At 51.5% G+C, this 72089-nt stretch overlaps 1 protein-coding gene across 1 annotated transcript; it reads left to right on the top strand.

The window, feature by feature from the left end:
• Nucleotides 1-32850: 32850 nt before the first annotated feature.
• LOC135048422 (zinc finger protein OZF-like) lies at nucleotides 32851-59414 on the top strand. Its single transcript, XM_063955544.1, has 2 exons — nucleotides 32851-33205; nucleotides 57201-59414. The coding sequence occupies exons 1-2, from the start codon at nucleotides 33064-33066 to the stop codon at nucleotides 58517-58519; spliced, it is 1461 nt and encodes a 486-aa protein (XP_063811614.1). The 5' UTR covers nucleotides 32851-33063; the 3' UTR covers nucleotides 58520-59414.
• Nucleotides 59415-72089: the final 12675 nt, after the last annotated feature.

Below are 72089 nucleotides of genomic sequence, written 5' to 3'. Positions count from 1 at the left end.
TCAGATCTCTGGGCTGGTAACACATAGAGACATGATGTGAGGAGGAGAGCAGGAGTATAATAGGGGCTGATGACTCCTGATGTATGAGATAAACCAGAGAGTGTGGGGAGGAGACTGGTCAGATCTCTGGGCTGGTAACACACAGTGACATGATGTGAGGGGGAGAGCAGGAGTATAATAGGGGCTGATGTCTCCTGATGTATGAGATACACCAGAGAGTGTGAGGAGACTGGTCAGATCTCTGGGCTGGTAACACACAGTGACATGATGTGAGAGGAGAGCAGGAATATAATAGGGGCTGATGGCTCCTGATGTATGAGATACACCAGAGAGTGTGGGGAGGAGACTGGTCAGATCTCTGGGCTGGTAACACACAGTGACATGATGTGAGGGGAGAGCAGGAGTATAATAGGGGCTGATGGCTCCTGATGTATGAGATACACCAGAGAGTGTGGGGAGGAGACTGGTCAGATCTCTGGGCTGGTAACACATAGAGACATGATGTGAGGAGGAGAGCAGGAGTATAATAGGGGCTGATGACTCCTGATGTATGAGATAAACCAGAGAGTGTGGGGAGGAGACTGGTCAGATCTCTGGGCTGGTAACACACAGTGACATGATGTGAGGGGGAGAGCAGGAGTATAATAGGGGCTGATGGCTCCTGATGTATGAGATACACCAGAGAGTGTGGGGAGGAGACTGGTCAGATATCTGGGCTGGTAACACACAGTGGCATGATGTGAGGGGAGAGCAGGAGTATAATAGGGGCTGATGGCTCCTCATGTATGAGATACACCAGAGAGTGTGGGGAGGAGACTGGTCAGATATCAGGGCTGGTAACACACAGTGACATGATGTGAGGGGGAGAACAGGAGTATAATAGGGGCTGATGGCTCCGGCTGTATGAGATACACCAGAGAGTGTGGGGAGGAGACTGGTCAGATCTCTGGGCTGGTAACACACAGTGACATGATGTGAGGGGGAGAGCAGGAGTATAATAGGGGCTGATGGCTCCTGATGTATGAGATACACCAGAGAGTGTGGGGAGGAGACTGGTCAGATCTCTGGGCTGGTAACACACAGTGGCATGATGTGAGGGGGGAGCAGGAGTATAATAGGGGCTGATGGCTCCTGATGTATGAGATACACCAGAGAGTGTGGGGAGGAGACTGGTCAGATATCAGGGCTGGTAACACCCAGTGACATGATGTGAGGGGGAGAACAGGAGTATAATAGGGGCTGATGGCTCCGGCTGTATGAGATACACCAGAGAGTGTGGGGAGGAGACTGGTCAGATCTCTGGGCTGGTAACACACAGTGACATGATGTGAGGGGGAGAGCAGGAGTATAATAGGGGCTGATGGCTCCTGATGTATGAGATACACCAGAGAGTGTGGGGAGGAGACTGGTCAGATCTCTGGGCTGGTAACACACAGTGACATGATGTGAGAGGAGAGCAGGAATATAATAGGGGCTGATGGCTCCTGATGTATGAGATACACCAGAGAGTGTGGGGAGGAGACTGGTCAGATCTCTGGGCTGGTAACACACAGTGACATGATGTGAGGGGAGAGCAGGAGTATAATAGGGGCTGATGGCTCCTGATGTATGAGATACACCAGAGAGTGTGGGGAGGAGACTGGTCAGATCTCTGGGCTGGTAACACACAGTGACATGATGTGAGAGGAGAGCAGGAATATAATAGGGGCTGATGGCTCCTGATGTATGAGATACACCAGAGAGTGTGGGGAGGAGACTGGTCAGATATCTGGGCTGGTAACACACAGTGGCATGATGTGAGGGGAGAGCAGGAGTATAATAGGGGCTGATGGCTCCTCATGTATGAGATACACCAGAGAGTGTGGGGAGGAGACTGGTCAGATATCAGGGCTGGTAACACACAGTGACATGATGTGAGGGGGAGAACAGGAGTATAATAGGGGCTGATGGCTCCGGCTGTATGAGATACACCAGAGAGTGTGGGGAGGAGACTGGTCAGATCTCTGGGCTGGTAATACACAGTGACATGATGTGAGGGGGAAAGCAGGAGTATAATAGGGGCTGATGGCTCCTGATGTATGAGATACACCAGAGAGTGTGGGGAGGAGACTGGTCAGATCTCTGGGCTGGTAACACACAGTGACATGATGTGAGAGGAGAGCAGGAATATAATAGGGGCTGATGGCTCCTGATGTATGAGATACACCAGAGAGAGTGTGGGGAGGAGACTGGTCAGATCTCTGGTCTGGTAACACACAGTGACATGATGTGAGGGGGGAGCAGGAGTATAATAGGGGCTGATGGCTCCTGATGTATGAGATACACCAGAGAGTGTGGGGAGGAGACTGGTCAGATATCAGGGCTGGTAACACCCAGTGACATGATGTGAGGGGGAGAACAGGAGTATAATAGGGGCTGATGGCTCCGGCTGTATGAGATACACCAGAGAGTGTGGGGAGGAGACTGGTCAGATCTCTGGGCTGGTAACACACAGTGACATGATGTGAGGGGGAGAGCAGGAGTATAATAGGGGCTGATGGCTCCTGATGTATGAGATACACCAGAGAGTGTGGGGAGGAGACTGGTCAGATCTCTGGGCTGGTAACACACAGTGGCATGATGTGAGGGGGGAGCAGGAGTATAATAGGGGCTGATGGCTCCTGATGTATGAGATACACCAGAGAGTGTGGGGAGGAGACTGGTCAGATCTCTGGGCTGGTAACACACAGTGACATGATGTGAGGGGGAGAGCAGGAGTATAATAGGGGCTGATGGCTCCTGATGTATGAGATACACCAGAGAGTGTGGGGAGGAGACTGGTCAGATCTCTGGGCTGGTAACACACAGTGACATGATGTGAGGGGGAGAGCAGGAGTATAATAGGGGCTGATGGCTCCTGATGTATGAGATACACCAGAGAGTGTGGGGAGGAGACTGGTCAGATCTCTGGGCTGGTAACACACAGTGACATGATGTGAGAGGAGAGCAGGAATATAATAGGGGCTGATGGCTCCTGATGTATGAGATACACCAGAGAGTGTGGGGAGGAGACTGGTCAGATCTCTGGGCTGGTAACACACAGTGACATGATGTGAGGGGAGAGCAGGAGTATAATAGGGGCTGATGGCTCCTGATGTATGAGATACACCAGAGAGTGTGGGGAGGAGACTGGTCAGATCTCTGGGCTGGTAACACACAGTGACATGATGTGAGAGGAGAGCAGGAATATAATAGGGGCTGATGGCTCCTGATGTATGAGATACACCAGAGAGAGTGTGGGGAGGAGACTGGTCAGATCTCTGGTCTGGTAACACACAGTGACATGATGTGAGGGGAGAGCAGAAGTATAATAGGGGCTGATGGCTCCTGATGTATGAGATACACCAGAGAGAGTGGGGAGGAGACTGGTCAGAACTCTGGGCTGGTAACACACAGTGACATGATGTGAGGGGGAGAGCAGGAGTATAATAGGGGCTGATGGCTCCTGATGTATGAGATACACCAGAGTGTGTGGGGAGGAGACTGGTCAGGTCTCTGGGCTGGTAACACACAGTGACATGAAGTGAGGGGGAGAGCAGGAGTATAATAGGGGCTGATGGCTCCTGATGTATGAGATACACCAGAGAGTGTGGGGAGGAGACTGGTCAGATCTCTGGGCTGGTAACACACAGTGACATGATGTGAGGGGAGAGCAGAAGTATAATAGGGGCTGATGGCTCCTGATGTATGAGATACACCAGAGTGTGTGGGGAGGAGACTGGTCAGATCTCTGGGCTGGTAACACACGGTGACATGATGTGAGGGGGAGAGCAGGAGTATAATAGGGGCTGATGGCTGCTGATGTATGAGATACACCAGAGAGAGTGGGGAGGAGACTGGTCAGAACTCTGGGCTGGTAACACACGGTGACATGATGTGAGGGGGAGAGCAGGAGTATAATAGGGGCTGATGGCTGCTGATGTATGAGATACACCAGAGAGTGTGGGGAGGAGACTGGTCAGATCTCTGGGCTGGTAACACACAGTGACATGATGTGAGGGGGAGAGCAGGAGTATAATAAGGGCTGATGGCTCCTGATGTATGAGATACACCAGAGAGTGTGGGGAGGAGACTGGTCAGATCTCTGGGCTGGTAACACACAGTGACATGATGTGAGGGGAGAGCAGGAGTATAATAGGGGCTGATGGCTCCTGATGTATGAGATACACCAGAGAGTGTGGGGAGGAGACTGGTCAGATCTCTGGGCTGGTAACACACAGTGACATGATGAGAGAGGGAGAGCAGGAGTATAATAGGGGCTGATGGCTCCTGATGTATGAGATACACCAGAGAGTGTGGGGAGGAGACTGGTCAGATATCTGGGCTGGTAACACACAGTGGCATGATGTGAGGGGAGAGCAGGAGTATAATAGGGGCTGATGGCTCCTCATGTATGAGATACACCAGAGAGTGTGGGGAGGAGACTGGTCAGATATCAGGGCTGGTAACACACAGTGACATGATGTGAGGGGGAGAACAGGAGTATAATAGGGGCTGATGGCTCCGGCTGTATGAGATACACCAGAGAGTGTGGGGAGGAGACTGGTCAGATCTCTGGGCTGGTAATACACAGTGACATGATGTGAGGGGGAAAGCAGGAGTATAATAGGGGCTGATGTCTCCTGATGTATGAGATACACCAGAGAGTGTGGGGAGGAGACTGGTCAGATCTCTGGGCTGGTAACACACAGTGACATGATGTGAGGGGGAGAGCAGGAGTATAATAGGGGCTGATGGCTCCTGATGTATGAGATACACCAGAGAGTGTGGGGAGGAGACTGGTCAGATCTCTGGGCTGGTAACACACAGTGACATGATGTGAGGGGGGAGCAGGAGTATAATAGGGGCTGATGGCTCCTGATGTATGAGATACACCAGAGAGTGTGGGGAGGAGACTGGTCAGATATCAGGGCTGGTAACACCCAGTGACATGATGTGAGGGGGAGAACAGGAGTATAATAGGGGCTGATGGCTCCGGCTGTATGAGATACACCAGAGAGTGTGGGGAGGAGACTGGTCAGATCTCTGGGCTGGTAACACACAGTGACATGATGTGAGGGGGAGAGCAGGAGTATAATAGGGGCTGATGGCTCCTGATGTATGAGATACACCAGAGAGTGTGGGGAGGAGACTGGTCAGATCTCTGGGCTGGTAACACACAGTGGCATGATGTGAGGGGGGAGCAGGAGTATAATAGGGGCTGATGGCTCCTGATGTATGAGATACACCAGAGAGTGTGGGGAGGAGACTGGTCAGATATCAGGGCTGGTAACACCCAGTGACATGATGTGAGGGGGAGAACAGGAGTATAATAGGGGCTGATGGCTCCGGCTGTATGAGATACACCAGAGAGTGTGGGGAGGAGACTGGTCAGATCTCTGGGCTGGTAACACACAGTGACATGATGTGAGGGGTAGAGCAGGAATATAATAGGGGCTGATGGCTCCTGATGTATGAGATACACCAGAGAGTGTGGGGAGGAGACTGGTCAGATCTCTGGGCTGGTAACACACAGTGACATGATGTGAGGGGGAGAGCAGGAGTATAATAGGGGCTGATGGCTCCTGATGTATGAGATACACCAGAGAGTGTGGGGAGGAGACTGGTCAGAACTCTGGGCTGGTAACACACAGTGACATGATGTGAGGGGGAGAGCAGGAGTATAATAGGGGCTGATGTCTCCTGATGTATGAGATACAACAGAGAGTGTGGGGAGGAGACTGGTCAGATCTCTGGGCTGGTTACACACAGTGATATGATGTGAGGAGGAGAGCAGGAGTATAATAGGGGCTGATGTCTCCTGATGTATGAGATACACCAGAGAGTGTGGGGAGGAGACTGGTCACATCTCTGGGCTGGTAACACACAGTGACATGATGTGAGGGGAGAGCAGGAGTATAATAGGGGCTGATGGCTCCTGATGTATGAGATACACCAGAGAGTGTGGGGAGGAGACTGGTCAGATCTCTGGGCTGGTAACACAGTGACATGATGTGAGGGGGAGAGCAGGAGTATAATAGGGGTTGATGGCTCCTGATGTATGAGATACACCAGAGAGTGTGGGGAGGAGACTGGTCAGATCTCTGGGCTGGTAACACACAGTGACATGATGTGAGGGGGAGAGCAGGAGTATAATAGGGGCTGATGGCTCCTGATGTATGAGATACACCAGAGAGTGTGGGGAGGAGACTGGTCAGAACTCTGGGCTGGTAACACACAGTGACATGATGTGAGGGGGAGAGCAGGAGTATAATAGGGGCTGATGTCTCCTGATGTATGAGATACAACAGAGAGTGTGGGGAGGAGACTGGTCAGATCTCTGGGCTGGTTACACACAGTGATATGATGTGAGGAGGAGAGCAGGAGTATAATAGGGGCTGATGTCTCCTGATGTATGAGATACACCAGAGAGTGTGGGGAGGAGACTGGTCACATCTCTGGGCTGGTAACACACAGTGACATGATGTGAGGGGAGAGCAGGAGTATAATAGGGGCTGATGGCTCCTGATGTATGAGATACACCAGAGAGTGTGGGGAGGAGACTGGTCAGATCTCTGGGCTGGTAACACAGTGACATGATGTGAGGGGGAGAGCAGGAGTATAATAGGGGTTGATGGCTCCTGATGTATGAGATACACCAGAGAGTGTGGGGAGGAGACTGGTCAGATCTCTGGGCTGGTAACACACAGTGGCATGATGTGAGGGGGAGAGCAGGAGTATAATAGGGGCTGATGGCTCCTGATGTATGAAATACACCAGAGAGTGTGGGGAGGAGACTGGTCAGATCTCTGGGCTGGTAACACACAGTGACATGATGTGAGGAAGAGAGCAGGAGTATAATAGGGGCTGATGGCTCCTGATGTATGAGATACACCAGAGTGTGGGGGGAGGAGACTGGTCAGATCTCTGGGCTGGTAACACACAGTGACATGATGTGAGGGGGAGAGCAGGAGTATAATAGGGGCTGATGGCTCCTGATGTATGAGATACATCAGAGAGTGTGGGGAGGAGACTGGTCAGATCTCTGGGCTGGTAACACACAGTGACATGATGTGAGGGGGAGAGCAGGAGTATAATAGGGGCTGATGGCTCCTGACTCCCCCACTGGGAAAATACATATTCCTCATTAGTCTGTACTGACAGAGGAGGGTGTAGGATAAGAGATTGCTGTAGTGACTGAGCAAGGAGAATATGTGACTTCTGTAATAAGTGTTTATTACTCACCTGTGCTGATATCTGTAGGGATCTCCTCCTCCTTACACTGCTGATCACCTCTCACATACGTCTCTTCTTCTCCCTCTGTATCTTCTACCTTTATAACAGTTAGATACATCTCTTCTTCTTCATCTGTATCTTCTGCCTTTATAATAGTTAGATACGTCTCTTCTTCTCCCTCTATATTTTCTGTTTTAATATCAGACACACGTTCTACCTAAAAAAAAAAAAGCAAAAAAACGAGATTTTACTGTTAAATCTTTCTGCGAGGTACACTGGGTTCCACAGGGAATAACATTGGGGTGTAGAGTATGATCTTGATCCGAGCCACCAACAGGATAAAAGCTTTGACCGTTCCCAGAATGCATAGTGCCGCCTCCTCTATAACCCCGCCTCCGTACACAGGAGTTCAGTTTTTGTTAACCAGTCCAATGCAGTAGCAGGTAAAAGAGATGACAATCATTAATAGCCACATACACCACATCTCACGACAGGAGAAGGTGTCAGCGGCTAATGCCATACCAACCAAAAGAAGCCAAGTGCGTCAGGGTGGGCGCCCTGGGGAAACCCAGTGTACCTCGCAGAAAGATTTAACAACTGTAAGTTCTTACCATAAATCTTGTTTTCTGCTGCGGAGTACACTGGGTTCCACGGGGAACAACATCGGGGATGTCCTAAAGCAGTTCCTCATGGGAGGGGATGCACTGTAGCGGGCACAAGAACCCGACGTCCAAAGGAAGCATCCTGGGAGGCGGAAGTATCGAAGGCATAGAACCTTACGAACGTGTTCAAGGGTTGCACCACGGCGGGCCGCCCAAGAAGGTCCAACAAACAGAATAGAATGGGCATTGATAGTGGCAGGAGCTGGACGACCAGCCTGTACATAAGCATGTGCAATCACCATTCTAATCCATCTGGCCAAGGTCTGCTTGTGAGCAGGACAGCCACATTTGTGAAAACCAAACAGTACAAAGAGAGAATCAGACTTCCGAATGGAGGCAGTTCTCTTCACATGGATACGTACCACATCCAAAGACCACTCTTTGGAAGACAATTCAGGAGAGGCAAAGGCAGGAACCACAATCTCCTGATTAAGGTGGAAAGAAGAAACCACCTTAGGTAGGTACCCAGGACGTGTTCTAAGAACCGCCCGTTCACGGTGAAAAATCAGATATGGGGGACCTACAAGACAAGGCACCCAAATCCAAAACCCGTCTAGCAGTGGCAATAGCCAGCAAAAACTATACCTTAAGAGAAAGCCACTTAAGGTCTGCAGATTCAAGAGGCTCAAAGGGAGACCCTTGTAACGCCTCCAGAACAACCGACAAGTCCCAAGGAGCCACATGCGGGACGTAAGGAGGTTGATTCTGCAACACACCCTGAGTGAATGTATGAACATCAGGTAGAGTCGCAATTTTCCTCTGCAACCAAACCGACAAGGTAAAAATATAAACCTTGGAGGCGGCTAGACGAAGCCCCAAGTCCAGGCCCTGTTGTAGAAAGGCCAAAAGTTTGGCGGTACTTCATTTGTAAGCATCATGATTGTTAGTGGTGCACCAAGCAAAGTAAGAATTCCAGACCCTATGATAAACCAGAGCAGAAGCCAGTTTCCAGGCCTTCAACATAGTTTGAATGACCGCCTCAGAAAATCCTTTGGCCCTCAGAATGGAAGCTCCAAGAGCCACGCCGTCAAAGCTAACCAGGCCAAATCCTGTTATACACAGGGGCCCTGAACGAGGAGATCTGGGCGCTGCGGAAGTAGAAGGGGACGCTCTATCAATAGACCCTGAAGGTCTGAGAAGCAATGCCGTCTGGGCCACGCTGGAGCGATCAGAAGTAGGATTCCTCCTTCTTGCTTGAACTTCCTTATTACTCTGGGCAGGAGTGACAACGGAGGGAACACGTGTTGCAGACGAAAGTTCCATGGAATTGCCAGTGCATCCACGAACGCTGCTTGAGGATCCCTTGTCCCGAAGACCGGAAAATTGTGATTGTGTCGAGATGCCATCAGGTCCACATCTGGAAGGCCCCATTTGTCCACGAGGAGTTGAAATACTTCTGGATGGAGGCTCCACTCTCCGGCGTGCAGCCGTTGAAGTCTTCATTTTTCACTTAAAAAAGCTCATCTGAGGACTGCTGGAGCAGCCCGTCTGTTGTATGCCTGCACTGCATGGCACCAACTACAAAACTGAGCTCCTGTGCACGGAGGCGGGGTTATAGAGCAGGCGGAGCTATGCACTCTGGGAACAGTCACAACTTTTAGCCTGTTGGTGCCTCGGATCAAGATCCTACTCTACACCCCAACGTTACTCCCTGTGGAACCCAGTGTACCCTGCAGCAGAAAAAAAAACCACAACACTATAATGACATTTGCATACATTCAGATTAAACTGAGGTGAAACAGTATAATATCAGTGTATAAAACACACAGCTCCTCTACAGATCATATAGTGATGGTCACTTTGGTATATTGGTGAGACCCTAAATCCAACCTACCTGATCCTCCTGTGGGATCCTGTGATTCTCCTCTGTACAGTCCTGGGAATACAGAGGACGGGGACATCTCTCTGGGGTATCTCTGTTAATGGGTCCACCTGTAGGAGACACACAGAGACTGAGTACAGTGTATATATGTGATTATCAGGCCCCATACCTGCTCTCCCCTGTACAATACATGACAGTCTCCTCTTACCCAGTAATGTGAGGGGCCGGTTATTCTCCATCATCACGTCCTTGTACAGACCCCTGTGTTCCTCTATATACTCCCCCTCCTGCATGGAGACATAGACAGTGACATCCTGACACCTTATAGGAACCTGACACACACAGTGATACAGTCATCACCCAGACACATCACCCGGTGTTACTGTATAATGCCCCAATCCCAGCAGTCACCTCTCCAGTCATCACCCAGACACATCCCCTGGTGTTACTGTATAATGCCCCATTCTCAGCAGTCACCTCTCCAGTCATCACCCAGACACATCCCCTGGTGTTACTGTATAATGTCCCATTCCCAGCAGTCCCCTCTCCAGTCATCACCCAGACACCCCCCCTGGTGTTACTGTATAATGCCCCATTCCCAGCAGTCACCTCTCCAGTCATCACCCAGACACATCCCCTGGTGTTACTGTATAATGTCCCATTCCCAGCAGTCACCTCTCCAGTCATCACCCAGACACATCCCCTGGTGTTACTGTATAATGTCCCATTCCCAGCAGTCACCTCTCCAGACATCACCCAGACACGCCCCCCGATGTTACTGTATAATGCCCCATTCCCAGCAGTCACCTCTCCAGTCATCACCCAGACACATCCCCTGGTGTTACTGTATAATGTCCCATTCCCAGCAGTCACCTCTCCAGTCATCACCCAGACACATCCCCTGGTGTTACTGTATAATGTCCCATTCCCAGCAGTCACCTCTCCAGACATCACCCAGACACGCCCCCCGATGTTACTGTATAATGCCCCATTCCCAGCAGTCACCTCTCCAGACATCACCCAGACACGCCCCCCGATGTTACTGTATAATGCCCCATTCCCAGCAGTCACCTCTCCAGTCATCACCCAGACACATCCCCTGGTGTTACTGTATAATGTCCCAATCCCAGCAGTCACCTCTCCAGTCATCACCCAGACACGTCCCCCGGTGTTACTGTATAATGTCCCATTCCCAGCAGTCACCACCCAGACACATCCCCTGGCATTACTGTATAATGTCCCATTCCCAGCAGTCACCTCTCCAGTCATCACCCATACACATCCCCTGGTGTTACTGTATAATGTCCCATTCCCAGCAGTCACCTCTCCAGTCATCACCCAGACACATCCCCTGGTGTTACTGTATAATGTCCCATTCCCAGCAGTCACCTCTCCAGTCATCACCCAGACACGTCCCCCGGTGTTACTGTATAATGTCCCATTCCCAGCAGTTACCTCTCCGGTCATCACCCGTACACATCCCCTGGTGTTACTGTATAATGTCCCATTCCCAGCAGTCACCTGTCCAGTCATCACCCAGACACATCCCCTGGTGTTACTGTATAATGTCCCATTCCCAGCAGTCACCTTTCCAGTCATCACCCGTACACATCCCCTGGCGTTACTGTATAATTACCCATTTCCAGCAGTCACCACCCAGACACATCCCTGGCGTTACTATATAATGCCCCATTTCCAGCAGTCACCATCCAGACACATCCCCTGGCGTTACTGTATAATGCCCCATTCCCAGCAGTCACCTCTCCAGTCACCACCCAGACACATCCCCTGGTGTTACTGTATAATGCTCCATTCCCAGCAGTCACCTCTCCAGTCATCACCCAGACACATCCCCTGGTGTTACTGTATAATGCTCCATTCCCAGCAGTCACCTCTCCAGTCATCACCCAGACACGTCCCCCGGTGTTACTGTATAATGTCCCATTCCCAGCAGTCACCACCCAGACACATCCCCTGGCGTTACTGTATAATGCCCCATTCCCAGCAGTCACCTCTCCAGTCACCACCCTGACAAGTCCCCCGGTGTTACTGTATAGTGACCCATTCCCAGCAGTCACCTCTCCGGTCATCACCCAGACACGTCCCCTGGTGTTACTGTATAATGTCCCATTCCCAGCAATCACCTCTCCGGTCATCACCCAGACACGTCCCCTGGTGTTACTGTATAATGTCCCATTCCCAGCAGTCACCTCTCCAGTCATCACCCAGACACATCCCCTGGCGTTACTGTATAATGTCCCATTCCCAGCAGTCACCACCCAGACACATCCCCTGGTGTTACTGTATAATGCCCCATACCCAGCAGTCACCTCTCCAGTCACCACCCAGACACATCCCCTGGCGTTACTGTATAATGTCCCATTCCCAGCAGTCACCACCCAGACACATCCCCTGGTGTTACTGTATAATGTCCCATTCCCAGCAGTTACCTCTCCAGTCATCACCCAGACACGTCCCCTGGTGTTACTGTATAATGTCCCATTCCCAGCAGTCACCTCTACAGTCATCACCCAGATACATCCCAGATGTTCCTGTATAATGTCCCATTCCCAGCAGTCACCTCTCCAGTCATCACCCAGACACATCCCCTGGCGTTACTGTATAATGCTCCATTCCCAGCAGTCACCTCTCCAGTCATCACCCAGACACATCCCCTGGTGTTACTGTATAATGCTCCATTCCCAGCAGTCACCTCTCCAGTCATCACCCAGACACATCCCCTGGTGTTACTGTATAATGCTCCATTCCCAGCAGTCACCTCTCCAGTCATTACCCGTACACATCCCCTGGCGTTACGGTATAATGTCCCATTCCCAGCAGTCACCACCCAGACACATCCCCTGGCGTTACTGTATAATGCCCCATTCCCAGCAGTCACCTCTCCAGTCACCACCCAGACACGTCCCCCGGTGTTACTGTATAGTGACCCATTCCCAGCAGTCACCTCTCCGGTCATCACCCAGACACGTCCCCTGGTGTTACTGTATAATGTCCCATTCCCAGCAATCACCTCTCCGGTCAACACCCAGACACGTCCCCTGGTGTTACTGTATAATGTCCCATTCCCAGCAGTCACCTCTCCAGTCATCACCCAGACACATCCCCTGGCGTTACTGTATAATGTCCCATTCCCAGCAGTCACCACCCAGACACATCCCCTGGTGTTACTGTATAATGCCCCATACCCTGCCGTCACCTCTCCAGTCACCACCCAGACACATCCCCTGGCGTTACTGTATAATGTCCCATTCCCAGCAGTCACCACCCAGACACATCCCCTGGTGTTACTGTATAATGTCCCATTCCCAGCAGTCACCTCTCCAGTCATCACCCAGACACGTCCCCTGGTGTTACTGTATAATGTCCCATTCCCAGCAGTCACCTCTACAGTCATCACCCAGATACATCCCAGATGTTCCTGTATAATGTCCCATTCCCAGCAGTCACCTCTCCAGTCATCACCCAGACACGTCCCCTGGTGTTACTGTATAATGTCCCATTCCCAGCAGTCACCTCTACAGTCATCACCCAGATACATCCCAGATGTTCCTGTATAATGTCCCATTCCCAGCAGTCCCCTCTCCGGTCATCACCCGTACACATTCCCTTGCGTTACTGTATAATGTCCCATTCCCAGCAGTCCCCTCTGCGGTCATCACCCGTACACATCCCCTAGCGTTACTGTATAATTACCCATTTCCAGCAGTCACCATCCAGACACATCCCCTGGTGTTACTGTATAATGCCCCATTCCCAGCAGTCACCTCTCCAGTCACCACCCAGACACGTCCCCCGGTGTTACTGTATAGTGACCCATTCCCAGCAGTCACCTCTCCGGTCATCACCCAGACACATCCCCTGGTGTTACTGTATAATGCCCCATTCCCAGCAGTCACCTCTCCAGTCACCACCCAGACACGTCCCCCGGTGTTACTGTATAGTGACCCATTCCCAGCAATCACCTCTCCGGTCATCACCCTTACACGTCCCCCTGTGTTACTGTATAATGTCCCATTCCCAGCAGTCACCTCTCCAGTCATCACCCAGACACATCCCCTGGTGTTACAGTAAAATGTCCCATTCCCAGCAGTCACCTCTCCAGTCATCATCCAGACACATCCCCCGGTGTTACTGTATAATGTCCCATTCCCAGCAGTCATCACCCAGACATGTCCCCTGGTGTTACTGTATAATGTCCCATTCCCAGCAGTCCTAGTGTCATCACTGATATCTTTGGTAATTACACACACAGACATGGATATGCCCGTCTTACCCCAGCAGGTGACAAACAGGAAGGCAGGGGGCAGCAGGGGAGGGGGTATGGGAGGCAGGGGGCAGCAGGGGAGGGTGGTATGGGAGGCAGGGGGCAGCAGGGGAGGGGGGTATGGGAGGCCGGGGCAGCAGGAGTGGGTGGTATGGGAGGCAGCAGGGTATAGGGGGCAGCAGAGGAGGGGGGTATGGCAGGAAGGGAGCAGCAGGGCAGGGGGTATAGGGGGCAGCACGGGGAGGTATGGGAGGCTGGGGCAAAAGAGGAGGGAGGGGAGGGCGGTATGGGAGGCAGGGAGCAGCAGGAGTGGGGGGTATGGGAGGCAGGCAGGGAACAGCAGGGCAGAGGGGTATGGGAGGCCAGAGCAGCAGGGGATGGGGGTATGGGAGGCAGAGGGCAGCAGGGGAGGGGGGTATGGGAGGCAGGGGGCAGCAGAGGAGGGGGGTATGGGAGGCAGGCAGGGGAGGGCGGTATGGGAGGTAGGGGGCAGCAGGGGAGGGGGTATGGGAGGCAGGCAGGGGAGGGGGTATGGGAAGCAGGGGGCAGCTGGAGAGGTGGTATGGGAAGCAGTAGGGTATAGGGGGCAGCAGGGGAGGGGGGTATGGCAGGCAGGGGGCAGCAGGGGAGGGGGTTATGGAAGGCTGGGGCAACTGTGGTGGCAGGGAGCAACAGGGCGGTATGGGAGGCCAGAGCAGCAGGGGAGGGGGGTATGGGAGGCAGGGAGCAGCAGGGTAGGGAGGTATGGGAGGCAGGCAAGGGGCAGCAGGGCATGGGAGGCAGGCAGGGGGCAGCAGGGGAAGAGGGTATGGGAGGAAGGGGCAGAAGGAGAGGGGGGTATGGAAGGCAGCAGGGGAGGGGGGTTTGTGAGGGAGGCAGGGGGCAGCAGGGGAGGTGGATATGACAGGCAGGGAGCAGTAGGTGGGTATGGGAGGCAGCAGGGTATAGGGGGCAGAAGGGGAGGGGGTAAGGCAGGCAAGGCAGGGCAGGGTGTATAGGGGCAGCAGGGGAGCGGGGTATGGGAGGCTGGGGCAACAGGGCAGGGGGGTATGGGAGGCAGGCAGGGGAGGGGGTATGGGAGGCAGGCAGGGGGCAGCAGGGGAGCGGGGTATGGGAGGCAGGGGCAGAATGAGATGGGGGTATGGGAGGCAGGGGGGCAGCAGGGCAGGGGGGTATGGGAGGCAGTGGGCAGCAGGATATGGCAGGCAGGGAGCAGCAGGGCAGGGAGGTATGGGAGGCTGGGACAACTGTGGCGACAGGGAGCAGCAGGGCAGGGGGGTATGGGAGGCAGGAGAAGCAGGGGAGGGGGGTATGGGAGGCAGGGAGCAGCAGGACAGGGGGGTATGGGAGGAAGGGGCAGAAGGAGAGGGGAGTATGGGAGGCAGCAGGGGAGGGGGGTTTGTGAGGAAGGGGGCAGCAGGGGAGGTGGGTATGACAGGCAGGGAGCAGTAGATGGGTATGGGAGGCAGCAGGGTATAGGGGGCAGAAGGGGAGGGGGTAAGGCAGGCAGGGCGTATAGGGGCAGCAGGGGAGGGGGGTATGGGAGGCTGGGGCAACAGGGGAGGCAGGGAGCAGCAGGGCAGGGGGGTATGGGAGGCAGGCAGGGGAGGGGGTATGGGAGGCAGGCAGGGGAGCGGGGTATGGGAGGCAGGGGCAGAAGGAGATGGGGGTATGGGAGGCAGGGGCAGCAGGGTAGGGGAGTATAAGGGGCAGCAGGGCAGGGGGGTTTGGGAGGCAGGGGGCAGCAGGGGATGGGGATATGGCAGGCAGGGAGCAGCAGGGCAGGGAGGTATGGGAGGCTGGGACAACTGTGGCGGCAGGGAGCAGTAGGGCAGGGGGTATGGGAGGCAGGAGAAGCAGGGGAGGGGGGTATGGGAGGCAGGGAGCAGCAGGACAGGGGGGTATGGGAGGCAGGCAGGGGGGCAGCAGGGGATGGGGGGTATGGGAGGCAGAGGGCAGCAGGGGAGGGGGTATGGGAGGCAGGGGGCAGCAGGGCAGGGGGGTATGGGAGGCAGGGGGGCAGCAGATGAGGGGAAGATGGGAGGCAGGCAGGGGAGGGGGTATGGGAGGCAGGGGGCAGCAGGGGAGGGGGGTATGGGAGGCAGGCAGGGGAGGGGGTATGGGAAGCAGGGGGCAGCAGGAGAGATGGCATGGGAGGCAGCAGGGTATAGGGGGCAGCAGGGGAGGGGGTATGGCAGGGAGCAGCAGGGTAGGGGGTATAGGGGGCAGCAGGAGAGGGGGTTATGGGAGGCTGGGGCAACTGTGGTGGCAGGGAGCAACAGGGCGGTATGGGAGGCCTGAGCAGCAGGGGAGGGGGGTATGGGAGGCAGGGAGCAGTAGGGCAGGGGGGTATGGGAGGCAGGCAGGGGGCAGCAGGGCAGGGGAGGAGGGTATGGGAGGAAGGGGCAGAAGGAGAGGGGGGTATGGGAGGCAGCAAGGGAGGGGGGTTTGTAGGCAGGTGGCAGCAGGGGAGGTGGGTATGACAGGCAGGGAGCAGTAGGTGAGTATGGGAGGCAGCAAGGTATAGGGGGCAGAAGGGGAGGGGGGTAAGGCAGGCAGGGCAGGGTGTATAGGGTGCTGCAGGGGAGGGGGGTATGGAAGGCTGGGGCAACAGGGGAGGCAGGGAGCAGCAGGGCAGGGGGGTATGGGAGGCAGGCAGGGGAGGGGGTATGGGAGGCAGGCAGGGGGCAGTAGGGGAGCGGGGTATGGGAGGCAGGGGCAGAATGAGATGGGGGTATGGGAGGCAGGGAGCAGCAGGGCAGGGGGGTATGGGAGGCAGGGGGCAGCAGGGGAGGCAGGGAGCAGCAGGGCAGGGAGGTATGGGAGGCTGGGACAACTGTGGCGGCAGGGAGCAGCAGGGCAGGGGGGTATGGGAGGCCGGAGAAGCAGGGGAGGGGGGTATGGGAGGCAGGGAGCAGCAGGACAGGGGGCTATGGGAGGAAGGGGCAGAAGGAGAGGGGGGTATGGGAGGCAGCAGGGGAGGGGGGTTTGTGAGGAAGGGGGCAGCAGGGGAGGTGGGTATGACAGGCAGGGAGCAGTAGATGGGTATGGGAGGCAGCAGGGTATAGGGGGCAGAAGGGGAGGGGGTAAGGCAGGCAGGGCGTATAGGGGCAGCAGGGGAGGGGGGTATGGGAGGCTGGGGCAACAGGGGAGGCAGGGAGCAGCAGGGCAGGGGGGTATGGGAGGCAGGCAGGGGAGGGGGTATGGGAGGCAGGCAGGGGACAGCAGGGGAGGGGGGTATGGGAGGCAGGGGCAGCAGGGTAGGGGGGTATAAGGGGCAGCAGGGCAGGGGGGTTTGGGAGGCAGGGGGCAGCAGGGGAGGGGGATATGGCAGGCAGGGAGCAGCAGGGCAGGGAGGTATGGGCGGCAGGGAGCAGTAGGGCAGGGGGGTATGGGAGGCAGGAGAAGCAGGGGAGGGGGGTATGGGAGGCAGGGAGCAGCAGGACAGGGGGTATGGGAGGCAGGGGATGGGGGGTATGGGAGGCAGAGGGCAGCAGGGGAGGTGGTATGGGAGGCAGGGGGCAGCAGGGCAGGGGGGTATGGGAGGCAGGGGGCAGCAGATGAGGGGGATATGGGAGGCAGGCAGGGGAGGGGGTATGGGAGGCAGGGGGCAGCAGGGGAGGGGGGTATGGGAGGCAGGCAGGGGAGGGGGTATGGGAAGCAGGGGGCAGCAGGAGAGATGGCATGGGAGGCAGCAGGGTATAGGGGGCAGCAGGGGAGGGGGTATGGCAGGCAGGGAGCAGCAGGGGAGGGGGTATAGGGGGCAGCAGGAGAGGGGGTTATGGGAGGCTGGGGCAACTGTGGTGGCAGGGAGCAACAGGGCGGTATGGAAGGCAGGGAGCAGCAGGGTATGGGAGGCAGGCAGGGGGCAGCAGGGCATAGGAGGCAGGCAGGGGATGAGGGTATGGGAGGAAGGGGCAGAAGGAGAGGGGGGTATGGGAGGCAGCAGGGGCGGGGGGTTTGTGAGGCAGGGGGCAGCAGGGGAGGTGGATATGACAGGCAGGGAGCAGTAGGTGGGTATGGGAGGCAGTAAGGTATAGGGGGCAGAAGGGGAAGGGGGTAAGACAGGCAGGGCAGGGTTTATAGGGTGCAGCAGGGGAGGGGGGTATGGGAGGCTGGGGCAACAGGGGAGGCAGGGAGCAGCAGGGCAGGGGGGTATGGGATGCAGGCAGGGGAGGGGGTATGGGAGGCAGGCAGGGGAGGGGGGTATGGGAGGCAGGGGGCAGCAGGGCAGGGGGTATAAGGGGCAGCAGGGCAGAGGGGTATGGGAGGCAGGGGGCAGCAGGGGAGGGGGATATGGCAGGCAGGGAGCAGCAGGGCAGGGGGGTATGGGAGGCTGGGACAACTGTGGCGGCAGGGAGCAGCAGGGCAGGGGGGTATGGGAGGCAGGAGCAGCAGGGGAGGGGGGTATGGGAGGCAGGCAGGGGAGGGGGTACGGGAGGCAGGCAGGGGAGCAGGGTATGGGAGGCAGGGGCAGAAGGAGATGGGGGTATGGGAGGCAGGGGGGTTTAAGGGGCAGCAGGGGAGGGGGGTATGGGAGGCAGGAGCAGCAGGGGAGGGGGGTATGGGAGGCAGGGAGCAGCAGGACAGGGGGGTATGGGAGGCAGGCAGGGGGCAGCAGGGGAGGTGGGTAGGGGAGGCAGTCAGGGGGCAGGAGGGTATGGGAAGCAGACAGGGGACAGCAGGGCAGGGGGGTATGGGAGGCAGGAGCAGCAGGGGAGGGGGGTATGGGAGGCAGGCAGTGGAGAGGGTATGGGAGGCAGGGGGCAGCAGAAGAGGGTGTATGGGAGGCAGGGGGCAGCAGGGGAGGGGGGTATGGGATGCAGGAGGCAGCAGGGGAGGGGGTATGGGAGGCCGGCAGAGAAAGCAGGAGAGGGTGGTATGGGAGGCAGGCAAGGGGCAGCAGGGTATTGGGTGCCGCAGGGCAGGGGGTATGGAAGGCAGCAGGGGAGGGGGGTAAGGGAGGCAGGCAGGGGGTAGCAGGGGAGGGGGTATGGCAGGCAGGGAGCAGCAGGGGAGGGGGTATGGGAGGCTGGGGTAGCAGGGGAGGGGGTTATGGGAGGCAGGCAGGGGAGGGGGTTATGGGAGGCAGGCAGGGGGCAGCAAGGGAGGGGGGTATGGGAGGAAGATGAGGGGGTATGGGAGGCAGGCAGGGAGCAGCAGGGCAAGGGAGTATGGGAGGCAGGGGGCAGCAGGGGAGGTGGGTATGGGAGGCAGGCAGGGGGCAGCAGGGGAGGTGGGTATGGGAGGCAGCAGGGGAGGGGGGTATGGGAAGCAGGGGGAAGCAGGGGATGGGGGTATGGGAGGCAGGCAGAGGAGAGGGTTATGGGAGGCAGGCAGGGGGCAGCAGGGGAGGGGGGTATGGGAGGCAGGGGAGGGGGGTATGGGAGGCAGGGGGCAGCAGGGGAGGGGGTATGGGAGGCAGGGGGCAGCAGGGGAGAGGGGTATGGGAGGCAGCAGGGGAGGGGGGTATGGAAGGCAGGGGGCAGCAGGGTAGGGGGTATGGGAGGCAGGGGAGGGGGGTATGGGAGGCAGGGGGCAGCAGGGGAGGGGGGTATGGGAGGCAGCAGGGGAGGTGGGTATGGGAGGCAGCAGGGGAGGGGGGTATGGGAGGCAGGCAGAGGAGGGGGGTATGTGAGGCAGGCAGGGGGCAGCAGGGGGGGGGTATGGGAGGCAGGGAGCAGCAGGGGAGGGGGTATGGGAGGCTGGGGCAGCAGGGCAGGGGGTTATGGGAGGCAGGCAGCGGGCAGCAAGGGAGGGGGGTATGGGAGGCAGGCAGGGGGCAGCAAGGGAGGGGGGTATGGTAGGCAGGGGGCAGGAGGAAGAGTCAGGAGAGGAGGGGGGTATGGGAGGCAGGTGGCAGCAGAGGAGGGGGGTATGGGAGGCAGGGGGCAGCAGGGGAGGGGGGTATGAGAGGCAGGGGGCAGCAGGGGAGGGGGGTATGAGAGGCAGGGGGCAGCAGGGGAGCGGGGTATGGGAGGCAGGGGGCAGCAGGGGAGGGGGGTATGGGAGGCAGGGGGCAGCAGGAGAGGGGGGTATGGGAAGCAGGGGAGGGGGGATGGGAGACGGGGCAGCAGGGGAGGGGGGTATGGGGGGCAGGGGGTAGCAGGGTAGGGGGGTATGGGAGGCAGGGGGTAGCAGGGTAGGGGGGTATGGGAGGCAGGGGGTAGCAGGGTAGGGGGGTATGGGGGGCAGGGAGAAGAGACAGGAGGGGGGGGGGGGATGTTACCAGGGACAGTATTTCGGGGTCAGCGCCTAACTCATCGCATGGGATCAGCCACCAGCCCCGCCCACTCTCTCATAGGCTGCAGCAACCCGTCACTCAGCCAGCCCCGCCCCTGCCTCTAGCTATTGGTCGCAGGGTCCAATCACTCATTCACATTTCCCCCGCCCATTGCTCGCAGCCCCGCCCACTCTCCTTCCCATACACGTCACGATGAGTGACGGGATTTTCCGACCGATGGCGTGTAGAGTGGGCGGGGCTGGATGATGAGTGACGGGACGCTGCGCCTTATGACCGGGAGGGTGGGCGGGACTGCTCCTGGTTGCTTAGTGACTGCGGCTGTCCCTACCCATAATCCTATGCGCTATGCAAACGGTGGGCCGGAAACAGTGCCCCGCCTCTTCCTGTACACAGAGCTCCGCCTTCGGTCTCCTCCAGGTAATGGCCGCCGCCCCCTCTCCTGCCGGGCAGGGTGTATGTGCTGCAGTGTGTGGTGCATGGAGAGTATATTACCCGTGTCATACACACACACAGCGCTGCTCACACTGCTGTCACTGCTCATACAGGGTGTTACACATAGGGGGCGCTATATACACATAGGGGGGCGGTATACACACATAGGGGGCAGTATATACACATAGGAGGCGGTATATACACATAGGGGACAGTATACACACATTGGGGGCTGTATACACACATTGGGTGCGGGCTGTATGCACACATAGGGGGCGGTTTACACACATTGTGGGCTGTATACACATATAGGGGGCGGTATACACACATAGGGGGCGGTATACACACATAGGGGGCGGTATACACACATTGGGGGCGGTATACACATATAGGGGGTCGGTATACACACATAAAGGGCGCTATACACACATTGGGGGCTGTATACACACATTGGGGGCTGTATACACACATAGGGGGAGGTATACACACATAGGGGGCGGTATACACACATAGGGGGGCGGTATACACACAGGAGGGCGGGATACACACATAGGGGGCGGTATACACACATAGGGGGCGGTATACACACAGGAGGGCGGGATACACACATAGGGGGCGGTATACACACATAGGGGGCGGTATACACACAGGAGAGCGGGATACACACATAGGGGGCGGGATACACACATAGGGGGCGGTATACACACATAGGGGGCGGTATACACACATAGGGGGCGCTATACACACATAGGGGGCAGTATATACACATAGGAGGCGGTATATACACATAGGGGACAGTATACACACATTGGGGGCTGTATACACACATTGGGTGCGGGCAGTATACACACATAGGGGGCGGTATACACACATTGGGGGCTGTATGCACACATAGGGGGCGGTTTACACACATTGTGGGCTGTATACACATATAGGGGGCGGTATACACACATAGGGGGCGGTATACACACATTGGGGGCGGTATACACATATAGGGGGTCGGTATACACACATAAAGGGCGCTATACACACATTGGGGGCTGTATACACACATTGGGGGCTGTATACACACATTGGGGGCTGTATACACACATAGGGGGAGGTATACACACATAGGGGGCGGTATACACACATAGGGGGGCGGTATACACACAGGAGGGCGGGATACACACATAGGGGGCGGTATACACACATAGGGGGCGGTATACACACAGGAGGGCGGGATACACACATAGGGGGCGGTATACACACATAGGGGGCGGTATACACACAGGAGGGCGGGATACACACATAGGGGGCGGTATACACACATAGGGGGTGGTATACACACATAGGGGGGGCGGTATACACCCAGGAGGGCGGTATGCAGACATAGGGGGCGGTATACACGCATAGGGGGCGGTATACACGCATAGGGGGCGGTATACATACATAGGGGGGCGGTATACACACATAGGGGGCAGTATAGACACATAGGGGGGCAGTATACACTCAGGAGGGCGGTATACACACATATGGAGCGGTATACACACCCTGTCTCCCATAACCCTCCCTCCTGCTGCCCCTGCCTACCTCCCATACCCCCCTCTTATGCTGCCCCCACTCTCCCATACCCCTCCCTCCCCTGCTGCCCCCTGCCGGCCTCCCATACTCCTCTCCCCTGCTGCCCCCTGCCTGCCTCCCATACCCCCCTACCCTGCTGCCCCCTGCCTGTCCCCTTCTATCCCCCTCACCTGCCGCCCCCTACTTGTCCTCTGCTATCTCCCTCCCCTGCTGCCCCTGCCTACCTCCCATACCCCCTCCTATGCTGCCCTCATTCTCCCATACCCCCCTCCCCTGCTGCCCCCTGTCTGCTTCTCATACTCCCCTCCCCTGCTGCCCCATGCCTGTCTCCCATACCCCCCTTCCCTGCTGCCCCCTGCCAGCCTCCCAAAACTCTCTCCCTTGCTTCCCCATGCCTGCCTCCCATAGCCTCTCCCCTGCTGCTCCCTTCCTGTCCCCTTCTATCCACCTCACCTGCCGCCCCCTCTCTGTCCCGTTCTGTCCCCCTCATCTGCCGCCCCCCTGCCTGTCCCCTTCTATCCCCTCACCTGCCGCCCCCTGCCTGTCCCCTTCTATCCCCCTCACCTGCCGCCCCCTGCCTGTCCCCTTCTATCCCCCTCACCTGCCGCCCCCTGCCTGTCCCCTTCTATCCCCCTCACCTGCCGCCCCCTGCCTGTCCCCTTCTATCCCCCTCACCTGCCGCCCCCTGCCTGTCCCCTTCTATCCCCCTCACCTGCCCCCCCCCTGCCTGTCCCCTTCTATCCCCCTCACCTGCCTATCCCCTTCTATCCCCCTCACCTGCCGCCCCCTGCCTGTCCCCTTCTATCCTCCTCACCTGCCGCCCCTGCCTGTCCCTTTCTATCCCCCTCACCTGCCGTCCCCTGCCTGTCCCCTTCTATCCCCCTCACCTGCCGCCCCCTGCCTGTCCCCTTCTATCCCCTTCACCTGCCGCCCCCTGCCTGTCCTTCTATCTCCCTCACCTGCCGCCCCCTGCCTGTCCTCTTCTATCCCCCTCACCTGCCGCCCCCTGCCTGTCCCCTTCTACCTCCCTCACCTGCCGCCCCCTGCCTGTCCCTTTCTATCCCCCTCACCTGCCGCCCCCTGCCTGTCCCCTTCTATCCCCCTCACCTGCCGCCCCCTGCCTGTCCCCTTCTATCCCCTTCACCTGCCGCCCCCTGCCTGTCCCCTTCTATCCCCCTCACCTGCCGCCCCCTGCCTGTCCCCTTCTATCCCCCTCACCTGCCGCCCCCTGCCTGTCCTCTTCTATCCCCCTCACCTGCCGCCCCCTGCCTGTCCCCTTCTATCCCCTTCACCTGCCGCCCCCTGCCTGTCCTTCTATCTCCCTCACCTGCCGCCCCCTGCCTGTCCTCTTCTATCCCCCCTCACCTGCTTCCCCCTCCCTGTCCCCTTCTAACCCCTCACCTGCCGCCCCCTGCCTGTCCCCTTCTATCCCCCTCACCTGCCGCCCCCTGCCTGTCCCCTTCTATCCCCCTCACCTGCCGCCCCCTGCCTGTCCCCTTCTATCCCCCTCACCTGCCGCCCCCTGCCTGTCCCCTTCTATCCCCTTCACCTGCCGCCCCCTGCCTATCCCCTTCTATCCCCCTCACCTGCCGCCCCCTGCCTGTCCCCTTCTATCCCCCTCACCTGCCGCGCCCTGCCTGTCCTCTTCTATCCCCCTCACCTGCCGCCCCCTGCCTGTCCTTCTATCTCCCTCACCTGCCGCCCCCTGCCTGTCCCCTTCTATCCCCCTCACCTGTCGCCCCCTGCCTGTCCCCTTCTATCCCCTTCACCTGCCGCCCCCTGCCTGTCCCCTTCTATCCCCCTCACCTGCCGCCCCCTGCCTGTCCCTTTCTATCCCCCTCACCTGCCGCCCCCTGCCTGTCCCCTTCTATCCCCTTCACCTGCCGCCCCCTGCATGTCCCCTTCTATCCTCCTCACCTGCCGCCCCCTGCCTGTCCCCTTCTATCCCCCTCACCTGCCGCCCCCTGCCTGTCCCCTTCTATCCCCCTCACCTGCCGCCCCTGCCTGTCCTCTTCTATCCCCCTCACCTTCTGCCCCCTGCCTGTCCTCTTCTATCCCCTCACCTGCCACCCCCTGCCTGTCCCCTTCTATCCCCTTCACCTGCCGCCCCCTGCCTGTCCCCTTCTATCCTCCTCACCTGCCACCCCCTGCCTGTCCTCTTCTATCCCCCTCACCTCCCGCCCCCTGCCTGTCCCCTTCTATCCCCCTCACCTGCCGCCCCCTGCCTGTCCCCTTCTATCCTTCTCACCTGCCGCCCCCTGCCTGTCCCCTTCTATCCCCCTCACCTGCCGCCCCCTGCCTGTCCCCTTCTATCCCTCTCACCTGCCGCCCCCTGCCTGTCCTCTTCTATCCCCCTCACCTGCCGCCCCCTGCCTGTCCTCTTCTATCCTTCTCACCTGCCGCCCCCTGCCTGTCCCCTTCTATCCCCCTCACCTGCCGCCCCCTGCCTGTCCCCTTCTATCCCCCTCACCTGCGCCCCCTGCCTGTCCCTTTCTATCCCCCTCACCTCCCGCCCCCTGCCTGTCCCCTTCTATCCCCCCTCACCTCCCGCCCCCCTGCCTGTCCCCTTCTATCCCCCTCACCTGCCGCCCCCCTGCCTGTCCCCTTCTATCCCCCTCACCTGCCGCCCCCTGCCTGTCCTCTTCTATCCCCCTCACCTGCCGCCCCCTGCCTGTCCTCTTCTATCCCCCTCACCTGCCGCCCCCTGCCTGTCCCCTTCTATCCCCCTCACCTGCCGCCCCCTGCCTGTCCTCTTCTATCCCCCTCACCTGCCGCCCCCTGCCTGTCCTCTTCTATCCCCCTCACCTGCCGCCCCCTGCCTGTCCCCTTCTATCCCCCTCACCTGCCGCCCCCTGCCTGTCCTCTTCTATCCCCCTCACCTGCCGCCTCCTGCCTGTCCTCTTCTATCCCCCTCACCTGCGCCCCCTGCCTGTCCCCTTCTATCCCCCTCACCTGCCGCCCCCTGCCTGTCCTCTTCTATCCCCCTCACCTGCCGCCCCCTGCCTGTCCTCTTCTATCGCTTCTCCCTGCCGCCCCCTGCCTGTCCCCTTCTATCCCCCTCACCTGATGTGACACCACAACCCTGGCACTCCACATGCATTCCTACTGTCCACTTTCTGTCAAGAACCTCATCTTCCAGTCATCAAACCCCGGCGCCCCTATTCCACTGTCAACTCGCTCCTCTGCCCATCCCCCCCCCCCCCCCCCCTCCTTACCTCCTACCAACTCTAACATCTCTCTTCTCTGTATCTAGTGTGGAAGTCATGGCCCTCAGCCGTTCCTCACCCCCTCCACCTCCCCATGTGACCCTATCACCTCCCACCTCCTCCGCTACCTCACTTCTTCTGCCTGTTCCCATCTTGCCCATCTCATTCTCTCCCTCTCATCGGACACTGTCCCCTCTGCCTTCCATCATGCTCTTGTCTCCCCTATTCTTATAAACCCCTCCCTTCATCCAACCAATCTCTCCAACTATCGACCATCTCTCTCCTCCTAACTCCTTGAGCGTATAGTCTACATCCGCCTGTCTTTCCTCACACTCACTGCTTGTCCCATTCCAGCCTGGCTTCCGTCCTCTCCACTCCACTGATACTGCCCTCGCTAAAGTCTGCAAAGACCTCCATGCTGCCAAACCCAATGGTCACTACTCTCTGCTTATTCTCCTTCACCTCTCTGCTGCATTGGACACTGTGGACCACCCTCTCCTGCAACTACTTTTCTCTAGCATCCACAAGGGATATTGGGGACAGAATTAGTACCATGGGGTGTAGACGGGTCCAAAGGAGCAAGTGCACTTTAACAATTATTCACTGGGTGTGCTGGCTCCTCCCCACTATGCCCCTCCTACAGCTCAGTTTGATAAAGTGCCCTCAGGAGAGAATGCACACTCTGCAGCTCCAGAGTTTTTCTTCATTTTTATTTCTAAATTTCTCTAACGTCCTAGTGGATGCTGGGGACTCCGTAAGGACCATGGGGAATAGACGGGCTCCGCAGGAGACAGGGCACTTTAAGAAATAATTTGGATACTGGTGTGCTCTGGCTCCTCCCTCTATGTCCCTCCTCCAGACCTCAGTTAGAATCTGTGCCCGGACGGAGCTGGGTGCATTTTAGTGGGCTCTCCTGAGCTTGCTAATAAGAAAGTATTTTGTTAGGGGTTTTTTTATTTTCAGGGAGCTCTGCTGGCAACAGACTCCCTGCATCATGGGACTGAGGGGAGAAAAGCAGACCTACTCACTGTGGATAGGTCCTGCTTCTTAGGCTACTGGACACTATTAGCTCCAGAGGGATCGAACACAGGAACTCACCCTTGGTCGTCCGTTGCCGGAGCCGTGCCACCGTCCCCCTCGCAGAGCCAGAAGACTGAAGCCGGCGAGTAAAGCAAGAAGGCGTCAAAATCGGTGGCAGAAGACTCCTGTCTTCAGATGAGGTACCGCACAGCACTGCAGCTGTGCGCCATTGCTCCCACATTACACCCACAGACTCCGGTCACTGTCGGGTGCAGGGCGCAGGGGGTGGCGCCCTGGGCAGCAATTGAGTACCTCCTGGCAAAGTGGGCCTATATACAGTTGGGCACTGTATATATGCATGAGCCCCCGCCATTATTTACACAAAATTGCGGGACAGAAGCCCGCCGCTGAGGGGGCGGGGCTTCTTCCTCAGCACTCACCAGCGCCATGTTTTTTCTCCACAGCACCGCTGAGAGGAAGCTCCCCAGCCTCTCCCCTGCAGTTACACGGTAGAAGAGGGTAAAAAGAGAGGGGGGCACATAATTAGGTGCAAAAATCAATATAAACAGCAGCTACTGGGTTAACATTAAGTTACTGTGTTATTCCTGGGTTAATAGCGCTGGGGTGTGTGCTGGCATACTCTCTCTCTGTCTCTCCAAAGGGCCTTGTGGGGGAATTGTCTTCAGATGAGCATTCCCTGAGTGTGCGGTGTGTCGGTACGTGTGTGTCGACATGTCTGAGGTAAGAGGCTCCCATAAGGAGGAGATGGAGCAAATATGTGTGTGTGAGAGGGTGTCTCCGTCGACAACGCCGACACCTGTTTGGATATGTGTAATTAAGTGCTAAGGTGAATTTATTGCACAAAAGATTAGAGAACAGACAGGAAATCTACCCATGTCTGTCCCTATGTCGCAGAGACCTTCAGAGTCTCTCAATGATCACTATCCAAAATAATAGACACTGATATCGACACGGAGCCTGACTCCAGTGTCGACTACGATAATGCAAAGTTACAGCCAGAATGGCAGAAAAGTATTCAATATATGATTATTGTAATAAAAGATGATTTGCATATCACTGATGACTCATCTGTCCCTGACACGAGGGTACACATGTCTAAGGGGAAGAAAGCTGAGGTAAATTTCCCTCCTCTCATGAGGAAAAAGAGCGGGAATCTCCAGACGTGAGACTGCAGCTTCCCACAAAGAATTCTCAGGCAGTATCCTTTCCCCACTAGGGCCAGGATACGATGGGAATCTTCCCCTAGGGTGTCACAAAAGGCAGCCCTGATGTTACAGCTATTCTCAGGGATCCTGCAGATAGCGTGCACATTCTAGTATACTACTCAGACCGGCGATTGTGTCGGCATGGGTTTATAGCGCTGTGGCAGCGTGGACAGGTACCTTATCAGCAGAGATTGAGACCCTAGTATGTATATAGATATATATATATTAAAGATGCTGTCTTAAGAGATATGTATATATAAAGCATGCCCATAGAGACATGAGTATACTGGGTCCTAGAGTCAAAGCTATGTCGATTTCTGCTTGACGTGTCCTGCACACTATGCAATGGACAGATGATGCCGACTTAAGAGGCATATGGAAGGCTGAGGATTGTGTGGAGAAGGGTTCTCGGACCTGGTCTCCACAGCTATAGCTGATAATTCTGATGTTTTGCCTTATATCCCTGCACAGCCTAGAAAAGCACGACATTATCAAATGCAGCCTTTCGAATAGAGACAAGAAAGTCCGAGGTGCGTCCTTTCTTGCCAGAGGTGGGGGAAGAGAAAAGAAGCTGCACAACACAGCTAGCTCCCAGGAACAGAAGTCCTCCCCGGCCTCTACAAAAATCCACCGCATGTCGCTGGGGCTCCACAGGCGGAGCTAGGCCCGATGGGGGCACGCCTTCGAAAGTTCAGCCACAAGTGGGTTCACTCCCTGTTAGATCCCTGGGCAATAGATATTGTGTCTCAGGGATACAAGCTGGACTTTGAGAGGATGCCCCCTCACCGACGGCCCTGCTGGCTTCCCCCCACGAGAGGGAAACAGTGTTAACTGCAATTCACAAATAGTATCTTCAGCAGGTGGTGGTCAAGGTTCCCCTCCTTCAACAAGGAGGGGGTTATTATTTGACCATGTTGTAGTCCCGAAACCAGACGGTTCGGTCAGACCCATATTGAATTTAAAATCCCTGAACATATACCTGAAAATGTGCAAGTTCAAGATGGAATCGCTAAGAGCGGTCGTTGTAAGCCTGAAAGGTGACTCGGGACATAAAGAATGCATACCTTCAGGTCCCTATTTATCTACCTCATCAGGCGTACCTCCTCAGAATTGCGGTACGGGATTGTCATTACCAATTTCAGACGTTGCCGTTTGGTCGCTCCACGGCCTGGAGAATATTCACCAAGGTAATGGCGGAAATGATGGTGCTTCTGCGGAAGCAAGGTGTCACTATTATCACGTACTTGGACGATCTCCTCATAAAAGCGAGATCAAGAGAGCAGTTGCTGAACAGCGTATCACTTTCTCTGGAAGTATAACGGCAACACGGCTGGAGTCTATATATTCCAAAGTCGCAGTTGGTTTCTACAGCTCATCTGCCTCTCCTAGGCATGATCCTAGACACAGACCAGAAAAGGGTTTATCTTCCGATAGAGGGAGCTCAGGAGCTCGTGACACTGGTCAGGAATCTATTAAAACTGAAACAGGTGTTAGTGCATCACTGCTCTCGAGTCCTGGGAAGGATGGTGGCATCATAAGAGGCCATTCCCTTTGGCAGGTTCCATGCGAGGACCTTCCAGTGGGACTTACTGGACAAGTGGTCCGGATCACATCTTCAGATGCATCGGTTAATCACCCTATCCCCCAGGGCCAGGGTCTCTCTCCTGTGGTGGCTGTAGAGTGCAGATTCGGCATTCAGGACTGGGTCCTGGTGACCACGGATGCAAACCTCCGAGGGGGGGGGGGGGGGGGGCAGTCACACAGGTAAGATATTTCCAAGGGCTGTGGTCAAGTCAGGAGACTTGCCTTCACATCAATATCCTGGATCTAAGGGCCATATACACCGCCCTACATCAAGCGGAGTCCCTGCTTCGCGACCAACCGGTTATGATTCAGTCAGACAATATCACCGCAGTGGCTCATGTAAACCGCCAAGGCGGCACAAGGAGCAGGGTGGCGATGGTAGAAGCCACCAGAATTCTTCGCTGGGTGGAGAATCACGTACGCGCACTGTCAGCAGTGTTCATTCCGGGAGTGGACAACTGGGGAGCAGACTTCCTCGGCAGGCACGACCTCCACGCGGGAGAGTGGGGACTTCATCAAGAAGTCTTCACGCTGATTGCAAGTCGGTGGGAACTGCCACAGGTGGACATGATGGCATCCCGCCTCAACAAAAAGCTGCAGAGATATTGCGCCAGGTCAAGAGACCCTCAGTCGATAGCTGTGGTCGCACTGGTGACACTGTGGGTGTTCCCGTCGGTCTATGTATTTCCTCCTCTTCCTCTCATACCCAAGGTGCTGAGAATTATAAGGAAAAGTCGAGTGAGAACAATACTCTTTGTTCCGGATGGGCCAAGAAGGACTTGGTATCCAGATCTGCAAGAGATGCTCACAGAGGACCCATGGCCTCTGCCTCTAAGACAGGACTTGTTGCAACAGGGGCCCTGTCTGTTCCAAGACTTACCGCGGCTGCGTTTGACAGCATGGCGGTTGAACGCCGGCTCCTAACAGAAAAAGGCATTCCGGATAAAGTCATTCCTACGCTGATCAAGGCTAGGAAGGACGTGACAGCGAAACATTATCACCGTATATGGCGAAAATATGTTGCTTGGTGTGAGGCTAGGAAGGCCCCCGCGGAGGAATTCCAGCTGGGCAGTTTCCTTCACTTCCTGCAGTCAGGAGTGTCTTGGGCCTGAAATTGGGTTCCATTAAGGTCCAGTTTTCGGCCCTGTCTATTTTCTTTAAAAAAAGAACTGGCTTCTCTGCCTGAAGTTCAGACATTTGTAAAGGGAGTGCTGCATATTCAGCCACCTTTTGTGCCACCAGTGGCACCTTGGGATCTTAACGTGGTGTTGAGTTTCCTAAAGTTACATTGGTTTGAACCACTTAAAACCGTGGAGTTAAAATATCTCACGTGGAAGGTGGTCTTGCTATTAGCCTTGGCTTCGGCTAGGCGTGTGTCAGAATTAGCGGCTTTGTCACATAAAAGCCCCTATCTGGGTTTCCATATGGACAGAGCGGAATTGCAGACACGTTCACAATTCCTGCCAAAAGTGGTGTCATCTTTTTATATAAACCAACCTATTGTGGTGCCTGTGGCTACTCGTGACTTGGAGGATTCCGAGTTACTTGACGTAGTCCAGGCTTTGAAGGTTTATGTAGCCAGAACGGCTAGAGTCAGGAAAACTGAGTCGCTGTTTATCCTGTATGCATCCAACAAGCTGGGTGCTCCTGCTTCAAAGCAAACTATTGCTCGCTGGATCTGTAACACGATTCAGCAGGCTCATTCTGCGGCTGGATTGCCGATGCCAAAATCGGTAAAAGCCCATTCCACAAGGAAGGTGGGCTCTTCTTGGGCGGCTGTCCGAGGGGTCTCGGCATTACAGCTGTGCCGAGCGGCTACTTGGTCAGGGGCAAACACTTTTGCAAAGTTCTACAAGTTTGATATCCTGGCTGAGGAGGACCTGGAGTTCTCTCATTCGGTGCTGCAAAGTCATCCGCACTCTCCCGCCTGTTTGGGAGCTTTGGTATAATCCCCATGGTCCTTACGGAGTCCCCAGCATCCACTAGGACGTTAGAGAAAATAAGATTTTACTTACCGGTAAATCTATTTCTTGTAGTCAGTAGTGGATGCTGGGCGCCCGTCCCAAGTGCGGACTTCTTCTGCAATGCTTGTATATTGTTATTGCTTACATAAGGGTTATGTTATAGTTGCATCAGGGTTGATCTGATGCTCTATTGTTGTTCATACTGTTAACTGGGTAAGTTTATCACAAGTGATACGGTATGATTGGTGTGGCTGGATGAGTCTTGCCCTGGATTCCAAAATCCTTTCCTTGTACTGTCAGCTCTTCCGGGCACAGTTTCTCTAACTGAGGTCTGGAGGAGGGACATAGAGGGAGGAGCCAGTGCACACTCAGAATCCAAAGCTTTCTTAAAGTGCCCATGTCTCCTGCGGAGCCCGTCTATTCCCCATGGTCCTCACGGAGTCCCCAGCATCCACTACGGACTACGAGAAATAGATTTACCGGTAAGTAAAATCTTATTTTCGCAAGGTTACACAGTAGTGAAGAAGATATCCGGTGAGTGTGAGACACCGAGCAGCCATCCCCGTGTGTCAGGAAGAAGAAGGACCCAGAGCCTCATCTCGGTGCCTCCACCTCACTCACTGACACATGACACATTGACCAGAAGATCCTGGAACTCACCAACAAGATCATTCAGCTGCTGACTGGAGAGGTGACTGCTGGGAATGGGACATTATACAGTAACACCAGGGGACGTGTCTGGGTGATGACTGGAGAGGTGATTGCTGGGAATGGTGCATTATACAGTAACACCAGGGGACGTGTCTGGGTGGTGACTGGAGAGGTGACTGCTGGGAATGGGGCATTATACAGTAACACCAGGGGACGTGTCTGGGTGATGACTGTATCACTGTGTGTGTCAGGTTCCTATAAGGTGTCAGGATGTCACTGTCTATGTCTCCATGCAGGAGGGGGAGTATATAGAGGAACACAGGGGTCTGTACAAGGACGTGATGATGGAGAATCACCGGCCCCTCACATCACTGGGTAAGAGGAGACTGTCATGTATTGTACAGGGGAGAGCAGGTATGGGGGCCCCCTATATACACACATCACCTGATAATCACATATATACACTGTACTCAGTCACTGTGTGTCTCCTACAGATGGGCCCAGTAACAGAGATACCCCAGAGAGATGTCTCCGTCCTCTGTATTCCCAGGATTGTACAGAGGAGAATCACAGGATCCCACAGGAGGATCAGGTAGGTGGGATTTAGGGTCTCACCCATATACTAAAGTGACTGTCACTATATGATCTGTAGAGAAGATGTGTGTCTTATACACTGATGTTATACTGTTTCACCTCAGTTTAATCTGACTGTATGCAAATGTCATTAGAGTGTTTGTTTGTTTTTTAGACACAACGTCTGTCTGATATTAAAATAGAAGGTACAGAGGTAGAAGAAGAGACGTATGTGACTGATATGAAGGCAGAAGATATAAAGGGAGAAGAAGAGACGTATGTGACTGATATGAAGGCAGAAGATATAGAGGGAGAAGAAGAGACGTATGTGACTGATATAAAGGCAGAAGATATAGAGGGAGAAGAAGAGACGTATGTGACTGATATAAAGGCAGAAGATATAGAGGGAGAAGAAGAGACGTATGTGACTGATATAAAGGCAGAAGATACAGAAGGAGAAGAAGAGACGTATGTGACTGATATAAAGGCAGAAGATATAGAGGGAGAAGAAGAGACGTATGTGACTGATATAAAGGCAGAAGATATAGAGGGAGAAGAAGAGACGTATGTGACTGATATGAAGACAGAAGATATAGAGGGAGAAGAAGAGACATATGTGACTGATATGAAGGCAGAAGATATAGAGGGAGAAGAAGAGACGTATATGAGGGGTGATCAGCAGTGTAAGGAGGAGGAGATCCCTACAGATATCAGCATAGGTGAGTAATAAACACTTATTACAGAAGTCATATATTCTCATTGCTCAGTCACTACAGCAAGCTCTTATCCTACAGCCTCCTCTGCCATCAGCCCTGTTCTCAGTTGGGTGTTTCTAACACAAGGCTATCCATGACAAATATCACATGTAGAGAGTTTTCTCATACGTCCTAGAGGATGCTGGGGACGCTTTGAGAACCATGGGGTAAAGACGGGATCCGCAGGAGACATGGGCACTTTAAGACTTTAAAAGGGGTGTGAACTAGCTCCTCCCTCTATGCCCCTCCTCCAGACTCCAGTTAGATTCTGTGCCCAGCGATACTGGATACACTTAGGAGCTCTCCACAGTTTCTCAGAAAAAATACTTTATTTAGGTTTATAATTTTCAGAGAGACCTGCTGGCTACAGGCTCTCTGCATCGTGGGAGTGAGGGGGGAGAAGCAGGACCTACTTCTGTGCGTTTAAGGGCTCTGCTTCTTAGGCTACTGGACACCATTAGCTCCAGAGGTTCAGATCACTTGGTGCGCCTAGCTGCTTGTTCCCAGAGCCGCGCCGTCACCCCCCTCACAGAGCCAGAAGACAGAAGCCGGATGAGTAAAGAAAGATCAGAAGACTTCAGTGACTGCAGAAGACGGCAGTTGGATCCGACAACACGCCTGTCGTTCCTGGGTATGATTCTGAATACAGAATTACGGAGAGTTTTTCTTCCAGTGGAAAAGGCTCTGGAAATACAGAACATGGTAAAACAGATTCTGAAACCGGCAAAAGTGTCAGTTCTTCCATGCACTCGGTTGCTGGGGAAGATGGTGGTGGCCTACGAAGCCATTCTGTATGGCAGGTTCCATGCCAGGGGTGCTTCAGTGGGACCTGCTGGACAAGTGGTCCGGGTCTCACCTGGACATGCACCGGAAAATAATCCTATCTTCCAGGACCAGGATCTTCTTTCTGTGGTGGCTGCACAGTTCTCACCTTCTGGAGGGACGCAGGTTCGGGATTCAGGATTGGATCCTGGTAACCACAGATGCAAGTCTCCGAGGCTGGGGAGCAGTCACACAGGGGTGAAACTTTCAGGGAAAATGGTCAAGCCAGGAAGCTTGTCTGCACATAAACATTCTAGAATTAAGGGCCATTTACAACGGCATTCTGCAAGCGGAACATCTTCGCGGTCTGCCCATCTTGATTCAATCAGACAACATAACAGCAGTGGCGTACGTAAACCGCCAGAGCGGAACAAATTTCAGCCTTATCAATTTTCTTTCAGAAAGAATTGCCCTACCTTCCGGAAGTTCAGACCTTCGTCGGGTGTGCTGCACATCCAACCTCCATTTGGGCCCCCAGTGAAACCATGGGATCTTAATGTGGTGTTGCAGTTCCTGCAATCTCCTTGGTTTGAACCTTTACATAAGGTTGAGTTAAAATTCCTTACTTGGAAAGTAGTCATGTTGTTAGCCTTGGCGTCATAAAGGTGAGTTTCTGAATTGGCGGCTTTGTCTCACAAAAGACCCTATTTAATCTTCCATGCTGATAGAGCGGAGTTGAGAACTCATCAGCAATTTCTACCAAAAGTGGTTTCCTCATTTCACGTAAACCAGCCTATTGTGGTGCCAGTGGCTACTGATGTCTTGGCGGAATCGAAGTCTCAATGTGGTCAGAGCTTTGAAAATCTATGTCGCCAGAACCGTGCAGATTAGGAAAACAGAGGCTCTGTTTGTCCTGTGTGCTCACAACAAGATTGGGGCTCCTGCTTCCAAGCAGACTATTGCACGCTGGATCTGTAATACGATTCAGCAGGCTCATTCTACGGCAGGGTTACCGTTACCGAAATCGGTGAAAGCTCATTCTACCAGAAAGGTGGACTCATTCTGGGCGGCTGCCCGAGGGGTTTCGGCATTACAACTTTGGCGAGCTGCTACTTGATCGGGTTCAAACACCTTTGTGAAGTTTTACAAGTTTGATACCCTGGCTGAGGATGACCTCATGTTTGATCAGTCGGTGCTGCAGAGTCATCTGCACTCTCCCGCCCATTCTAGAGCATTGGTATAAACCCCATGGTTTTGAAGCATCCCCAGCATCCTTTAGGACGTATGAAAAAATAGGATTTTAATACCTACCGGTTACAGACCTAGTCTCTACAGCTACTGCTGGAAAATCATAATTTTTACCTTATGTTCCCCCAAAACATAAGAAAACGCTTCATCAAATGCAGTCCTTTCGGCCCAATAGATACCGAAGAGGAAGAGACTCTGCCTTCCTTGCTGCTAGAGGCAGGGAAAGAGGTAAAAGAAACCCAGGCTTCTCTGCCTCCCAAGAACAGAAGTCCTCCCCAGCTTCTGCCAAGTTCACCGCATGACGCTGGGGTTTCCCTGCGGGAGTCCTCGCCGGTTGGGGCACGTCTCAAGCTCTTTAGCCAGGTCTGGGTTTGCTCGGGCCTGGAACCTTGGATTTTAAAAATTGTGTCACAAGGGTACAAACTAAAATTTTAAGACGTTCCCCCCTCGCCGATTATTAAAATCAGCCTTGCCAGCTTCTCTGACTGGCAGAGAGGTAGTGTGCGACGCAATACAAAAATTGTGTCAGAACCAGGTCATTATCACGGTTCCCCCTGCGCAACAGGGACAAGGCTTTTATCCCAGTTTATTCGTGGTTCCGAAGCCGGACGGCTCGGTCAGACCGATCCTCAACCTTAACCTAAATTACTTTCTGCAGAAATTCAAGATGGAGTCTCTCAGAGCAGTGATCTCCAGTCTGGAGGAAGGGGACTTTATGGTCTCCTTAGACATAAAGGATGCCTACCTACATGTTCCCATTTATCCTCCTCATCAGGCCTTCCTGCGCTTTGTGGTTCAGGATTGTCATTACCAATTTCAGACGTTGCCATTTGGGCTGTCCACGGCTCCGAGGATTTTTACCCAAGTGATGGCGGAGATGATGATTTTTCTTCGCATACAAGGTGTCATGATTATCCCATACTTGGACGATCTCCTGATGAAAGCCAGATGCAGGGACAAGTTGTTACAGAACATTGCACTGTCCCTGAAGGTGTTGCAACAACATGGCTGGCTCCTCAACCTGCTGAAATCTCAGTTGATCCCTACGACCCACCTGTCGTTTCTGGGGATGAATCTGGACACAGAACTACAGAGAGTTTTTCTTCCGGAAGAAAAAGCTCTGGAACAAATCTTAAAACCAACCAGAGTGTCGATCCATCAATGCACTCGCTTGCTGGGAAAGATGGTGGCGGCCTACGAGGCCATTCAGTTTGGCAGATTCCATGCCAGAGTATTCCAGTGGGACCTGTTGGACAAGTGGTCCGGTTCCCACCTACACATGCAGCGGACGATAGTCCTGTCCTCAAAGACAAGAATATCACTGCTGTGGTGGCTGCACAGTTCTCACCTCCTCGAGGGACGCAGGTTCGGTATTCAGGATTGGATTCTAGTGACCACGGATGCAAGTCCCCGGGGTTGGGGTGCAAGGAAGATGGTCAAGTCAGGAGACTTGTCTCCACATAAACGTTCTGGAATTAAGGGCCATTTACAACGGCCTTCTACAAACTGAACGCCTTTTTCAAAGTCGACCCGTCCTCATCCAGTCGGAGAATGTAACAGCAGTAGCTTACATCAACAGCCAGGGCGGAACAAAAAGCAGAGCAGCAATGGCAGAAGCCACAAGCATTCTCCGCTGGGCGGAGAAACATCTAAGCGCTCTGTCAGCTATCTTCATTCCAGGAGTGGACAACTGGGAAGCAGACTTCCTCAGCAGACACGATCTCCATCCAGGAGTCTTCACAGAAGTGACAAGTCGCTGGGGTACTCCCCAAGTAGACATGATGGCGTCTCGTCTCAACAAGAAACTCCAAAATGATTGCGCCAGGTCAAGGTACCCTCAAGCCATAGCGGTGGGCGCTCTGGTGACACCGTGGGTGTTTCAGTCGGTATGTGTTCCCTCCACTTCCTCTCATTCCGAGAGTGTTAAAAATTATAAGAAGAAAAAAGGTTCCAACGATGCTCATTGTTCCAGATTGGCCAAGGAGGGCTTGGTATCCCGATCTTCAGGATTTACGCATAGGAAATCCCTGGCTGCTTCCTCCTACGAGAGGACCTGTTACAGCAGGGGCCGTGTCAGTATCAAGATTTATCGCGGCTACGTTTGACGGCATGGCGGTTGAACGCCAGATTCTAGCCCAGAAGGGTATTCCCAGTGAAGTCATTCCCACTCTTATTCAGGCTAGAAAGGATGTTACGGAAAAAACACGATCACCACATTTGGAGGAAATATATTTCCTGGTGCGAGTCCAAGAAGGCTCCTGCGGAAATTTTTTAACTTGGACGTATTCTCCACTTTTTACAAGCTGGAGTGGATGCGGGCCTTAAATTAGGATCCATTAAAGTACAAATTTCTGCATTGTCAGTTTTCTTTCAGAAACAATTGGCCTCACTTCCTGAGGTGCAAACGTTTGTAAAGGGGGTGTTACACATCCAACCACCTTTTGTGCCTCCTGTGGCACCTTGGGACCTTAACGTGATGTTACAGTTCCTTCAATCTCACTGGTTTGAACCTTTTTCAAAAGGTGGATTTGAAATTCCTCACTTGGAAAGTGGTCATTTTATTGGCCTTGGCATCTGCACGGCGGGTGTCCGAATTGGCGGCCTAGTCTCACAAGAGCCCTTATTTGATCTTCCATGAAGATAGAGCAGAGTTGAGAACTCGTCAACAGTTTCTGCCGAAGGTGGTTTCTTCTTTTCATATAAACCAACCTAATGTCCGTCTCCCTCTTCCTATAACTGAGGTCTGGAGGAGGGGCATAGAGGGAGGAGCCAGTTCACGCCCTTATTAAAGTCTTATAAAGTGCCCATTTCTCCTTCGGATCCTGTCTATACCCCATGGTTCTATTGATGACCCCAGCATCCTCTACGGACTCAGAGAAAAGGATTTACCGGTAGGTATTAAAATCCTATTATTAGTGCGCAAGCAGGACAGCATTTTCTCTTCTTTGGTGTTTTATTATTACAACCATGTCACCTCTAGTAATCCCACATGAGCGTCCATGTCACCTCTAGTAATCCCACACGAGCGTCCATGTCTCCTCCAGTAATCCCACATGAGCGTCCATGTCACCTCTAGTAATCCCACATGAGCGTCCATGTCACCTCTAGTAATCCCACATGAGCGTCCATGTCTCCTCCAGTAATCCCACATGAGGGTCCGTGTCACCTCTAGTAATCCCACATGAGCATCTGTCTCACCTCTACTAATCCCACATGAGCGTCCATGTCTCCTCCAGTAATCCCACACGAGCGTCCATGTCACCTCTAGTAATCCCACATGAGCATCCATGTCACCTCTAGTAATCCCACACGAGCATCCATGTCACCTCTAGTAATCCCACACGAGCATCCATGTCACCTCTAGTAATCCCACATGAGCGTCCATGTCACCTCTAGTAATCCCACATGAGCATCCATGTCACCTCTAGTAATCCCACACGAGCATCCATGTCACCTCTAGTAATCCCACACGAGCGTCCATGTCTCCTCTAGTAATCCCACACGAGCGTCCATGTCTCCTCCAGTAATCCCACACGAGCGTCCATGTCACCTCTAGTAATCCCACATGAGCGTCCATGTCACCTCTAGTAATCCCACATGAGCATCCATGTCACCTCTAGTAATCCCACATGAGCGCACATGTCACCTCTAGTAATCCCACATGAGCGTCCATGTCACCTCTAGTAATCCCACATGAGCGTCCATGTCACCTCTAGTAATCCCACATGAGCGTCCATGTCACCTCTAGTAATCCCACATGAGCGTCCATGTCTCCTCCAGTAATCCCACACGAGCATCCATGTCACCTCTAGTAATCCCACACGAGCGTCCATGTCACCTCTAGTAATCCCACATGAGCGTCCATGTCTCCTCCAGTAATCCCACATGAGCGTCCATGTCTCCTCCATTAATCCCACATGAGCATCTGTCTCACCTCTACTAATCCCACACGAGCGTCCTTGTCACCTCTAGTAATCCCACGAGCATCAGTGTCACCTCCAGTAATCCCCCATGAGCGTCCATGTCACCTCCAGTAATCCCCCATGAGCGTCCATGTCACCTCTAGTAATCCCCCATGAGCGTCCATGTCACCTCCAGTAATCCCCCATGAGCGTCCATGTCACCTCTAGTAATCCCACATGAGCGTCCATGTCACCTCTAGTAATCCCCCATGAGCGTCCATGTCACCTCTAGTAATCCCACATGAGCGTCCATGTCACCTCTAGTAATCCCACATGAGCGTCCATGTCACCTCTAGTAATCCCACATGAGCATCCATGTCGCCTCTAGTAATCCCACATGAGCGTCCATGTCACCTCTAGTAATCCCACATGAGCGTCCATGTCACCTCTAGTAATCCCCCATGAGCGTCCATGTCACTTCTAGTAATCCCCCATGAGCGTCCATGTCACCTCTAGGAATCCCACATGAGCGTCCATGTCACCTCTAGTAATCCCACATGAGCGTCCATGTCACCTCTAGTAATCCCACATGAGCATCCATGTCGCCTCTAGTAATCCCACATGAGCGTCCATGTCACCTCTAGTAATCCCACATGAGCGTCCATGTCACCTCTAGTAATCCCCCATGAGCATCCATGTCACCTCTAGTAATCCCACATGAGCGTCCATGTCACCTCTAGTAATCCCACATGAGCATCAGTGTCACCTCTAGTAATCCCCCATGAGCGTCCATGTCACCTCTAGTAATCCCACATGAGCGTCCATGTCACCTCTAGTAATCCCCCATGAGCATCCATGTCGCCTCTAGTAATCACACATGAGCGTTCAGTGTTGATCAAGCTCCAGTCTATGCATCCTATCTTTTTTTTTTTTTTAATACACATAAAAGCAATGATTTCAGGTAAAACATGTCAGTTATAGAATTATATATTGTATCCTGTAACACCCTGGGTCTTGTCTACTCATTTTATATTTCTCTGACGTCCTAGTGGATGCTGGGAACTCCGTAAGGACCATGGGGAATAGCGGGCTCCGCAGGAGACTGGGCACAACTAAAAGAAAGCTTTAGGACTAACTGGTGTGCACTGGCTCCTCCCCCTATGACCCTCCTCCAGACCACAGTTAGATCTTTGTGCCCGGCCGAGCTGGATGCACACTAGGGGCTCTCCTGAGCCTCCTAGAAAAGAAAGTATAGTTTAGGTTTTTTATTTTCAGTGAGATCTGCTGACAACAGACTCACTGCTACGAGGGACTAAGGGGAGAAGAAGCAAACCTGCCTGCTTGCAGCCAGCTTGGGCTTCTTAGGCTACTGGACACCATTAGCTCCAGAGGGATTGAACGCAGGACCCGACCTCGATGTCCATTCCCGGAGCCGCGCCGCCGTCCCCCTTACAGAGCCAGAAGCAAGAAGAGGTTCCAGAAAATCGGCGGCAGAAGACATCAGTCTTCACCAAGGTAGCGCACAGCACTGCAGCTGTGCGCCATTGCTCCTCATGCACACCTCACACTCCGGTCACTGATGGGTGCAGGGCGCTGGGGGGGGGCGCCCTGAGCAGCAATAAATAACACATTGGCTGGCAAATATACACCATATATAGCCCCAGGGGCTATATAGGTGTAAATTAACCCCTGCCAGATTTCCTAAAGTCCGCCGAAAAAGGGGCGGAGCTATCTCCCTCAGCATACCGGCACCATTTTCCCTCACAGCTCCGCTGGAAGGAAGGCTCCTTGGCTCTCCCCTGCAGTCCTGCACTACAGAAAAGGGTAAAAAAGAGAGGGGGGCACTTATTAGGCGCATTATAGTTATTCTATGCAGCTATAGGGGAAAACACTCTGTATAGGTGTCACCCCAGTGTATATAGTGCTCTGGTGTGTGCTGGCATACTCTCCCTCTGTCTCTCCAAAGGGCTTTGTGGCGTCCTATCCTCTTTTAGAGCATTCCCTGTGTGTGTGCTGTGTGTCGGTACGGCTGTGTCGACATGTATGAGGAGGAAAATTATGTGGAGGCAGAGCAAATGCCGGTAAATGTGATGTCACCCCCTGCGGGGTCGACACCTGTGTGGATGGATTTATGGAAGGAATTACGGGAAAGTGTCAACTCCTTACATAAAAGGCTTGACGACATGGGACAGCCGGCAACTCAGCTTGTGCCTGTCCAGGCGTCTCAAAGGCCATCAGGGGCTGTAAAACGCCCGTTACCTCAGATGGCAGACACAGACGTCGACACGGATACCGACTCCAGTGTCGACGATGAGGAGACGGCTGTAACTTCCAATAGGGCGACACGTTACATGATTGAGGCAATGAAAAATGTATTACACATTACTGATATTACCCCAGGTACCACAAAAAAGGGTATTATGTTTGGTGAGAAAAAACTACCAGTAGTTTCTCTGACGTCCTAGTGGATACTGGGAACTCCGTAAGGACCATGGGGAATAGCGGCTCCGCAGGAGACTGGGCACAAAGTAAAAGCTTTAGGACTAGCTGGTGTGCACTGGCTCCTCCCCCTATGACCCTCCTCCAAGCCTCTGTTAGATTTTTGTGCCCGAACGAGACGGGTGCAGGCTAAGGGGCTCTCCCGAGCTGCTTAGTGTAAAAGTTTAAAGTAGGTTTTCTATTTTCTCTATCGTCCTAGTGGATGCTGGGGTTCCTGAAAGGACCATGGGGAATAGCGGCTCCGCAGGAGACAGGGCACAAAAAGTAAAGCTTTTCCAGGTCAGGTGGTGTGCACTGGCTCCTCCCCCTATGACCCTCCTCCAGACTCCAGTTAGATTTTTGTGCCCGGCCGAGAAGGGTGCAATCTAGGTGGCTCTCCTAAAGAGCTGCTTAGAAAAAGTTTAGCTAGGTTTTTTATTTTACAGTGATTCCTGCTGGCAACAGGATCACTGCAGCGAGGGACAGAGGGGAGAAGGAGTCAACTCACCTGCGTGCAGGATGGATTGGCTTCTTGGCTACTGGACATCGAGCTCCAGAGGGACGATCACAGGTACAGCCTGGATGGTCACCGGAGCCGCACCGCCGGCCCCCTTGCAGATGCTGAAGTCAGAAGAGGTCCAGAATCGGCGGCTGAAGACTCCTGCAGTCTTCTAAAGGTAGCGCACAGCACTGCAGCTGTGCGCCATTTTCCTCTCAGCACACTTCACACGCAGTCACTGAGGGTGCAGGGCGCTGGGGGGGGGCGCCCTGGGAGGCAAATGTAACCTATATAAAGGCTAAAAATACCTCACATATAGCCCCCAGAGGCTATATGGAGATATTTAACCCCTGCCTGAATTCTCTAAATAGCGGGAGACGAGCCCGCCAAAAAAGGGGCGGGGCCTATCTCCTCAGCACACGGCGCCATTTCCTCTCACAGCTCCGCTGGTCAGGAAGGCTCCCAGGTCTCTCCCCTGCACTGCACTACAGAAACAGGGTAAAACAGAGAGGGGGGGCAAATTTATGGCGATATTTTTGATATAACAAAGCAGCTATAAGGGAGCACTTATCATAAGGCTATCCCTGATATATATATAGCGCTTTTGGTGTGTGCTGGCAAACTCTCCCTCTGTCTCCCCAAAGGGCTAGTGGGTCCTGTCTTCGTTAGGAGCATTCCCTGTGTGTCTGCTGTGTGTCGGTACGTGTGTGTCGACATGTATGAGGACGATATTGGTGTGGAGGCGGAGCAATTGCCAAATATGAGGATGTCACCCCCTAGGGAGTCGACACCTGAATGGATGCCTTTATTCATGGAACTACGGGATAGTGTCAACACGCTAAAGCAGTCGTTTGACGACATGAGACGGCCGGACAATCAATTAGTGCCTGTCCAGGCGACTCAAACACCGTCAGGGGCTGTGAAACGCCCTTTGCCTCAGTCGGTCGACACAGACCCAGACACAGGCACTGACTCCAGTGGTGACGGTGACGAATCAACCGTATTTTCCAGTAGGGCCACACGTTATATGATTTTGGCAATGAAGGAGGCGTTACATTTAGCTGATACTACAGGTACCACTAAACAGGGTATTATGTGGGGTGTGAAAAAACTACCTATAGTTTTTCCTGAATCAGAAGAATTAAATGACGTGTGTAATGAAGCGTGGGTTGCCCCTGATAAAAAGCTGATAATTCCAAAGAAATTATTGGCATTATACCCTTTCCCGCCAGAGGTTAGGGAGCGCTGGGAAACACCTCCTAGGGTGGACAAAGCGCTAACACGCTTATCAAAACAAGTGGCGTTACCTTCTCCTGAGACGGCCGCACTTAAAGATCCATCAGATAGGAGGATGGAAAATATCCAAAAAAGTATATACACACATGCAGGTGTTATACTACGACCAGCTATAGCGACTGCCTGGATGTGCAGTGCTGGGGTAGTTTGGTCAGAGTCCCTGATTGAAAATATTGATACCCTGGACAGGGACAATATTTTACTGTCGTTAGAACAAATAAAGGATGCATTTCTTTATATGCGTGATGCACAGAGGGATATCTGCACACTGGCATCACGGGTAAGTGCTATGTCCATTTCGGCCAGAAGAGCTTTATGGACGCGACAGTGGACAGGCGATGCGGATTCAAAACGACATATGAAAGTTTTGCCGTATAAAGGGGAGGAGTTATTTGGAGTCGGTCTATCAGATTTGGTGGCCACGGCTACAGCCGGGAAATCCACCTTTCTACCTCAAGTCACTCCCCAACAGAAAAAGGCACCGACTTTTCAACCGCAGCCCTTTCGTTCCTTTAAAAATAAGAGAGCAAAGGGCTATTCGTATCTGCCACGAGGCAGAGGTCGAGGGAAGAGACAGCAACAGGCAGCTCCTTCCCAGGAACAGAAGCCCTCCCCGGCTTCTACAAAAGCCTCAGCATGACGCTGGGGCTTCTCAAGCGGACTCGGGGACGGTGGGCGGTCGTCTCAAAAATTACAGCGCGCAGTGGGCTCACTCGCAGGTAGATCCCTGGATCCTGCAGATAATATCTCAGGGGTACAGGTTGGAATTAGAGACAGATCCACCTCGCCGGTTCCTGAAGTCTGCTTTACCAACGTCCCCCTCCGAAAGGGAGACGGTTTTGGAAGCCATTCACAAGCTGTACTCTCAGCAGGTGATAGTCAAGGTACCTCTTCTACAACAAGGGAAGGGGTATTATTCCACTCTTTTTGTGGTACCGAAGCCGGATGGCTCGGTAAGGCCTATTCTAAATCTGAAGTCCTTGAACCTGTACATAAAGAAGTTCAAGTTCAAGATGGAGTCACTCAGAGCAGTGATAGCGAACCTGGAAGAGGGGGACTTTATGGTATCCTTGGACATCAAGGATGCGTATCTCCACGTTCCAATTTACCCCTCACACCAGGGGTACCTCAGGTTCGTTGTACAAAACTGTCACTATCAGTTTCAGACGCTGCCGTTCGGATTGTCCACGGCACCTCGGGTCTTTACAAAGGTAATGGCCGAGATGATGATTCTTCTTCGAAGAAAAGGCATATTAATTATCCCATACTTGGACGATCTCCTAATAAGGGCAAGGTCCAGAGAACAGCTAGAGATGGGATTAGCACTGTCTCAAGAAGTGCTAAAACAGCACGGGTGGATTCTGAATATTCCAAAATCCCAGTTAATGCCGACAACTCGTCTGCTGTTCCTAGGGATGATTCTGGACACGGTTCAGAAAAAGGTTTTTCTCCCGGAGGAAAAAGCCAAGGAGTTATCCGAGCTTGTCAGGAACCTCCTAAAACCAGGAAAGGTGTCTGTACATCAATGCACAAGAGTCCTGGGAAAAATGGTGGCTTCTTACGAAGCAATTCCATTCGGCAGATTCCACGCAAGAATTTTCCAAAGGGATCTGTTGGACAAATGGTCAGGGTCGCATCTTCAGATGCACCTGAGGATAACCCTGTCTCCAAGGACAAGGGTGTCTCTTCTGTGGTGGTTGCAGAGTGCTCATCTATTGGAGGGCCGCAGATTCGGCATACAGGATTGGTTCCTGGTGACCACGGACGCCAGCCTGAGAGGCTGGGGAGCAGTTACACAAGGAAGAAACTTCCAGGGAGTGTGGACGAGCCTGGAAACGTCTCTTCACATAAACATTCTGGAACTAAGAGCAATATACAATGCTCTAAGCCAGGCAGAACCTCTGCTTCAGGGAAAACCGGTGTTGATCCAGTCGGACAACATCACGGCAGTCGCCCATGTGAACAGACAGGGCGGCACAAGAAGCAGGAGTGCAATGGCAGAAGCTGCAAGGATTCTTCGCTGGGCAGAGAATCATGTGATAGCACTGTCAGCAGTGTTCATCCCGGGAGTGGACAACTGGGAAGCAGACTTCCTCAGCAGACACGATCTTCACCCGGGAGAGTGGGGACTTCATCCAGAAGTTTTCCACATGCTGGTAACCCGTTGGGAAAGACCAATGGTGGACATGATGGCGTCTCGCCTCAACAAAAAACTGGACAGGTATTGCGCCAGGTCAAGAGATCCGCAGGCAATAGCTGTGGACGCGCTGGTAACGCCTTGGGTGTACCAGTCGGTGTATGTGTTTCCTCCTCTGCCTCTCATACCAAAAGTATTGAGAATTATACGGCAAAGAGGCGTAAGAACGATACTAGTGGTTCCGGATTGGCCAAGAAGGACTTGGTACCCGGAACTTCAAGAGATGATCACGGAAGATCCGTGGCCTCTACCTCTAAGGAGGGACTTGCTTCAGCAGGGTCCCTGTCTGTTTCAAGACTTACCGCGGCTGCGTTTGACGGCATGGCGGTTGAACGCCGGATCCTAAAGGAAAAAGGCATGCCGGAAGAAGTCATTCCTACTTTGATTAAAGCAAGGAAGGAAGTAACCGTGCAACATTATCACCGAATTTGGCGAAAATATGTTGCGTGGTGCGAAGATCGGAGTGCTCCGACGGAGGAATTTCAACTGGGTCGATTCCTACATTTCCTGCAATCAGGATTGTCTATGGGTCTCAAATTGGGATCTATTAAGGTTCAAATTTCGGCCCTGTCGATTTTCTTTCAAAAAGAATTGGCTTCAGTCCCTGAAGTCCAGACCTTTGTTAAGGGAGTGCTGCATATACAGCCCCCTGTGGTGCCTCCAGTGGCACCGTGGGATCTCAATGTGGTTTTGGACTTTCTAAAATCTCATTGGTTTGAACCACTAAAAAAGGTGGAATTGAAATATCTCACATGGAAAGTGACCATGCTTCTAGCCCTGGCTTCGGCCAGGAGAGTATCAGAACTGGCAGCTTTATCTTACAAAAGCCCATATCTGATTTTCCATTCGGACAGGGCAGAACTGCGGACTCGTCCGCATTTTCTCCCTAAGGTGGTGTCAGCATTTCATCTGAACCAGCCTATTGTAGTGCCTGCGGCTACATGTGACTTGGAGGACTCCAAGTTACTGGACGTTGTCAGAGCATTAAAAATATATATTGCAAGGACAGCTGGAGTCAGAAAATCTGACTCGTTGTTTATATTGTATGCACCCAACAAGATGGGTGCTCCTGCGTCTAAGCAGACGATTGCTCGTTGGATCTGTAGCACAATCCAACTTGCACATTCTGTGGCAGGCCTGCCACAGCCTAAATCTGTAAAGGCCCACTCCACAAGGAAGGTGGGCTCATCTTGGGCGGCTGCCCGAGGGGTCTCGGCATTACAACTTTGCCGAGCAGCTACGTGGTCAGGGGAGAACACGTTTGTAAAATTTTACAAATTTGATACTCTGGCTAAGGAGGACCTGGAGTTCTCTCATTCGGTGCTGCAGAGTCATCCGCACTCTCCCGCCCGTTTGGGAGCTTTGGTATAATCCCCATGGTCCTTTCAGGAACCCCAGCATCCACTAGGACGATAGAGAAAATAAGATTTTACTTACCGATAAATCTATTTCTCGGAGTCCGTAGTGGATGCTGGGCGCCCATCCCAAGTGCGGATTATCTGCAATAATTGTACATAGTTATTGTTAACTAATTCGGGTTATTGTTGAAGGAAGCCATCTTTCAGAGGCTCCGCTGTTATCATACTGTTAACTGGGTTTAGATCACAAGTTGTACGGTGTGATTGGTGTGGCTGGTATGAGTCTTACCCGGGATTCAAAATCCTCCCTTATTGTGTACGCTCGTCCGGGCACAGTACCTAACTGGAGTCTGGAGGAGGGTCATAGGGGGAGGAGCCAGTGCACACCACCTGACCTGGAAAAGCTTTACTTTTTGTGCCCTGTCTCCTGCGGAGCCGCTATTCCCCATGGTCCTTTCAGGAACCCCAGCATCCACTACGGACTCCGAGAAATAGATTTATCGGTAAGTAAAATCTTATTTTCAGTGAGACCTGCTGGCAACAGGCTCACTGCACCGAGGGACTAAGGGGAGAAGAAGCGAACTCACCTGCGTGCAGAGTGGATTGGGCTTCTTAGGCTACTGGACATTAGCTCCAGAGGGACGATCACAGGCCCAGCCATGGATAAGTCCCAGAGTCGCGCCGCCGGCCCCCTTACAGAGCCAGAAGACTGAAGAGGTCCGGAAAATCGGCGGCAGAAGACGTCCTGTCTTCAATAAGGTAGCGCACAGCACCGCAGCTGTACGCCATTGCTCTCAGCACACTTCACACTCCGGTCACTGAGGGTGCAGGGCGCTGGGTGGGGGCGCCCTGAGACGCAATAAAAACACCTTTTTTGGCAAAAAACACATCACATATAGCTCCTGGGCTATATGGATGCATTTAACCCCTGCCAATTTTTCCATAATAAAGCGGGAGAAAGGCCGCCGAGAAGGGGGCGGAGCCTATCTTCTCAGCACACTGGCGCCATTTTTTCCTCACAGCTCCGTTGGAGGAAGGCTCCCTGACTCTCCCCTGCAGTCCTGCACTACAGAAACAGGGTAAAACAAGAGAGGGGGGGCACTAAATTGGCATATAAATATATACAGCAGCTATATTAGGGAAAAACACTTATATACGGTTATCCCTATATATATATATATATATATATATATATATATATATATATATATATATATATATAGCGCTCTGGTGTGTGCTGGCAAACTCTCTCTCTGTCTCCCCAAAGGGCTAGTGGGGTCCTGTCCTCTATTAGAGCATTCCCTGTGTGTGTGTGCTATGTGTCGGTACGTTGTGTCGACATGTATGAGGAGGAAAATGGTGTGGAGGCGGAGCAATTGCCTGTGTTAGTGATGTCACCCCCTAGGGAGTCGACACCTGACTGGATGGTCTTATGGAAAGAATTACGTGATAGTGTCCGCACTTTACAAAAGACTGTTGACGACATGAGACAGCCGGCAAATCAGTTAATACCTGTACAGGCGTCTCAAACACCGTCAGGGGCTCTAAAGCGCCCGTTACCTCAGGTCGATACGGACACTGACTCCAGTGTCGACGGTGAGGAAACAAACGTATTTTCCAGTAGGGCCACACGTTACATGATCACGGCAATGAAGGAGGTTTTGAACATTTCTGATACTACAAGTACCACAAAAAAGGGTATTATGTGGGGTGTGAAAAAACTACCCGTAGTTTTTCCTGAATCAGATGAATTAAATGAGGTGGGTGATGAAGCGTGGGTTTCCCCCGATAAAAAACTGCTAATTTCTGAAAAATTATTGCCATTATACCCTTTCCCGCCAGAGGTTAGGGCACGTTGGGAAACATCCCCTAGGGTAGATAAGGCGCTCACACGCTTATCAAAACAAGTGGCGTTACCGTCTCCTGATACGGCCGCCCTCAAGGAACCAGCTGATAGGAAGCTGGAAAATATCCTAAAAAGTATATACACACATACTGGTATTATACTGCGACCAGCAATCGCCTCAGCCTGGATGTGCAGTGCTGGAGTGGCTTGGTCAGATTCCCTGACTGAAAATATTGATACCCTGGACAGGGACAATATATTATTGACTATAGAGCATTTAAAGGATGCATTTCTATATATGCGAGATGCACAGAGGGATATTTGCACCCTGGCATCAAGAGTGAGTGCGCTGTCCATTTCTGCCAGAAGAGGGTTATGGACGCGACAGTGGTCAGGTGATGCGGATTCCAAACGGCATATGGAAGTATTGCCGTATAAAGGGGAGGAGTTATTTGGGGTCGGTCTATCGGACCTGGTGGCCACGGCAACGGCTGGGAAATCCACATTTTTACCCCAGGTCACCTCTCAGCAGAAAAAGACTCCGTCTTTTCAGCCTCAGTCCTTTCGTCCCCATAAGAGCAAGCGGGCAAAAGGCCACTCATATCTGCCCCGGGGCAGAGGAAAGGGAAAAAGACTGCAGCAGGCAGCCTCTTCCCAGGAACAGAAGCCCTCCCCCGCTTCTGCCAAGTCCTCAGCATGACGCTGGGGCCTTACAAGCGGACTCAGGTATGGTGGGGGGTCGTCTCAAAAAATTCAGTGCGCAGTAGGCTCACTCGCAAGTGGACCCCTGGATCCTGCAAGTAGTATCTCAGGGGTACAAATTGGAATTCGAGACGTCTCCCCCTCGCCGGTTCCTGAAGTCTGCTTTACCAACGGTTCCCTCCGACAGGGAGGCGGTATTGGAAGCCATTCACAAGCTGTATTCCCAGCAGGTGATAATCAAGGTACCCCTTCTACAACAGGGAAAGGGGTATTATTCCACGCTGTTTGTGGTACCGAAGCCAGACGGCTCGGTGAGACCTATTCTAAATCTGAAATCTTTGAACACTTACATACAAAGGTTCAAATTCAAGATGGAGTCACTCAGAGCAGTGATAGCGAACCTGGAAGAAGGGGACTATATGGTGTCTCTGGACATCAAGGATGCTTACCTCCATGTCCCAATTTGCCCTTCTCACCAAGGGTACCTCAGGTTTGTGGTACAGAACTGTCACTATCAGTTTCAGACGCTGCCGTTTGGATTGTCCACGGCGCCCCGGGTCTTTACCAAGGTAATGGCCGAAATGATGATTCTTCTTCGAAGAAAAGGCGTCTTAATTATCCCTTACTTGGACGATCTCCTGATAAGGGCAAGGTCCAGGGAACAGTTAGAGGTCGGAGTAGCACTATCTCAAGTAGTACTACGACAGCACGGGTGGATTCTAAATATTCCAAATTCGCAGCTGATTCCGACGACACGTCTGCTGTTCCTAGGGATGATTCTGGACACAGTCCAGAAAAAGGTGTTTCTCCCGGAGGAGAAAGCCAGGGAGCTAGTCAGGAACCTCCTAAAACCAGGCCAAGTGTCAGTGCATCAATGCACAAGGGTCCTGGGAAAAATGGTGGCTTCTTACGAAGCGATTCCATTCGGCAGATTCCACGCAAGAACTTTTCAGTGGGATCTGCTGGACAAATGGTCCGGATCGCATCTTCAGATGCATCAGCGGATAACCCTGTCTCCAAGGACAAGGGTGTCTCTCCTGTGGTGGTTGCAGAGTGCTCATCTTCTAGAGGGCCGCAGATTCGGCATTCAGGACTGGGTCCTGGTGACCACGGATGCCAGCCTGAGAGGCTGGGGAGCAGTCACACAGGGAAAAAATTTCCAGGGCTTGTGGTCAAGCATGGAAACGTCATTTCACATAAATATCCTGGAACTAAGGGCCATTTACAATGCCCTAAGTCAAGCAAGGCCTCTGCTTCAGGGTCAGCCGGTGTTGATTCAATCGGACAACATCACGGCAGTCGCCCACATAAACAGACAGGGCGGCACAAGAAGCAGGAGGGCAATGGCAGAAGCTGCAAGGATTCTTCGCTGGGCGGAAAATCATGTGATAGCACTGTCAGCAGTGTTCATTCCGGGAGTGGACAACTGGGAAGCAGACTTCCTCAGCAGACACGACCTCCACCCGGGGGAGTGGGGACTTCACCCAGAAGTCTTCCACATGATTGTGAACCGTTGGGAAAAACCAAAGGTGGACATGATGGCGTCCCGCCTCAACATAAAACTAGACAGATATTGCGCCAGGTCAAGGGACCCTCAGGCAATAGCGGTGGACGCTCTGGTAACACCGTGGGTGTACCAGTCAGTGTATGTGTTCCCTCCTCTGCCTCTCATACCCAAGGTACTGAAAATCATAAGAAGGAGAGGAGTAAGAACTATACTCGTGGCTCCGGATTGGCCAAGAAGGACTTGGTACCCGGAACTTCAAGAGATGCTCACGGAGGACCCGTGGCCTCTACCTCTAAGAAGGGACCTGCTCCAGCAGGAACCCTGTCTGTTCCAAGACTTACCGCGGCTGCGTTTGACGGCATGGCTGTTGAACGCCGGATCCTGAAGGAAAAAGGCATTCCGGATGAAGTCATCCCTACCCTGATCAAAGCCAGGAAGGATGTAACCGTGCAACATTATCAACGTATTTGGCGTAAATATGTTGCGTGGTGTGAGGCCAGGAAGGCCCCTACAGAGGAATTTCAACTGGGTCGTTTCCTGCATTTCCTGCAAACAGGACTGTCTATGGGCCTAAAATTAGGGTCCATTAAGGTTCAAATTTCGGCCCTGTCGATTTTCTTCCAGAAAGAACTAGCTTCAGTTCCTGAAGTTCAGACGTTTGTCAAAGGGGTACTGCATATACAGCCTCCTTTTGTGCCTCCAGTGGCACCTTGGGATCTCAATGTAGTTTTGGGATTCCTAAAATCACATTGGTTTGAACGACTCACCACTGTGGACTTAAAATATCTCACATGGAAAGTGGTAATGCTGTTAGCCCTGGCTTCAGCCAGGCGTGTTTCAGAATTGGCGGCTTTATCTTATAAAAGCCCTTACCTAATTTTCCATACGGACAGGGCAGAATTGAGGACTCGTCCTCAATTTCTCCCTAAGGTGGTTTCAGCATTTCACTTGAACCAGCCTATTGTGGTGCCTGCGGCTACTAGGGACTTGGAGGACTCCCAAGTTGCTGGACGTAGTCAGGGCCCTGAGAATATATGTTTCCATGACGGCTGGAGTCAGAAAATCTGACTCGCTGTTTATCCTGTATGCATCCAACAAGCTGGGTGCTCCTGCTTCTAAGCAGACTATTGGTCGTTGGATTTGTAGTACAATTCAGCTTGCACATTCTGTGGCAGGCCTGCCACAGCCAAAATCTGTAAAAGCCCATTCCACAAGGAAAGTGGGCTCATCTTGGGCGGCTGCCCGAGGGGTCTCGGCTTTACAACTTTGCCGAGCAGCTACTTGGTCAGGGGCAAACACGTTTGCTAAATTCTACAAATTTGATACCCTGGCTGAGGAGGACCTGGAGTTCTCTCATTCGGTGCTGCAGAGTCATCCGCACTCTCCCGCCCGTTTGGGAGCTTTGGTATAATCCCCATGGTCCTTACGGAGTTCCCAGCATCCACTAGGACGTCAGAGAAAATAAGAATTTACTTACCGATAATTCTATTTCTCGTAGTCCGTAGTGGATGCTGGGCGCCCATCCCAAGTGCGGATTGTCTGCAATACTGGTACATAATTATTGTTACAAAAATCGGGTTATTATTGTTGTGAGCCATCTTTTCAGAGGCTCCTCTGTTATCATGCTGTTAACTGGGTTCAGATCACAGGTTGTACGGTGTGATTGGTGTGGCTGGTATGAGTCTTACCCGGGATTCAAAATCCTTCCTTATTGTGTACGCTCGTCCGGGCACAGTATCCTAACTGAGGCTTGGAGGAGGGTCATAGGGGGAGGAGCCAGTGCACACCAGCTAGTCCTAAAGCTTTTACTTTGTGCCCAGTCTCCTGCGGAGCCGCTATTCCCCATGGTCCTTAGGGAGTTCCCAGCATCCACTACGGACTACGAGAAATAGAATTATCGGTAAGTAAATTCTTATTTTTTTCCTGCATCTGAGGAATTAAATGAAGTTTGTGAAGAAGCATGGACTTCCCCCGATAAGAAATTAGTAATTTCTAAACGGCTATTGGCAGCGTACCCTTTCCCGCCAGAGGATAGGTCACGTTGGGAAACACCCCCTAGGGTTGATAAAGCGCTCACACGTTTGTCAAAGAAGGTGGCACTACCGTCTCCGGATACGGCCGCCCTTAAGAGCCTACTGACAGAAAGCAGGAGACTATCCTAAAGTCTATATACACACACACTGGTGTTATACTACGACCAGCTATAGCCTCAGCATGGATGTGCAGTGCTGGGTTGGCTTGGTCGGATTCCCTGACAGAGAATATTGAGACCCTGGATAGGGACAATATTTTACTGACATTAGAGCATATAAAAGATGCTCTCTTATACATGCGTGATGCACAGAGGGATATTTGCCGACTGGCATCAAAAGTAAGTGCAATGTCCATTTCCGCTAGACTGGATTATGGACTCGGCAGTGGTCAGGGGATGCCGATTCAAAAAGGCACATGGAGATTTTGCCTTATAAAGGGGTGGAGTTGTTTGGGGAAGGTCTGTCAGACCTCGTTTCCACGGCAACAGCTGGAAAATCAACTTTTCTGCCCCAGGTTACCTCGCAGCAAAAGAAAGCACCGTATTATCAAGCACAGTCCTTTCGGCCCCATAAGGGCAAGCGAGCAAGAGGCGCCTCTTTTCTGCCAAAAGGCAGAGGTAAGGGAAAAAAGCTGCAGCATACAGCCAGTTCCCAGGACCAGGAGTCCTCCCCCGCTTCCGCCAAGTCCACAGCATGACGATGGGGCTTCACAGGCGGATCTAGGTACGGTGGGGGCACGTCTCAGGAATTTCAGCACACAGTGGGCTCGCTCACAGGTGGATCCCTGGATCCTTCAGGTAGTATCTCAGGGGTACATGCTGGAATTCGAGACGCCTCCCCCGCGCCGTTTCCTAAAATCTGCCTTACCAACAACACTCTCTGACAGAGAGGCGGTGTTACAGGCAATTCACAAGCTGTATTCCCAGCAAGTGATAAACAGGGTACCTCTCCTTCAACAAGGAAAGGGTTATTATTCCACAATGTTTGTGGTACCGAAACCGGACGGTTCGGTGAGACCCATTTAAAATCCTTGAACAAGTATATCAAAAAGTTCAAGTTCAAGATGGAATCGCTCAGAGCGGTTATCTCCAGCCTGGAGGAGGGGGATTACATGGTATCTCTGGACATCAAGGATGCTTACCTGCATGTCCCCATTTACCCTCCTCACCAGGAGTACCTCAGGTTTGTGGTACAGGACTGTCACTACCAGTTCCAGACGCTGCCGTTTGGGTTATCCCGGCACCGAGGGTCTTTACCAAGGTAATGGCCGAAATGATGATTCTCCTTCGAAAGAAAGGGGTTTCAATTATCCCGTACTTGGACGATCTCCTGATAAAGGCGAGGTCCAGAGAGCAGTTGCTGGTGGGGAAGTGCTACAACAGCGTGGTTGGATTCTCAACATCCCAAAGTCACAGCTGGTCCCCATGACACGTCTTCTGTTCCTGGGGATGATTCTGGATACAGACCAGAAAAAAGTGTTTCTTCCAGAGGGAAAAAAAAAAGGGGTTGTCATCTCTAGTAAGAAACCTTCTAAAGCCAGGACAGGTGTCAGTGCATCAATGCACGAAAGTCCTGGGAAAGATGGTAGCTTCGTACGAAGCAATTCCATTCGGCAGATTCCACGTAAGAACCTTCCAGTGGGACCTGTTGGACAAGTGGTCCGGATCGCATCTTCAGATGCATCGGCGGATAACCCTGTCACCAAGGACCAGGGTGTCGCTACTGTGGTGGCTGCAGAGTGCTCATCTTCTAGAGGGCCGCAGATTCGGGATACAGGACTGGGTCCTGGTAACTACGGATGCCAGCCTTCGAGGCTGGGGGGCAGTCACACAGGGACGAAATTTCCAGGGACTGTGGTCAAACCAGGAAATTTCACTTCACATAAATATCCTGGAACTAAGGGCCATCTACAACGCCCTAAGCCAGGCAAGACTTCTGCTTCAAAACCAGCCGGTACTGATACAATCAGACAACATCACGGCGGTCGCCCATGTAAACAGACAGGGCGGCACAAGAAGCAGGAGCGCGATGGCAGAAGCCACAAAGATTCTCCGATGGGCGGAAAATCACGTGTCAGCACTGACAGCAGTGTTCATCCCGGGAGTAGACAACTGGGAAGCAGACTTCCTCAGCAGACACGACCTCCACCTGGGAGAATGGGGACTTCATCCGGAAGTTTTCCAAATGATTGTAAACCGTTGGGAACGACCAAAGGTGGACATGATGGCGTCCCGCCTCAACAAAAAACTAGAAAGGTATTGCGCCAGGTCAAGGGACCCTCAGGCGATAGCTGTGGACGCTCTAGTGACACCGTGGGTGTACCAGTCGGTTTATGTGTTCCCTCCTCTGCCTCTCATTCCAAAGGTACTGAGAATTGTGCGAAGGAGCGGAGTAAGAACGATGCTCGTGGTTCCAGATTGGCCAAGAAGAGCTTGGTACCCGGAACTTCAAGAGATGCTCACAGAGGACCCATGGCCTCTACCGCTAAGATGGGACCTGCTCCAGCAGGGGCCCTGTCTATTCCAAGACTTACCGCGGCTGCGTTTGACGGCATGGCGGTTGAACACCGGATCCTGAAGGAAAAGGGTATTCCGGAGGAAGTCATCCCTACCCTGATCAAAGCCAGGAAGGATGTCACGGCAAAACATTATCACCGCATTTGGCGAAAATATGTTGCTTGGTGTGAGGCCAAAAAGGCCCCAACGGAGGAGTTTCAACTGGGTCGTTTTCTGCATTTCCTGCAAGCAGGAGTGAATATGGGCCTAAAATTAGGATCCATTAAGGTACAGATTTCGTCTCTGTCAATTTTCTTCCAAAAAGAATTGGCTTCACTGCCTGAAGTTCAGACATTTGTGAAGTGCGTGCTGCATATTCAGCCCCCTTTTGTGCCTCCAGTGGCACCTTGGGATCTCAATGTGGTTTTGGGGTTCTTGAAATCACATTGGTTCGAGCCACTTAAAACCGTGGATTTGAAATATCTCATGTGGAAAGTGGTCATGCTGTTGGCCCTGGCTTCGGCCAGGCGTGTGTCAGAATTGGCGGCTTTATCTTGTAAAAGCCCTTATCTGATTTTCCATACGGATAGGGCAGAGTTGAGGACTCGTCCTCATTTTCTCCTGAAGGTGGTATCTGCTTTTCACTTGAACCAACCTATTGTGGTGCCTGTGGCTACTAGGGACTTGGAGGATGCCAAGTTACTGGACGTGGTCAGGGCCCTGAGAATTTATGTTTACAGGACGGCTGGAGTCAGGAAAATTGACTCGCTGTTTATCCTGTATGCACCCAACAAGCTGGGTGCTCCTGCTTCAAAGCAGACCATTGCTCACTGGATTTGTAGCACAATTCAGCTTGCGCATTCTGCGGCAGGACTGCCGCATCCTAAATCAGTGAAAGCCCATTCCACGAGGAAGGTGGGCTCATCTTGGGCGGCCGCCCGAGGGGTCTCGGCTTTACAACTTTGCAGAGCCGCGACTTGGTCAGGGTCAAATACTTTTGCAAAGTTTTACAAGTTTGACACCCTGGCTGACGAGGACCTGGAGTTCGCTCATTCGGTGCTGCAGAGTCACCCGCACTCTCCCCCCCGTTTGGGAGCTTTGGTATAATCCCCATGGTCCTTACGGAGTTCCCAGCATCCACTAGGATGTCAGAGAAAATAAGATTTTACTCACCGGTAAATCTATTTCTCGTAGTCCGTAGTGGATGCTGGGCACCCATCCCAAGTGCGGATTGTCTGCATTACTTGAACATAGTTACTGTTAACTAAAACGGGTTATTGTTGAGAGCCATCTGTTCAGAGGCTCCATTGTTATCATACTGTTAACTGGGTTTAAAATCACGAGTTGTACGGTGTGATTGGTGTGGCTGGTATGAGTCTTAACCGGGATTCAAAAATCCTTCCTTATTGTGTCAGCTCTTCCGGGCACAGTATCCTAACTGAGGTCTGGAGGAGGGTCATAGGGGGAGGAGCCAGTGCACACCAGTTAGTCCTAAAGCTTTCTTTTAGTTGTGCCCAGTCTCCTGCGGAGCCGCTATTCCCCATGGTCCTTACGGAGTTCCCAGCATCCACTACGGACTAGGAGAAGATTTACCGGTGAGTAAAATCTTATTTTCCATAATGTATTTTATTTCCAGCAGGTGGACACACAAGCAGGAATATTTCAGAAGGACATCTAATGTTATCCCCGGATTGTGACATAAAAGATAATGACAGTAGACAGGATTCTCCAGGAGATAACCCCATTACCCCAATTATACATCCAGCTCTATCAGCTGATCCCTCTGATCCTGGGAAATGTTCTCCTAATCACTCTGATATTGGAGCATTTGTTACAGCTCTGAGATTAGATACAGTGTTTCCCTGTTCTATAGATGCCAAATGTTTTACACAGAACACAAAGCTTATTACCCATCATCCAGCTAAGGCAGGTGAGAGGCCACTGATATGTTCTGAGTGTGGGAAATGTTTTACAAAGAAATCAGCTCTTGTTACACATCAGAGAAGTCACTCAGGTGAGAGGCCGTATTCCTGTTCTGAGTGTGGGAAATGTTTTACACAGAAATCATCTCTTGTTACACATCAGAGAAGTCACACAGGTGAGACGCCGTGTTCCTGTTCTGAGTGTGGGAAATGTTTTGCATGGAAATCAGATCTTGTTACACATCAGAGAAGTCACACAGGTGAGAAGCCATTTTCATGTTCTGAGTGTGGGAAATGTTTCGCATTTAAATCAGTTCTTGTTAAACATCAGAGAAGTCACACAGGTGAGAAGCCGTTTTCTTGTTCTGAGTGTGGGAAATGTTTTGCATGGAAATCACATCTTGTTACACATCAGAGAAGTCATACAGGTGAGAAGCCGTTTTCCTGTTCTGAGTGTGGGAAATGTTTTACACAGAAATCAGCTCTTGTTACACATCAGAGACGTCACACAGGTGAGAGGCCGTTTTCCTGTTCTGAGTGTGGGAAATGTTTCGCATTTAAATCAGTTCTTCTTACACATCAGAGAAGTCATACAGGTAAGATGCCGTTTTCCTGTTCTGAGTGTGGGAAATGTTTCGCATTTAAATCAGTTCTTGTTCCACATCAGAGAAGTCACACAGGTGAGAAGCCGTATTCCTGTTCTGAGTGTGGGAAATGTTTTGTACGGAAATCAGATCTTGTCACACATCAGAGAAGTCACACAGGTGAGAGGCCATATTCCTGTTCTGAGTGTGGGAAATGTTTTGCACAGAAATCAGCTCTTGTTCTACATCAGAGAAGTCACACAGGTGTGAAGCCGTATTCCTGTTCTGAGTGTGGGAAATGTTTTGCACAGAAATCAAATCTTGTTACACATCAGAGGAGTCACACAGGTGAGAGGCCATTTTCATGCTGTGAGAGAAATAAATCCGCTCTTGTTGAACACATTAGACATTACCCAAGTACGGAACCATTTACATCTTCTGGAGTATAATTATCACTGTCATGCAATGTTCCTCAAGGATGAATCCTATCTCCTATGCTTTATAAAATATACATGCTACCACTGGGTGATATAATCAGACATCATGGCCTGGTCTATCACTGCTATGCTGATTACCTGCTTTTTGCTCCATGTACTGAGAACCTAATACCAATCCTAAATGGTTGTCTAGCTGAGCGCCATGGGTGGATGATACCAGTTGGCTGTGATTCAGTCTTTGTGAAACATAATAGAAGCTCACCAACAAAGGACAAGACTTTACCAACCATCTGGATTTATGCTTTGGTGCTCAGAATTGAAAATACTGAACATGTGCTGAATCTTTGTGTTGTCCTGGTATGTGGCTGACACATACATCAGGTATCTGCCACATACAAATCCTCATTCTTCCATCTGTGGACCATAGCCAGAATCAAGCTCTTGATTCCCTCAGAAGTTCATAGACTACTGCAATGCCATCTACCTGGGTCACCCAGCAAAAGAATTACAGAGCTTGCAGCTAGTACAGAATGCAGCAGCCAAGCTGTTACCTAACCCGTTCCTGCCACATAACACCAATTCTCTACTCCCTTCACCGGCTGCCTGTAAGATGACAAATCTATTTCATAATTGGCTAACTGACCTTCCCAGCTCAACATTACATGGTCCAAGGTACTAGAAGCAGCTCCTGCCTCCTTACTGCCCTGCTTGCTTGCTTCTACAGATGAAGGACTGTTACCGACAGTACCAAGAATCTCCTGTCATTCATTTAAGGGTTGAACTTTAGCTTTGTAGCCCTGACCATGGAACTCACTGCCTTGCACAGTCCAAGAGGCCTGCACTCTAGAGACCTTCACAAGCAGACTGATGACTGTTACTCACGCTTTTCATTAATGTACCTCTATTTCTCATAAGTCCTAGAGGATTCTGGGGATTCCAAAAGGACCATGGGGTATAGACGCATCCGCAGGAGCTTGGGCACACTGTAAAGACTTAAACTGGGTGTGAACTGGCTCCTCCCTCTATGCCCCTCCTCCAGACCTCAGTTAGACTTTGTGCCCAGGAGTGATGGGTCACACACTAGGGGAGCTCTACTGAGTTTCTCTGAAAGACTTTATGTTAGGGTTTTTATTTTCAGGGAGACCTGCTGGCTACAGGCTCCCTGCAGTGTGGGACTGAGGGGAGAGAAGCAGGACCTACTTCTGTGAGTTTCAAGGCTCTGCTTCTCGGCTACTGGACACCATTAGCTCCAGAGGGTTCGATCACTTGGTACGCCTAGCTTCTTGTTCCCGGAGCCACGGCGTCAATCCCCTCACAGAGGCCAGAAGAAAGAAGTCATGTGAGTATGAGAAGATCAGAAGACTTCAGTGACGGCAGAAGACTTCAGTAACGGAGGTACAGTGGTAGTGCTGCTCTTCATGCTCCCACACACCAAAGGCACTCACAGGGTGCAGGGCGCTGGGGGGGGGGGGGGGGTGGAGCGCCCTGGGCAGCATGTTACTGGTCTGCTTAATGTGAACAATTGGCAAAAAAAAAAAAGCATTTAGGTGCCGAGGCACCGTGGTTCATCCCCCGCCAGTATACTTGAATTATTTCCCCGACACTGCTTATATGGGTGCAGGGCGCGCGGGGGGGAGCGCCCTGAGCAGCGAGTCAGTTTTAAAAGTTCTTCCTCGCACTGCCGGGGGCTCCGTATACAGACCCCCGCAGGCGTGTTAGGCCGTGGTCCCCGTCGGCCACCATGGGTACAGGGCGCCGGGAGGTGGTGGCGCCCGGGGCAGCATAGATAGTTAGAGCTCCCGGGCGCCGCACACGGGGACCCACCATGAGAGTGGCGGGTGCGCGATGCGCCGGAACTCCCGCTTCCCGAACGTTGTCTGGGGTGCAGGGCGCGCAGGGGGGGTCCTGAGCAGCATGGTGCTGAGTGTGTGTGTGTGTGTGTATATATGTATGTGTGTGTGTGTATGTATGTGTGTGTGTGTGTGTGTGTGTGTGTATATATATGTGTGTGTGTGTGTGTGTGTGTGTGTGTGTGTATATATATGTATGTGTGTGTGTGTGTGTGTATATATATATATATATATGTGTCGTTACCCTATATTTAGTACTCGGCCGAGAGGGGCGGAGCTTAGCCTCACACACTGAGTCAGCGCCATTTTTCCCTGCTGTCCCCGCCAAGAACAAACAGTGGGGAACGCAATGTTTGGACTCTGTTGCCCTCCCAGAGGTGTAATCTCCCTGTGTATAGGGTCCCCCGGCTCAATATAGGGTTTTATTTATATATATATATATATATATATTTATTTATTTTTGTCGAGCGGGCTTAAGTGCGCCGGGAAGGGGCGGAGCTTAGACCTCACAGAGGGGTCAGCGCCATTTTCCAAAGTTCCCCACCGGGACTTGCTGTATACTAAGAAGGAAGGGGGGCACAGAGTGTTTTAATGCTGTATGGGTGTCATACAGCATTAGGATTGATAATGGACGCAGAATCCTTGTTGTAATACATAAATACACTGTTTCCCTGTTTTATTTACTCACTATTGGTTAGTCGACGTGTGTCGACAGGTGTGAGGGCTTTGTCAAAGGCGTCTGTGGGGATAACTGTCGGTTGATTAAGCTCTAGATTGGCCGGGACGAGTTGGTTTCGATGCTCTCAAGGAGTCCGAATATTAATCTCTTCACAACGCGGAGAGAAATCTATGACAGTCAACTCCTGGTCGACGCAGAGCCCGGTCGCAAAGGATCATACACAGGCAGCTAAGTGAAATTTTATTTCTATACTTTGACCTTATTTGCAATGTATGCACTTGAGGGAGTGTGGTAGTCGGGTAAGCATCCGATAGAATTATCCTGCCCAGAGTGGGTAGGGCTTGCCTATGTTTATTTTTCCTTATAACATTACAGCAGGCTGCCAAGTGACAGCAGGTGGTGTGACCGGAAAAATGCGGAGGAGGTCTCCGGGAGATGCTGGTGGGAGGTATACAGCTGTTTGGTGTGGCCTCTCTTCAGTTAATCTCGGCGGTATCCGCTGATAAGGCTAAATTCGAGAGTTAACCTCCTTCACAACGGTGGATGACGCATTCTTTTGTGGGATGCAGTCGTTTAACCGGTTCGAGACCATTCTTTTTCCTTTTCTGTGTAGACAGTGGAAGGTGAAAAGGTAAGTGTTCTGCAACCTGGTTAGGTTCGCAGAAGTGGACGTAGTTTCTGTTTCCACTATATACACCACTTGTCGCTGAGTCTATCTGGCTGGTCCCCACTTCGGTGACCACTTGTCCACTAATTTTCAGTTAGTCTAGGAATAGACTACGACATGTGAGTTATTTATAGAAGCCAAAGGGGAACATTCTGAGTTACGGTTGTTTCCCCTTACTGTTTTTTCTAATAGATTTTGCCTCTCCCCTATGGAAGGGGAGGTAACACGCAACGCCTTACAGAGGTGCGTCACGTTCAGGACATTGTCTGGTTGTCCCTGTAAAAAGGTGCATATCCTTGTTTATTTGACGGTTCTTCGGCGCAGAAATGGGCCTGTTGTTCCCAACGACGCAGATGTCAGAAGTGGTTTTCAGAGTGGATACTGACCGGTTAAGGTTTGGTGTTTTCCTGTGGAAAGAGGTCTGAGGATCCAGAGATGGATCGACTTTGAGGTGACACCTCATCAATAGGTTCCATTAAGAAGACAGATGGATGCGGCATGAGAGGTTTTTTTTCGGAGAGCAGGTCTAATACCAGAGTGATTTTCATGGGACCAGTTGGAAATGTGGTCCGGGTCTCACCTGCACATCCACTGGAATATAATCAAAACGGCCAGGACATCGCTCCTGTGGTGTCTGCTCGATTTTTTTCCTTCTAGAGGGATAAAGGTTTAGATCTTGGTGTCCGTGCATATAGATCTCCGAAGCTGGGGAGCAGTCCTTTGCAAGGGACGTATTTCCAGAGGATGAGGTCAGGTTGGGAAACTTGTCTGCTGTAAGTTTTGGAATTAAGAGCTATTTTAGACGAACGTGTTCTTCATGCTCTGCCGTGTTAATTCTGCCAGAAGCCTTGTCAGAAATGGCGTAAGTAAGCCGCTAGGACGGAACAAAAAAAAAAACACGAAAATGGCAGAAGGTGCGCTGTTTGCAGTTGAGGGGGAAGTCTGGTAAACGCTATGTTAGCAGTCTTCATTCCGGAGGTAAACGACGGAGACATAGATTTCCTTTGCGACATGATATTCAGCCGGGAAAAATACTGTCATTATTGAGAAGCTTTCCCAGACGTGCCAAGTCTTTGTGGAGTGTCGCAATTGGACATGTTGGCGTTTCGCCTCAACGTGAGACCTCGAGGAGAGGGTTCCAGGTTAAGAGACACTCAGGATATAGCAGCGGACATCCTTGTGACACTGTTTTTAGTCGGTCGAGGTGGCCTCTCCGCTTTCACTTTTCTGGCAGTGGTAAGCGTAAGATGATCGATGATCCTCTGAACTCCGGTCTAACCAGAGAGGGTTGGCTATCCAGTTTTCATGGTTTACTCCTAGAAAATTACTGCCCTCTTCCTTTACGTGACGTAATGTTACAACAGGATCATGGCGTGTATCAGGACTTACCGCGGCTGCGTCTAATGGTGGGGCGGTTGAAGGTCGTATCCTAAGCTGAATGGGTGTTCCCAGTGAAGTCGTTTCTTCAATTCTTCCGGCTTGGAAAGAACTCACGGCACAGCGTTACAACCGTTGTTGGAGTAATTATGTGTCTCGGTGTGTATCCAGGAAGGCTCCTATGGAGGACTTTCAGCTAGGTCCTGCTTATCCATACGTTACAAGCCGATGTGAAGGCAAGACTATATTAAGTTTCTTTGCGGAAATTCTCGTTTGGAAAGTGGTCAGGTTTTTTACTTCGACGTCCGCAAGGTGGGTGTCGGAAGTGGTGGTCTTGTCCCACAAGAGCCTTGTTTGATCTTTCAGGTGGATAGGGAGGAATTGAGTACTCGGTTGATATTTCTACCAAGAGGGGTTTCGCAGAAATCAGGCTTTTGTTGATGCAGGGGGTTACTTAGGCATTAGCTAGTTCAAACCCCCTTGCTCTAGCCAGGGTTTTGAGTATGCAAGTCATCTATTTGGCTTAGTTTGGAGTAACAGAGACCCTGTTTATGTGGTATGTTCCCAGCTTACTTTGGGAGACTGCGTTATGCAGTTTGTTACATGCTGAATCTGTGATGCGGTCTGGCATGTTTGTTCTACGGCTGCTTTGCCGTCACCGAAGTCGGTGAAGGTTCCTTCTTTTGGGAAGACGGGATTTTCTTGGGCGAATGCCCGAGGAGTCTCGGCGGTTCAACTTTGCCGAGCGGATTCTTGGTCGGGGTCAAAAGTTTTTGCCATGCTTTACAAATTTGATACCCGGATTGTTGAGGACCTTATGTTTGCTCATTCGGTGCTGCAGAGTCATCCGCACTCTCCGGCCCGTTTTGGAGCTTTGGTATAAACCCCATGGTCCTTTTGGAATCCCCAGCATCCTCTAGGACGTATGAGAAAATAGGATTTTGGTACCTACTGGTAAATCATTTTCTCTTGGTCCGTAGAGGATGCTGGGCGCCCGTCCCAGTGCGTACGGTGTCTACAGTTATTGCTTTTTGGTTACACCCTGGTGGTGTGTCTTCTCTATCTGGTGGTTGCTACCGTTGTTCATGACATAGCATGCAGGGTCCTATTTTTGTTTCTGTGGACACACGGGTTGTGTTACATATTCTCTCAGGGTTTTGTTCATGCCGTTGACTGGTATTCTACTGAATGCCACGTTCTACAGTGTGTTTGAGGTCTGAGCTGGTATGACACTCACCGTGTTTATAACAATAAATTCTTTCCTTGAAATTGTCCATCTCTCCTGGGCACAGTTTTCTAACTGAGGTCTGGAGGAGGGGCATAGAGGGAGGAGCCAGTTCACACCCAGTTTAAGTCTTTACAGTGTGCCCAAGCTCCTGCGGATCCGTCTATACCCCATGGTCCTTTTGGAATCCCCAGCAACCTCTACGGACTAAGAGAAAAGGATTTACTGGTAGGTACCAAAATCCTATTTTACTTCCTAAATAATACATCCCAAAGGCTTAGGTCTTTTTTCTGCTGTTTATTTTGTATCTTGTGCTTTGTGTAAATGTGAATGTCTAATACCAGTTTCCACAATCTGTATTGCTGCACGACAATATGGCGGCCATTGGAACGTGTTTTCACTTCTAGTTTGCCTAACTTGTTGCAGACACTCATCTTGATAAGGAGTGTAGAGTGTTTTCTGATACAAGATCCTGTCCATATATACCCTGTACATTATCATGTGCATTAGAGTCACCCGGGTTACATCTGCAGTGGTTTGTTGTATGTTACATCTATATGGTGCGGATACTCCCCTGTATTTCATAATAAAAGCTTTTGTTTGCATCTAATTATTACATTAAAGCTTTTATTTTTTTATTCTGTTTTATATTCCCGTCTGAGTAATTATGCCATAATGTCTAATCTCGGAGTGGACCCCAGAAGATGTAAAGAAACCGTGTAAGTGTTCCATCATTCTGTTTTGTGTAAGCATACAGGTAAGTGATGGCACGGTGGTCACTGACCGTCACATTCAGGTGGTATAATGGAAGTGGACTATCTGGGCTTATTCTAGTCTACTGCAGAAATAAAAAACTCAGCCTTTATCCTGCTTATAAGAATGACAAAGCCCATAAATCAAGCTTGGTAGGACAAGACAGAAGCCACATTAATGGTGGCACATCATATAGGCTGAGGACCCATGCTTCTGGTATATATGGCATAACTCCCTCTTCACCCACAAAAACCTTCCCTTCACCATTCACAATGTCCACCATTGCCCCTTCAGAAGGGACACAACTTTCCTTTGCTTGTTCCACCTCCTCCTTCACAGAGCCCAGGACCACCTCCATGACCATTTCATGTTTATCTGGAGGCCTGGCATCTGCGAGGTTCATGGCCTGGGATGACCACAGAAACACCAGGTAGTGGGCAAGAAGAATCCACAGCCTCCTGAGGACCTGGAGAGTCCAAGGATCCACCCCACATGAGGCAGAGAAGGGTCAACCACAGGGTCTGGCTCACCAATTTCCTTCCTAAGAGCTGCTGTTTATCCAGTTTGGTACCTGTGGGATCCCACTCCAATTTCCCTTGAGAGTCCTTACCCTCACTAATCCCTTCTGAACCTACCAGTTCCTTCCCCTTCCAACCACTCCTCCTTTAAGCTTTTCACCACCTGCTGTGTGAGTTCCATCCAACCACTCCTCCTCTCCTTGACTCATTGGTGTAGCAACCCCCTTCTCCCCACCCCCACCACACTGCTACACTGCAGTTAAGCTGTAAGACTAGCTGCTAGCAGTACTCACTACTCAGCACACACACTCACATCATGATTACACAGCTGTGCCAGAGACACTGTCTCACTGACAACCAGGACGAGACACTCCCAGAAAGGCATGTATGTATGTGTACGGAGAGTGTGGGCGAAGTGGGGCTGCATCACTGACAGCCAGGACGAGACACTCCCAGAAAGGCATGTATGTATGAGTACGGAGAGAGTGGGTGCAGTGGGGCTGCATGACTGACAACCAGGACGAGACACTCCCAGAAAGGCATGTATGTATGAGTACGGAGAGTGGGCGCAGTGGGGCTGCATCACTGACCAGGACGAGACACTCCCAGAAAGGCATGTATGTATGAGTACGGAGAGAGTGGGCGCAGTGGGACTGCATCACTGACCAGGACGAGACACTCCCAGAAAGGCATGTATGTATGTGTACGGAGAGAGTGGGAGCAGTGGGGCTGCATCACTGACAGCCAGGACGAGACACTCACAGAAAGGCATGTATGTATGAGTAAAGAGAGAGTGGGCGCAGTGGGGCTGCATGACTGACAGCTGAGCCTGTCACATCAGTGAGGTGACAAAATGCAAGATATAGGGGGAGATGTACTAAGCCTGAAAAGTGATAAATTTCACAGTGATAAACTACCAGCCAATCAGCTCCTAACTACCATGTCACTGGCTGTGTTTGAAAAATGACAGTTAGGAGTCGATTGGCTGGTACTTTATCACCGTGATATTTATCACTTTTCAAGGCTTAGTACATCTGGCCCATAATCACCTAGCTAAATTAGGCGCTAATGCAATGTTACATGTATTAAATGAGCAGCAAATATATTGATTATTAGATAGCAGCTCCTATGCGGCAACTGGATGCCTTAGACGATATAAATTGTTTAAGTTTCAATAGAGACATAAAAGAGCGCTGATGGTATATAAATACAAATATTTCTAATAGTTATTAGAGTTCAACACAATAAAAACAGTTATGCCAATAATAAAAGCCAGCCTGTGACATGACAGCTAGGATCTGATTGGCTGGTTCTTTATCACCTTCCACTTTATCACTTCACCGAGCTTAATAAATCTGCCCCTAAGTTTCTTAACAGAAGGATAAGAAAACAGCCAGGGAAAAAAAGGGGGAGGAAAGAAGAAAAAAAAAGGAAGCTATAGGATAAAATAGAATAACATACAGATATAGATTCATATATTATTCAGCTCAATGTTTTCGTTGAGACCTAGAGGGAACAAAGTATCTATCATACAAATCCAGTATGCTTCCCTCTTACAGAGGAGGTTATATCTATCCCCACCTGGGAATGTCTGTTTTATATGTTCAACTCCCTGTATGGACAGAACCCCACAATTACCTCCATGGAGTGAGGAAACATGTCTAGGTACACTGTGTTTACAGGGAGCCGGACGCCGGGTATAATCCCCGTACCACGCTCACGTCCTTTTAATTGGTAAATGGTCCCCTCCATGTGCTAGTTGCGCCTCCATCCAAGCTGGAGTCAGATCTCTGTGTATTAGCAGGGAGCTACTGCAGGAGCCGGACGCCGGGTCTGATTCCCGTACGTTTGACGTACGTTTCGCAATCGGCTTGTTCACATCTGACTGATGTGAACAAGCCGATTGCGAAACATACGTCATCATCCGTCACCCTTCTACTAGCGTCCGGCTCCTGCAGTAGCTCCCTGCTAATACACAGAGATCTGACTCCAGCTTGGATCGAGGCGCAACTAGCACACGGAGGGGACCATTTACCAATTAAAGGGACGTGAGAGTGGTACGGGGATTATACCCGGCGTCCGGCTCCCGCTCCCTGTAAATACAAATATTGACTCCTCCTTGGATCGAGTTGTATTGAGCATATAGAGGGACAGGAACTCTATCATTTGATGCCCCTTGGAATCTCTCCTTTGCCCAAACCATCAGAAGAATTGATCTTTCAAAAGGCACATCCAGTGGCAAAAACCAGGTATTCAGGGCGCTCTCTCATCCACTGTATAACACCTGGAGGCCCCCCTGCAATGCACCTATGCAACAGGGGAGGAGGGTGTTAGACGTGGACAGCAGAAGCAGCCCGCACTGCTCTTTCCTTCCAGTTCCAGGTGGACGGTCCTTCCCCGCTCTCATCGTTCCCATTCACTGCCCATAGTGGCACATGGGACGAAAGTAGAAAGGGAATCCGTTCTCCCACACCTGGGACTCTTTTACACTTTAGCTCAAAATCCTTCAGGAAGTACTATATGGTCATATATGTGATTTATTACTACAGTGGTCTGGTTAGGATAGAGCATAATACGCTTAAATCGAACTCTGTAGCCAATGTGCCTATATAAAGCTGGAAGTTATCAATCAAGGATAATTGAGTTAGATTTGGCGTGTTGATATTTAATTCAAACAAGCCAGAGAATAACTGCAACTGTTGATTATTTGTCAAAGATACTTCTTGTACCAAAGACATTAATTTCTAAGATCCAGAAAATAACTGCAAATGCTGATTATTTGTCACTGATACCTCTTGTACCAAAGAGACTAATTTCCAAGGAGAGTAATTCCTATAGTTCTGCACAATATTACTATTAGCAATACAATCCTTACCATCCATAGGAAAGAATTATTATGGTATTTCAGGTCTTAATTCTGTCAGAACACAAAATTGCTCTCTGTGTTCACACATATATATTTTGATACCAGATACATGTGGGCTACAATAACAAATTGGCATAACATTTACCACAGAGGTTGATATATGTGTTTATACATTTTCTATGCACCCTTAGCGCCCTTTTTTTGTGACACGGATGTATAAGTTATCCAGACATACATATTTAGAATATTCTCACAGGTAGGTGCTCCTTAACCGAGAATATTTGAGAGAGTTTATCTAATATCTGGTTTCCCATATGCATTGTTCTGATACCAGATGCATGTGGGCCGTGATAAAGCCTATATATTTATCCTATTTAAAACACTCTAAAAGGTTAAATGAACACAGTACGCAATTGGCGTATGGAATACCGTAAGAGTACGCACTTAGCGTAACAAACGCTTAGCCGTGGACGAGACGCACGAGCGTCACGTTCGCTCATGGCTTAAAGCGTAAAGGCAAGCACGCTATAGGCTGCCGACTAACGTAATGATACGCTATCAGCATAGCGGACGCTCGAGACCACGAGGAGATCACAAGCGGCGCTGACACTCACAGAGTTAAACCTTTATAACTATACCATAAATAATGTACTTATACTGTAAACCTTTGTGCAGTGATAAGGTGTAAATGCAACACAGTGTAACCTTATTAGTTTCAAAGCTGTATGAGCGTATGTGACGCTCAGAGAACACTTTAGCAATATAATAAACACTCAAATACCGGTCTAAGGTTCTAACACCTTTAAGGGAGAGAATGAACGTTCAATTGCAAAAGAATACACAGTACAACTTATACACTACCAAACTAACATAAAATACCTAACCGAATTACTACACGTTAAAATACAACAAAGACACAATTACATTTAAGGGGAAGGAGAGAGAGAATGGCTTACAACATTAATAAGAGACAAAATGGTTGCGGAGAACTTACGCACAAGGGAAAACAATCGTATGCGCCTTCCTGGATATCCAGCTCCCGATTATCAGTGATGAGAACCGTTGAGAAGAGTAGAGTGGAGCTGGCCCAGGTCGGCTTGTCTTTATATACACTACACACAATACAGTACAATGGTCCCTACATTATTATTGTTCATTGGACACAGGAATTCGTCTCCGCATTATAACAAAAGGTCATAGGTTGGTTCATACAGGTGGGCTGTGACTATTTCACACTGCTCAGGTGGGAGGGAAACTCAGGTTTCCCGCCGCATGGGTAATAAACTGCATTTATAGTAAATGTCCATAAACTTGTTATAGTCATAACTATACGCACGAGCGAGTAATCCGTTTCAAACCAACACCGGAATGTTGCTAATTATATTCTCTTCCGATAGATACTAAACACCATTGTGTAACCCCTGTCTGACCCTTCGTATCAAACAAAGAGGGATCTCTTTGTCCCCGAACATGCTACATTAACTAAACTTTCAGATTCTATCAAAGGGACCATAATCTACAAAATACATTATATGACTAAAATATGTAACGATTGAGTCGCACGCTAGACGCACACAAACTCTACCGTAAATGCGCATATCGTGCGCCTGCGGGTGCACGCGACTGCGAGTATACGCACGCACGGGAGGGCTCATGCACGTGCAGCGGGCACTCGCATGAGGTGCATATATGGCAATGTGTAGCGTGATATTTTTCTGACTTTGACAGTCCACCCTTTGGCAGTCACCAATAACTGCCACTTCCTAAAACAGTTCAAAAAGAGAAAAATATATGTCATATGTAAATATATTTCTATGATTGGGTAAGGGAGGAGAGAAGAAGGTGGGAAAAGGGTATGACCTAGTGAGATAGCAGAAGTATGTGTGTATGAATCCACGTTTGGGGGGTCATGTATCATCGTGCCGTACGTGTTTTAAATCAAGCTTCGAGGTATTGCGAAGTATACATTTGAATTTCTTCTTATCCCGTATTAAGGGTCTGTGGATGGGCTGTCAAACTTTACCGAGCTCTTTTCGGCTTTTGGTTGCAACAAAATGGGGGAGCACATTTTAGTTGATGATACATGAATGGGGGGATATGTGAGTGCCTGTATTCCCTATCGACTATGTGTGTCATTACATGAAGGTTGTAGAAATGAAGATAACGAACAATAAAGGTAAATGCAGTCATAAACTATGTGAGTTTAATAAACATTTGTTGATTGAAGTCTTGTCTGGTGTCTTGTCTTGATGTACATGTTGACTGTAGTCTCTTTGGGCTTTTGCCAAAATGCGAGCAAAAAGCTTTCTCAATGTCCATAGACTTACAAAAAGTGTTGGGCTAGCGTAAAATTAACGTTACTAGGAATATGGGGGGTCTATGGCATAGTCCATCAGTTGTCTGTGTAAAAGGTTGTCAAATTCTTCTTCCAAGCGGATGTCTTTTTACCTTGTAGGAAAACAAAGAAGAAACGGGTGAAAGAAACGGACCGTGGAATCACATTTTCATCACAACATTGTCTCTATCGTTGGGTCATAAATCAAATCCATTGGAATTACAATGTCCTCACTCCTTAGACTCATCACCCTAGTACTTCGTTTACACTTCGTTAAAGCCTGAACGCATCTAAATATCAAACCAATCGATATGCCGATACGCAAGATACACAGAAGAAATTTCCCTACATCCATTATAATTCCTTGAGCCCATTCTCCTAAACCGGAGAACCAATTTCGCGGGTTCAACCATGACACCCAACCGGTCAGCTCATTACCCACAGCAGCAAGGGTGAGATTGTGTCTCCTGCGGAACTCCCACTTTAATTGGAGAATGTCGTCCATCTTTTGGTCTATGACCTCGACCGGGTCCTCGGTGCTATTAGTAATATAAGTGCAGCATTTTACGCCGTACTGCGTTGCTAGTGTGACAATATCCACCTGTCACTGCCGTGAGATAATTGAGAACCATCCTATGCTGAACCAGTTCTGTTTTATAAGCTTGGAGCTCCCTTCTAGTATACCTAAAAGTGTTGTCATACATTTAAGTGATATTGTCTAATAAATTTGCAAGCGCAGATATATATTTATAATTCAACACTCCTCTGACGGTGCGAGTGATATCTAACGCGAGTAGAAACTGAATCCCGGTGGATTCATGGATCAGGTCAGAAGCATGATGCTCTGTCCTTTCTACCAGTTGCCTTTTCCTACGTGCTCGTAATGAGTGTGAGTATAAGGAGCTTGGGCACTGCGGTGAATATCTTTCATTTTGGTATGTGATACAGTCATTACCTCAGGCAGTACTTTTTCCAATATAACATAATCCTTCTGAGTTTGGGGCAAGCCACTTATATGCCTTCCTCCCGCATATGAAATATGCATCATCGGGGAGAACATATGGGATGGAGTAGGACATAACCATATTACAAATTTTCCATATGAAATCTCCTGACCCTAATTCTCCCATCTGTCTAGTACACGTATCCGTTTGTATGATATGTGCACAGTATCCTGGTGATACTTCTCCAACTCTCATGGTCCTACTTCCTAGGGTATACCTATATCGGAAATATTTTCCACTACCGGCTATGTGGCGTATAAGTTCTGTATCTGTAGGCATTCTATCAGCTCTATATGAAAAGGTCATGG

Source organism: Pseudophryne corroboree, unplaced genomic scaffold (genome assembly GCF_028390025.1).
Source record: "Pseudophryne corroboree isolate aPseCor3 unplaced genomic scaffold, aPseCor3.hap2 scaffold_969, whole genome shotgun sequence".
In the NCBI taxonomy this organism is placed as follows: domain Eukaryota; kingdom Metazoa; phylum Chordata; class Amphibia; order Anura; family Myobatrachidae; genus Pseudophryne; species Pseudophryne corroboree.
The sequence above is the reverse complement of the archived record's forward strand: the minus strand, read 5'-3'. Positions and strand labels throughout refer to the sequence as shown.

Excerpts from the sequence above, each read along its gene's own strand:
- LOC135048422 (XM_063955544.1), top strand. The coding sequence starts at position 33,064 with ATGAAGACAGAAGATATAGAGGGAGAAGAAGAGACATATGTGACTGAT. Across the intron at positions 33,206-57,200 it reads CCCTACAGATATCAGCATAG|CAGGTGGACACACAAGCAGG; the intron begins GTGAGTAATAAA and ends TTTTATTTCCAG.